The sequence below is a fragment of the Mixophyes fleayi genome, chromosome 4 (assembly GCF_038048845.1).
Source record: "Mixophyes fleayi isolate aMixFle1 chromosome 4, aMixFle1.hap1, whole genome shotgun sequence".
Taxonomy (NCBI): Eukaryota; Metazoa; Chordata; class Amphibia; order Anura; family Limnodynastidae; genus Mixophyes; species Mixophyes fleayi.
Window position 1 is genome coordinate 70,827,671 of NC_134405.1, and position 60,948 is coordinate 70,888,618.

The following is a 60,948-nucleotide window of genomic DNA, read 5'->3' on the forward strand; positions in this document are numbered from 1 at the left end:
TGGAACGCTCATTATATGGATAACCCATTGGGTTGTTAAGACTTTCAACATTGTTGAATTCTCATGTATCCATCCCATCGCAATGCGTTTCTAGAATTGAGCGCTGTAGGATTTATGTTGTGTTTAAATTGGAATTTGGAATATTTCACCTAGATAGCTGCTCAATTAGGAATTAACATATAGCTGGATTGTTGTGTCATTCTTTATTCTCTAGTAGTATATATCTCTGCTGTTCTTCAAAGGAAACAGGAAAAAGAAAGAGAACTTGAAATATTTGAATGGATAAACATAGGAACTTGATAATTGTTGCACTTTGACTTAGGCTCTTCATTTAATGATCTAGCTTGGCTAATAGGTTACAAAAGGGATGGAATCTATTAAGACAGATGACTACCAAAGTAACAAGTTATTTTATATTTATAAGATTTTGTACATTATTATATGACAGTATGCTATCAGAGACACACAATTCCAACCATGTGATATTTCCATGGCAATTGTTTGGTATTAGAAGTGGGATGCAGAACAGTTGTAGACGAGTAGTACAATTAGCCAGTCTGGAATAAAATCTCGGATGTGTCATACTAGGTAAGATAAACTTTTCTCTGTGGGTTTAAGTGTGATATTTCCATGATAGCATGATGTACTTTATATTACATATATGGTATCTATCTGCGGAACGTCACATCCCCATCTGCGTTCGTCACCAGGACAACAACTGGGAGGTTTGTTTCACCTGTGCAGTGTTTTGGCAATTATGCCAGCCGGGCGCTTGTGCATAATGGGTTATTTATTAATACTCACCTGGGGGAATAATTTGTGTAGGATAGGAGCTAAGCGCCTGATTGGCCAGTATGTATATATAAGACAGGGAGGGCTTAACCTTCCTGTCGGTGATAGCAGTTAGTTTTCTGTTAGCTGACCTGCTTCTGACTCCCGATTGAATTACTGATGCTCACCCTTGGCTTGATCTGGACCCTGCTTGTTTGCTGATTGCCCTGACCTCTGGCTAGTTACCTGTATTCTCTTGCTGGCTGCCAGCCCTGGTCCTTTGCTTGTTTCTGACCATTTTATTCACTACTGACCCCTGACCTCGGCCTGTTTCAGACGACCTGTTTCCATCATGTCAACTGTTTCCTATTTCCTCGCTTCGGGATTACTCATAAGCTTACACTACTCTATAGTTTAAGACCTGGGGGCATCTGAGTTCCTGTGAGCGTGTCAAGCTCTACTGGAAAGGTGGCTGCTATGGGCGAAGACCTCTATTCCTGGTCTGCAAAGTTATGATAATAGCCATTAGCTGTAACAGTATCTATATATATAAAAAAACAAGATTTGGGTATGGTCTGACACTGTCACACGCCGGTCTCCTGGGACCACCACTTGAGGATCAGATCGCCTGTCCTCATCCCGATTCTGCCTATTTTGCCAACTGTTCTGTCGGCGGCAGTCTGCACCTGTGCAGATCTCCTCACCTGTTTTTACCTGTCCTGTCATTCCATTGGTTGATACTCCTTTATAAGGCTCCTCCCCTCACCTCTCAGTGCTGGTTCTTCGTGTCTACACCTGCCCTGGAAGCAGCTCCCTTATCCTTTGCTGTGGATCTACGCTGCCCATAGGAAATGGATTTAAGCAATACTTCCATGTTTGAGAAGACCACTGTATAAATTTGTACTGAATATAATGCTAACCAGGGTCGGCCAGCAATATTGTGCAAGATACTGAGTCAAATTGAACCACTCTACGAAGGAATCTTAATCTTAGGCAGGGATTTCAATTGGGTGCTGAATCTGGACTGGAAAATTCTAAAGAGGCTCTTAGACATTCCCCATGAGAGTATCACAAGATAAGGCACATTTTCCATGACTACCAGCTGGTGTGTAGACTTCTTCAACATGGGAACTAAGACTTTACCTTTTTCTCACACCCCCATTTAATTTTCTCCAGGATAGTCTACCTGCTTCTTAGACCTACACACACCTATTGAAATAAACTAAAATAGGCCAAACAACTTAGTCAGATAATGTTCTGGTTTTTTTAATGATTAATTTTTTAGCCATACCCTCCTCAGAAAAAGGTCTTGGAGAATGAATTATGCATTAAGTTGGGCTCTATCCTTAAGTAGCAAAAATAGGCCAATAAAAATAGTTACCATAAAAAAACAAAGAAACCAGCCACAAATCCTCCCTGTCCTCAGAGACTTTAAGGGAACTGGCAGAGACTAGAGCTGCTTCACGTTACAAATAGCAAAACCAAATAAGCCATTCACACATTTCTTAATACTTATTACCAGTGCTGTAAAAAGCTGGATCTCCTTCTGGTTAGAGCTCTTCAGGCACAAAGAGCCTGTACTTTTATACACGCTATTAAAGACCCCAATGGAAAGTTCCAACACACTATTCAGAAGATAGTCAAAGATTTTCATTCTTACTACTGTAAATTATAAAACATAAATCATCCTTCCACTCTGAAGCCAGTTTTATTAAACAAAATAAACATTGTAGAGTAACTAAAGGAAAGATCAATTTCCCAAAAAGAAAATTATGGAATTTTCATATTGCCAGTTTTCCTTACAGGAGTTGGAGGAGGAAATATCATCTTTTCTCTCACGTAAAAGCCAAGGCCCTTATGGGTTCACCGTTTATTACTACAAATCAATTGGCAAGAGACTGAACCGAATTCTCCTCCTGGCCTTCAATGAAATTTCTCACTCAAAACTTACTCAGCTTCTCTCAACAATCCTTAGGAGCCCATGTCACCTAAAACTGATTCAATGTCTGATCCCTTCAATATAAAAAAAAGCAAACTTGCGTTCCAAATGCCGAACTTCCTGTCAGTGGAACGCACATGCGTTCCACTGCGAGACTTGAGGGTTGAAGCTTTAAAGTCTTGTAGGTATATGTCTCTCTCTCTTCAATGATATGTCGAGAAGAGGCCAGATAGATATTCAATATGTGGACATTAATCCTAAAAGGTCTAAATATCGACTGTATCCTGGGTCTTTTCTCAGTCTGAACCCACACATACCACACTCCAAAGCATTTTATTTTATTCTTTATTATACTGATTTTATCCCACATAGCAACACTAGGATAATTAAGGAAAAATCACATATAGGGTCAAAAAAGAAAATCTACACAACACTGTTTTGTCTTTATATTCAGGACTTAAGGGCTGAACTCTCTCTCTCTCTCTGCAATATTTGTTTGAGAGACAATGATAACACATCACAATTTTTGTCACAATATATTAAACTCACTTAAACCTACACATATTAACTGCATAAAATATTACAATACCTATCGCTATATATTTTTGGGATATACCACTCTGTGTGTGTGTGTGTGCATATATATATATATATATATATATATATATATATATATATATATTTATATAACAATTCTTTCAGTAAAGTACTAGCCACACCCACATTAGGTTGACCACACCCACTTGGCAAATGCCACTCCCACTTAGATGGGGCTGCCGGTGCCCTGTCTTGCCCAGGGCACCAAAATTTCTACTTACGGCACTGTCCTGTTGTGTCTTTTGCTGCACTCACACTCATATGTATTACCTCATCTATTTGTTACTTGCTTCTGTATTCGGCGCTACAGAATCTATGGCACCTTATAAATAAATAAATTATAATAATAATAAGTTTACCACTTGGGTACAATGGCTTGAATATAAAGCGTAATCCAAATACATATTCTACTTTAACTTAGTGTCACGCTCCGGTCCTGCATACGGGTACCTGTCTCGTTACCTGCCTCTCACAGACCATGAAACCAGCATATCCTGGCATCAGGCTCATACCATACGTTACTCTGCAGTCAGATCTGCGCAGGTGCAGAGTCTGTTCCCCTTTAAGATATCCTCTCTTCCCTCATTGGCTATGGGATTATGGCGCACTATTTAAACTTCCTAGATTCACCTGTCTGATGCCTGTTCTTCAAGCTCACTTCCTGCCACCTGTGGTTCTGGTTCCTGTCTTCCTTGCATTTGTACCTAACAGTCAGCATGTGGCCTGTGTTGAACTACCGCTGTTCCAAGTATCTCTATTACCATCTCCTGAGTATTACATTGTGACAGCCTCGGTTCTCTTATCGCTACCTCTCAGAGCTGCTACTGCTCCTGTGACTCTTCATCTGTTATACAGAGTTACCACCGCTACTTCAGTCTGCTCTCAGCATGTGGCCTGTGTTGAACTATCGCTGTTCCAAGTATCTCTATTACCATCTCCTGAGTACTACATGGTGACAGCTTCGGTTCTCTTATCGCTGCTACTGCTCCTTTGACTCCTCAGCTGTTGTCCCGAGTTACCACCGCTACTTCAGTCTGCTCTCAGCTTGTGGCCTGTGTTGAACTATCGCTGTTCCAAGTATCTCTATTACCACCTCCGGAATACTACATGGTGACCAGCTTCGATTCTCTCATCACTACCGCTCAGAGCTGCTACTGCTCCTGTGACTCCTCAGCTGTTGTCCCGAGTTACCACCACTACTTCAGTCTGCTCTCAGCTCGTTGCCTGTGTTGAACTATCGCTGTTCCAAGTATCTCTATTACCATCTCCGGAGTACTGCATTGTGACCAGCTTAGGTTCTCTCATCGCTATCGCTCAGAGCTGCTACTGCTCCTGTGACTCCTCAGCTGTTGTCCCGCATTACCACCGCTACTTCAGTCTGTCCTCAGCTTGTGGCCAGTATAGAATTACCACTGTTCCAAGTATCTCGGGTCACCACCTCCTGGGTACGACATCGTGTCCGTATCGGTTCTCTCTCTACTGCCTCTCAAGCTTCTACTGTTCCTGCGATCCCTTTTTTTGCAGTCCCGATTCACCACCGCTGCATCCACCTCTGTAGCCGACATTGTATTACCACAGTTCCAGTGTCTCTACCACTTACCTTCTGGTACCAGGGTCTGCTTCCTAGTACCTCCTGGCTCCTCTACATCACTCTGCTGTCCACTCACTCGCAGGACGGCGGCCTGCAGGTTTGGTGCCGCTAAGACCATAATTCCTTGCGGGGGTTCCTGATGAAAACCACCTTCCTGTTAGACTCCACGCCCGTGAGTGGGCCTAGCCATGCCCAGCAGATCCAATATCCAGCCTTGTCAACCGTGACACTTAGTAGTTGATGACGCTTAAGTGAACATTTGTGAAAATTCAAAAGTAATACTTAGGTGGGACAACCACCTAACATGCTGTTTATGGTGATTATCTCTGGCTACCTAGATACTTAACTAGATTACCCTGCCCATTAGGCATTATACGACACCCGAATTCTCAAATGCGATCAAACGCTCCCCAGCTTCAGCGTACATACTGAAGAACATCTGCCTCTACCCTTTTTTTCAAAATATGTCCTTCTTAATCCTCTTGTCCCTCCCTCCAACCTGTTCAATTAAGTTATGGCCTTTTTGCTTCATTCCTGTTTGAAGCTGAACATTGTACTGGAACAGAACTAACAGTTAAAACTTGAATTCTACCATGCTTACAAACATTTATAATGCAATGTTTTCTATCCCTCAGTACAGAAGGATTGTATTAAAAAAATTGGAGGAGGAAGTTGCAAAAAAAAGTGAAATATCGCCCATGGAAATCTTGAATTTGACCTCATGATATTACGATATAGGTTATTTGGCTGCTATCAAAATTGACCCTAGTATCTCTGTCTGTCTGTCTGTCTGTCTGTCTGTCTGTGTCTGTGTGTGTATGTTAGGGAATTTAGACTGCAAGCTCCAATGGTGCAAGGACTGATGTGAATGAGTTCTCTGTTCTGCGCTGCGGAATCAGTGGCGCTATATAAATAAATGATGATGATGTGGTCCTACTCTTTCTCTATGACATCTGTATTAGGCAGATTTGATATTGCATCATTGCCACTAATATAAAATTTGTCCCCATCACAAATTCTCAGTTGAATTATTTTGATATTATAAGGTTTACTTGAACAGCCTGCATTAAGAGGTACTTTTTTCATATTTTCTATGTACAGGTAGTATACCTGTAGGTGTCCACAAGATGTCAGCATGCAACACTGATTTCTCTTTGCACAAGTTCCCATTGGATTGAGTTTTGAAAATGTTCCAGTAAAAATACAAGAAGAAATATTAAAGATAAAATGAGATCCATAATTAGTGGTTTGCGTTGCTTCTTATAATATCTGCTAAGGTGAGTGTAATAAATTGAGCTGACATTAGTGACATTGTGTTTTAGAACCTTATACACATGAGTATGTAGAACATTTAGAATGTAAGTTCTTTGGGCAGAGTCTGCAAGCCTAATGTTTTTCTCTAATTGAACTGTGGTTCCTAATATGTGTTGTTGTTGTTGTTGTTTTTCCCACTCGATACATTGCATATACTGTGCATCACTATATAAATAAATAAAAATGTATATGTATGTTATAACCCCTATGTATGGTGCTTCAGAAGCCTTGTGACACCTTATAAATAAAAGATAATATGTACAAACAACTGATCTAGTTCAAAGCACAGAAAATCCTCGGAATGCACCTGGAAATAGGGAATCATTGGCAGCTTTAGAGCATACTTGCCAACTCTCCCGGATTGTCCGGGAGACTCCCGCATTTTGCGAGAGTCTCCCGGACGAGTGTGGCAATCTCCCTGATAGGAAGGGGGAAAAATTCAGTTTAAACGCCGCGATTCACCCGGAATCGCGGCGTTTAGCCCCGCCCCCGCTGTAAAATGACGCGATTTGCGTCATTCCGTCACGGGGGCGGGGCCAAAATGACGCGATTTCGCAGCCCCGCCCCCTGCACGCCCACGTCCCAGCCGGCATCTCCCGGAAAAAGAAAAAGAAATGTTGGCAAGTATACTTTAGAGTGGTAATATCAGGACAGAAACTGGTGGGACCGTAGGAACCTAAACATAAAATAGGAAGGCAGAAAAAAAACTCTTGTTCCATCTGCCATTTTTGTGCCTGTTTATGTTGTTTTAATTTTTCTTTATTCTCTCTTTACAATAGCAATATGGTTTTCCCATGCATTCTTGAATTCTTTTAATGTAAAAGTCTCCACCACTAGTACTGGTAGACTATTCCATGTGTTATGATAATTTAATGACCACAAGCTCATGAAAAATGCAAAAGGCTTTCGTGCAGATGAACTTAAAAAAGCAGTAGGGACGTTCTCCTATGTACATATTTGCCAGCCAAATAGGAGAGCTTACAATCAAACTCTCACACTGCTATTTAGAAAATAAGATTTGTTGCTTTGTCGTGTTGTCGTTATTTCATGTTGTTGCTATGTGGTCCAATAGCTTACTTTTCCCAATGCGAAATAACTATGTAAGATTTGGCAGCTTACCTTGAGAGCTGTGGAAGATATATATATATATATTATAGCTGTGTGCAGGTAAGCTTTAACCCGTATGGAAGCATTGCATTTGGTCATGTGAGGACTGACCACCTGCCCTCCCAACTTCCTTAGTACCAATACGAGCAGATTACAATGTACATTACTGGAACAGACGAAAAGAGTAATAACTCAGACTATCAATGCAGGCACTGGTAGCCGGAGCTATTACTCTTTACTCACCTGTCATCTCTATTTCAACAACTTCAAGTAGTGCATAAAACTGAAAGGATTCCCCAGTGTGCTTGAGTGAGGTATTATGTCCTTGCTCTCCCTGTGTTATGACTTACTGTATAGCTCTTGGTGGCTTGTTGCTGTTCCTTGTTGCTGGTAATGTAATAAAAAAGATACAGGTGGAAAAAGCCCAGCATCTCTTTGTACTAGGAGATTTATTGGGCGCAGTGGTGCATTATAATAGGTGCAGATGGGGTTACGGCCTGGGGTCCAGAGCAATATTAGAGCCATCAGCCCCATCCCACCTGTACAGAGCACGAGCAAACAAAATAGGCCGATGACTGCGTGGAATAATAGCAGTGTGCAAGTATAGAACACGTTAAGCATGCTGTATGCCTGGCGCAAATGCTACTGAGCTTCATGCATCTTGACATGCTTCATTCTCATAAATAGGCTATTTTTACATGTATCCTTTTCTAAAGCTGTTTGGAACGCAAATACGTTCACCTCAATATGAGAAGAATATCAACCGCGTCTAATGGTTGATCAGGCCCTGGGCCTAGTGTCCCTCACTTAAACCGAACAATGGCTCTCAGAGACCTAAGTTGCAGTTTCTCTCAGGAGCCATCTGACCTCCTTCTCAGACAGTGAGAAAGAAATTGATCAGGGCTGCAGCCTTTTACAGGCTCCACACCGGTGCAACTCCTGATTAGTCTGCTGACAGACCAGAAGACCCGGACTAGGTCTTATGTATGGATCCCACCCTTCTCTCTCCATACATAACACCAGAAACCCAGATCACATTTTCCTAAAATCAGGAAAAACACTTTGGGAAGCTTTTCCTCAGACACAAACAATCTCTCTGATGTTTTAACATGCAAATAACAGAAATCTAGGACTTATGTACCTGCCATTCACTTCTTTCCCTGCGCCTCTGTCACAATGTCAGTGTGTAATATATATATATATATATATATATATATATATATATGACTGTATATGTATGTATCGGTTCTGTCATACATACACACACACATTGCAAAGCTCATAAGACTTAGACGTCACAGGAAAAGTGTTTTGCCTCGCATTCTGATCCAATGTAAACCATACTTACCAACTTTCTGTTGGTGAAATCCGGGAGCCTGCAGAGGAGGTGGGCGTGACGGGGGGGGGGGGGGGCTCCAAGTGACGTCATTTTGGACCTGCCCCCATGACGTGATGACGCAAAATGCGTCATTTGACAGCGGGGGGCGGGGCCAAACGCCGCGATTCACCGGGAATCGCGGCGTTTGGGACTTAATTCTGCCCACTTCACTAGGAAGTGGGCAGAATTATCCAGATGCGGGGGATTGCCACACTCGCCCGGGAGCCCGGGAGACTCTCGCAAAATGCGGGAGTCTCCCGGATATTTCGGGAGAGTTGGCAAGTCTGATGTAAACGGGAAATTCTGAGACAATCCAAGTTCCGAGACTTGGATTGTTAAAACTCAGAACTGTCATTTTCAGTAGAATTTAAACCACTCATCTCTACTTAAAATCCACGTAAAAAGAAAATAAACTCATGTTTTATTCAATTCACACTTTGTCATTTGTATACCATGTATGTAGCTTGCTCATTTTAATTCACTTTATTACTCCTGTGCTTTGCTGCCAGCCAGGCTGATGTATAGATAGCGTGTTCGGTTTCTCTGCTAGTTATCTTCAAAGACCTGACCTTTCAAACCCTTTTAAATGAGACATTTGTCATCTGGAAGCAGAATATTGAAGTGTTTGAAGAGCGAGCAGCACTGTGTGAAATGGAAGAGGGATAACTGGCTGACAAATTCACTTTCTCTTCCCCTCAATATAAATATCCTGTCAAATGACTCATTATTATTTTATGCATTTAAGTTTAAGGTGACAATTTTATGTTTATATGACGCACATTGTTTGAAGGATACATTGAAGCTGCTCACCAAACAAGGGTTTCCTATGTAGAGCGAGATTGCACAGCACACACTATGGCCTAAGTTACACGGGGGGATTTTAGAAAATTTTAAATTGAAAGCTGCTTGTGTAGTTTAACCCTACAGGTCCACAACAACACCTAGTGTTATAGGTCCTCTCATACACAGATGCATGGACTATCTGCACATCTGTAGCAGTTTGGGTGAGACTCTTCTTTTACACAAATGAAAATATATTACTAATAATGACCTCACATTTGGCTGACCCCCTCATTAACTTAAACTTTAAGTTTTCTCTCAATATACTGCTCAATATATGAAGATGACATGTGGCAAATATATCATTATGTAATGATATAGGTTAGGTGTGTAGTTTATATGCATATTGGTGCTGATGCAGAGTGAGATGAATGCCAGTATGCGTAGCGTATTTTGTGTGAAGTCACTCTGTGCATGCCCAGAAAGTGAGCACATGCCCATGCCCCTATGCAGACTTGCGTGCTCCTGGCTCTTATGCCATGAAAGAGAGTTAACTTAGTTTGATCAGAAAAATATTGTTCAGGCCCACAGCTTTGCAAGTCACAATAGGCTTTAGTTTTATTAACAAGTTTCAAGGAAATGCAAGAACTGCAACTATGATTTGTAACAGTTATGTCCAGTTTCACAGGACATTTATATCTTTATTTGTAATATTTGCTGATGTTGGATTTTGTGATTCATGCTTGTGCAATGCTAAAATGTCTACGTGACTAAAACATTATATATAGATGATGATTTGTTTTGATAAACTCAGACCATATACTACTCCCCACCTGTGTGTGTATTTATTGTCTCTCCGGCCGTAATGATATAACTGATCTGATCACTGACCACTGAAGAGATATCTCCATCAGCCGCCTATGCCTTTAGAGTCTGAAGTGATAGGAAAGGGCATGCAAACGCAGGCTGAGTACACTAAAGGAATGTTCACGCAAATGAGGCTCATGCAGACCTGCCGAAAACACGCAGATATTCCTGCTATAGGGCATGTGCAATTACTCGCTGATGAAGACGACTTGTCGTAAACCAGGCATATATAACGCTGATGCAGAGGTGAATGCTTCTTCAGATGCATACGGTTGTGCATATGGGTGGAAATATGCTTGTTCTCTGTGCTCTTTTTTTAACAGTAGCTTATGTCACCGAAGGTTAGTCCCGTCTGCTATTCTGTTTCTTCTTCTTTGCGGCACTATTGGGTCTTCTTCCACCCGGCGGCATCCACTACTGGTCCAAGACTCCAACATGTATGATTGGGCGCACATACACTCCGATCTTTTATGAACTTGGTCACGCTTGGTCTCTCTCTCTCCCTACACACCTTTAGGGTGCCAGAGAGTTTATTTTAGGCCCCTAAGTCAAGGCTCTGATACTAACTTTTATTGCTAATATCCTGGTGCAGTTTCTACAATGCTGGCATCCTGGTGTAGTTCCTAAATAGCTGACATATAGCCTTGCGCAGTTCCATATCACTGGTATAGTCCTGGTTCAGTTCCTATATTGCTGGCATAGTCCTGGTTCAGTTCCATATCGCAGCTTAATCCTGGTGCAATTCCTATATTGTTGATATCCTGGTGCAGTTCCGATATTGCTGGCATAGTCTTGGTTCAGATCCATATCACTGGCTTAATTCTGGTGCAGTTCCATATCGTTGATATCCTGGTGCAGTTCTTATATCACTAGCATCCTAGTGCAGTTCCTATATCACTAGCATAGTCCTGGTGCAGTTCCTTAATCACTTATTCCTGATGCTGTTCCCTGCTGGCATAATCTTGGCGCTGTTCCCTGCTGGCGCTGTGTGACTATTATTATATTCCTTATTCTGCAGGTGTCTTTACTCTATATTCCAGTACTTCTCGACTGATACTATATACGCTGTTACTCCATTAAAGCTCACAAACCATGCTCAAGACGTGCCACAGGGGCAGCGACCTGCGTGAGACACACAGCCAATTTCATCCTGCTTTGTTGTGGGCTCTGTGTAAGACTGGCGTCACATTAGACTCTGCTCCCTGGGAATAGGTAACGCAAACCCGGGCTGGTTTCAGATAAATTCCAACGTGCTTCCTGATAGCTTACACCCACTTTGCTCCCAACTCTGCATCAGCTCCATTGTGCCTAATTTCTACTATCTGCGCTTAGAAGGAGCAAGGGACTAAATGTCATTTATTGGAAGGCAACTGGATTTCTACTACCTCTGAGGAAGAGTTGGGTTGGGTATCCACTTAGAGCATTTTTTAACAGTAGTGTGGCGATTATGTAGTATATCTAATCACTGATTGTTATTTTCTGTTGAATTCATGTTTAACAATGTATATTGTATGTAACCTTGTAATGTAATTGTAAAAGTATATTTTCCTTTTCTCCTTTTTGGGTTACAATCTCCTTAATATACTGGCAAATATATGTATGACCATTTAATACCGTTAACAACTCCTCGCAAAAGGTATTTCTGAATTAACCCATGAAATATCATTTTTATATTTCTTTATATCAACAAGTTTCAAGAATAATCACGACAAGATATAGGATTTGTTTAAAGTGTGTTGTATTATATTATAGAACAATAAACAGCGTAACAATATTGTACACACAATATAGATTTAGTGCAATATATATCATACTTATTGCCTGTAATATAGATATATATGTAATTGTGTGTATTTTGACTAACTATTGTTTAAAGGTGTATGTGTGTGTGTGTATGTGTGTGTGTGTATGTATGTATTGTGTAGTGACGGGGGAGGGGAAGAATCCATACAGACCACAAACATACCTCACTTAAAGTCTAGCGGCCATTTTCAAGCACATGGTTTCAACCAGTTCAAACGACTACACTTTCTATGCATAAACCAACATAACCTGCACTTTCTATGCATATCTAACAATCTGATCACTTAACCACAATATGATCACTTCCTAATCCATCACTTTCTATGCAATGTAGTCACCATCCAAAATGGCTGACTTGCCATGCTTGTAGGCCCACAAGGCCTACTAAACAATTACAGTTACTAAACAATGTGAACTCAGTACAGACCCATTACTCATTACAAGCAGTATTTAGCCAATCCACCACAAATAGCTCTATATTCAGCAGTAAATGCACAATGTCCATTGGCCAATTTTAACACATGATATTTTACACATATCACAAACGTCTCCATTACCAAAGCCTAACAAATCGATCCAAATTCAAACACAAATGCTTTCATTTATCCCAACCAGGATCCAGACTATGTATAGTACAGCACTCCACAAGTCACAGCACAGCATTAACTATGTATAAACACAAATGCTTTCATTTATCCCAACCAGGCATGCATTTATGTAACTCTGTCCATATAACTCTGTCCATATCAATCCAATCAATTCAAACTTTCATTCTCACTTAAACTTTCATATCACTTACAACAACTAATCATTCATTCTTATGTCCTCCATTCAACAACACATTATAACATGCTCACACTCACCTTTCATGCCATGCACACTCCATACTAGTCAGGGCCTAAGTAGGCCTGTTCACCTAGGAGCTACATTACCTATCAGTCCGAAATCCAGCATGGAGTAACAAAGCTAATTTCTTTGTCTAGTGTAAACACCTCTTGTGGGTGGAGTCTAGAACCTGGCAAGTCTTTCATTTGCTAATTACAGACAAAATGCTGAAAACCTGTTTAAGTATTTAGTTACCACCCACAATCACAGGTGGGGGGCAGAATGGCTGATTTTGTGCAAAGCAAGTGTGCTAATTCAACTGTGACTGAATCTCTGTTATATATTATAAAATTAAGCATAAATAATATATTATTTATGCACTCTTTATCAGTAATCTCATTGTGCTTTGCTAGATGACATGAGTTTGAAGTTATGCAAGTGTCAATAATCTGTTGAAATTAGCCAGACCAGGGAGAGATAGGCATCTCTGAGGAGTTTGAAGCCCCAAAGTTGTAAACCATCTAGCCAAGCAGAACGAGCAGAGGTGAGAACTCAGGTCCTGTGAACATTCCCGATCTCAAGGCATCCCTAGCTCACTTTGAAAGCCCTGTGACATTTGGAAGATCAAGCTATCCTTATTGACAACTAAACTCCAAGGTGTGGGCAGGGCCGGATTAAGGGAATGGAGGCCCCTGGGCTAAGGGGACCTCCATTCCCCCGTGAGAGCCCCCCTCCCCGTTATCTGAGCCACCCCCCCGGTGAGCTGAGCCGCCCCCAAGGCACTTACCTCCTTCTCCTGGCATTGCAGTCCTTCCCCGGCGCACTGTACGCTCTTTACTGAGGAGATCTCGTGAGAGTGAGACTCACGAGATCTCCTCAGTAAGGAGTCTACAGCGTGGCGGGGAAGGACCGCATTTAAAGTGCTCAGCAGCATTGATCGCGGCGCGGGCGCCCCCGACCAATCAATACTGCTGCTGAGCACTTTCAAGGGCCCCCTGAATGCCCGGGGCCCCTGGGCTGTAGCCCAGTTAGCCCTAGGGTTAATCCTGCCCTGGGTGTGGGGTGTGAGCTATGTGAAGGTTTAAAATCTTCTGCCTTAGACAATAATGTGTGCATTTTCATGAGGGGGGTCTATCAAGACTGAAATGTCTTATATATCTCAATTGTGTTCCCTCACACACACCAAGGGGGATATTTACTAAACTGTGGGTTTGAAAAAGTAAAGATGTTGCCTATAGCAACCAATCAGATTCTGACTGTCATTTTGTAGAATGTACTAAATAAATGTTAACTAGAATCTTATTGGTTGCTATAGGCAACATCTCCACTTTTTCAAACCTGCAGTTTAGTAACTATACCCCCAAGTCTTAACTAAGTAAGCAGTGACTCTGGTTTTCTTTCCTATTTTATTTTTGAAACTTATTTGTGCAACAAATTGCATGTCTTCTCATTAACTTTAATGTAACTAACATTGTAACATTTTTCGGATTAAAATACATTTAAGCATTTTCTTTGTGATTCTTTGTGAGCTTACGAAGCCCAGGGAGGCTCATGCTACATGTGTATGATTTAAGTGTGAAATATTAATAAGTGGCTTTGGTGAATGTAAGGACACCATAATAAATCCTTCATGGTGGCAGAAAAGGTGTTTTCATTGCTAAGTGACTAAGATGACTCCAGTCACGGACAGCTGTTCACATTGCTTTATCTGGGACAGGCTGAGCGTTCGTGACAAGTAGTAAAAAAGCATGAATGAAAACACTATCAAGCATGAAGTGCCATGCATTTGTAGCATTTTTACTACTCAGTAAAGGCTTCCACAATGAGTTTACCCATACCAAACGTATGTGGATAGAATAATTTGCGTTCCAAAAACTGAAATGCTACCGCAACTCTACTAAGTACTTTTAACAATGGCAGTGAGTATAGTGACACTAGAAACCCATTTTCATGCATTTAATTGTCATTAGAAAAGCTAGTAAATGCTTGTAATTAATGCCAGTGGGTAAAACTCACTCTGTGTCTCCCTTGAATCATTGTATATTATACACAACACATTGAGTGGCACTCTCTTCAATCCTGTTATTCCTTTTTCTCCTCCCCATTTACAGATAAATTGTGTGATCAACAATAGCATCTATTCATAGTTTAAAACAATCGATGTTGGTGCCTTGTCCCAAGCTTCTCCATCTATATAACAGTAACCAATTACTTCATTGGTAGTCAATAAAGATTAAGAGCTTGAACCAGCCATGCATTGTTCCTTTATTTCCTTCTCACAGCTTTATCATCAGTAAATGTGTGACCAATTTCTGGCACCAAACCGAGTAACTTGTATGAACAAACGCGACTTTCACACTATATTACGGATTTCTGATTGATTGTTGAACCTGTATTTTATCCTATTCAGAAAGCAGAAAAGCCATTGTGACGTTGAACAAACCTGTTTTACAAATGGGTTAGGTTAACTGATAAACTCATACATCACAATTTAGGGAAATACATAAAAGAATAGCTATGGCGCGCAGATTAAGTTATACATTTCCATTACCCAATTATTACTGGAGTATAATATAAGAAAAATATAATAACGAAATAATAATATAACATCTCACCAAATAATTAGATCGGGAGTAATTTTTTCACCTATTTTGCTTACATGATATGCTTGGAAAGAACATTGCTATTCACCAGGATTTAGTAACATAGGGCCTGATTTATTAAGGATCTTAACTTAAGAAACTTCTTATTTCATGCAAGGGGTGAAAATTAGTACTCTGTTTTGCACATAAGTTAAATACTGACTGTTTTTTCATGTAGCACACAAATATCAACTTTAAATTTCGTTGTACAAATAAGCTATCAAGTATTTGTGTGCTACATGAAAAAACAGTCAGTATTTAACTTATGTGCAAAACAGAACACTAATTTGCACCCCTTGCATTGTAACATGGTTTTGTCCAGGAGACTGAAATAAGTTTCTTAAGTTAAGATCCTTAATGAATCAGGCCCATAATACTTATGTGTATACCGAATAGTAGAATCAATTTCTTAATGTGAAATTATTAAATTCTGTCATGCTTTACTAATGGCTTCCTTCCTATTTAACTAATAGCATCAATCAAAGTACACAGCTTTGATACTAGCTAATGTATAGATTATTAGTAAAGTTAGCACTTCATTCTAAGTTAATATTTTTACAGTCAATTTATTATATCTAAATAGGACAAATTCACCATTTCAAATCCATTGAGGTGCAATCGTTTAGGGGATCCCATTGGGCCTGGACTTATATTGTTCCCCAAGCCGTTTTATCTATATGTAGCCCCCTTTTCTGAGATGCTATGACTGTAGGTACACAACTGGGTTCTGACACTCTTTGTTTAGGCTCAATCTGCAGTAATGCCCCTACCTTTAGGCTACCTCAGGTTCTTCACATCCATGGGTGCTAAGACTGGAAATGTAGTAAAAAGGCCTTACACATGCAAGCTTATTAATTGCAATAAAACTCAAGAGTACACCGATGTTGATACCCGAGAGCCGCCACTAAATGCCTCAGAGATAATCACTCTCACACCCATCCTGTGTACTATTCTTTGTAGCAGCTTTCTCTCCTGATCGCTCCACTTTCCGGTCCCTCTCTCCCTAAAGATATAGGTATCGCACACGTTGTGATTACCCTTGCTCTCATTAATGAGATTGCAGTATCTGTCATTCAACTCTAGTTGCAGAAATTTTGCCTGTCTCTCAATGGCAGTCAGTTACTTGACAAGATCAAGGTTATTTTGAAGGCTTAGATTTGAACATTGCTCACTTCCCCATTAGTTCCCCTGAATTCAGTTGAGAGTAGTTAAACTATTTTTTTTTAAACTGTTGTATATCAGTAGGGATCTACACTCAGTAGACACTTTATTAGGTACACCATTCTAGTACTGGGTAGAACTCCCCTTGAACCCAGAACAGCCTGAATTCTTCATGGCATGGCTTCAATAAGATGCTGGGAACATTCCTTAGAGATCCTGGTCCATGTTGACATGATAGCATCACACAATGGCTGCAGATTTGTCAGGTGCACATCCATACTGGGAATCTCCCCTTCTGCCACATCTCAAAGACGCTATATTGGATTGAGATCTGGTGACTGTTGGCGCCATTGAAGTACCCTGAACTCATGTTCTTGAAACCAGCTTGAGAACTCAATGTGGTTTTTTGCTGCTGTAGCCCATCCACTTCGAATGAACAACATACTGAACATTCAAAGATGCTCCTCTGCACACCACTGTTGTATCACATGGTTATTTGAGTTACTGTGACCTTCCTGTCAGCTTGAACCAGTCTGACCATTCCCTTACTGGGCACCTGGGCTGGTTCTATCACAATGAAAGAAGAAAGAAAAAGGAATGATGGATCTATATTGGTGCACAACACTTTCATCTTTAAATTTTGGGTGTGTTTAACATAAAGATCAATGTTCTAAGTTAAAATGTAACCTTTATTTTAAACAACAAATAAAATTCTTATTTAAAAGCAGCGAAAAAATAAATGTGAATTTAAAACTGCTGTGTGTGACACATTCTTTTGTATATATTCAGTTATTAAATGATGGGTTGGTGTCTCAATATCTTCTTGTAAGGATTATATATGTCTTTATTATATATTTTGTTTAATTCTAGGTTGACTTTTCATACCATTTAATAAGATCATACAACCCCTAATATCAGAAGAAGAAAGTTCCCATCTTGTAATTACATGAAAAATTGCATCCTCAACTATTAGCTTCTGATCGTGTGACAATATGATATTCAATCTCCAAATTTAACAATAAGTTGAATACTATGTCACTATCTATTGGAGATTCTTTATAATAGAGAAATTCAAATAGATTCATACTCAGATCTCTCAATTTAGATGTAGAGAAAGAAGTGCTAGTTAGTAAGTGTCCCTGTCAGAGAGTTATACTAGTAGTCATATCGATTGATTGCTCTGATTATCAAGGAAATAAAGTGACGGGAAGTTATTTATTAACTGCCTATATTGGTACTAGCTCAGAATTTGCAATGCTACATTGCTACACTCATATCATATGATCAGTCAGGTTGAGCTATGAATAATCCATCAAGTAACTAATCTATTAATAATAACAGAAATTTGGTCACATACAGCAAATGCCGATGTGCGTTCCGCTGTATTAGTTTTATCTAAGACTGTGTGAAGCCTGAAGCGTCTTTTATGGAGTAAAGAATTTATATTTTGGAAAAGTCCTATGAGTGCCTCCTAATTATACTATTTCATACATCCATGTTTTTGGAGTTCCTGCACCCAAGCTTCAGAAATATCTACAAACGTGAGTGCCTTTCTTGTGATGTGCTTTTTTACACACACACACACATTATATATATATATATATATATATATATATATATATATACATATGGCTCCTCACACGGGTTTTCTGAAGCACTTTGACTTTTATTTTACTTGTCAGGATCAGGGCCACCTTAACAACTTTATGGGCCCCCGGGCAATGCAGTGTACCGGGCCCCTAAAAAAATAAATATATATATATATATATATATATATATATATATACATACATAGGGGCCCCCTTAACTTACCTTAAGTCCGATCCTCTTCATTTTTCCGCGCCGCTGAGTCTCTTCTGCCCTCTTCCGTGCTGTGGTTGCAGTGAATGCTGGGCGTGACATCACGCCCAGCATTCACTGCGAGCACAGCACGGAAGAGGGGACCAGGGAGGGATTCGGACGGGCCCCCCTTGCCTGCAGGGCCCCCGGGCACCTGCCCATCGTGCCCAATGGAAGAGACGGCCCTGGTCAGGATGGATAAACAGTCTTGGCAGTATCTTCAACAAACAAATGAAGCATTCACAACAATAAACATAATCCAATAGCCCTCAACTCTGGCTATAACAGTTAGGTCCCTAACTGGTCACTGGCCACTTTTTAGCACCAGTCTCCCACCCAGATCAAACCCAGCTTTTTAAGCTTCTTGTCAGGCGTTGCTCTGGCTGACTCCTTAATTGATTAGATCAGGTGCTCTACCTGGTGTGTATGTGTGTGTGTGTACACAAATTTTCATTTTGAATTGGAACTCTGATATCTAACCCATGAAGAGTTAGTTTATTAGACTCAACTACTTTTCGGCTCTTGCTTCTATTAGTTATTTTCAAAGTAACAGTCTGTACCTCCCACCTAAATAGTGGTGTTTGCCGTAGTATAAGGGAATGTAGTGTGTGAGAGCTGGGACATGCTACCCAGTGCTTGGGTCATAATGCACTGTAATATGTCCATTCATTCCCTGTGTCACTGAACTCCTGAATAAACAGTTTTGCTACAATGACCACACATAGCACAGATTGTATTTAATATAGTCTGTCCTTATTTTAATAACATAATATAAATCCTAAATATCTTAACTAGAGGATCTACAATGTTTTTTGTATTTATAGTGTCAGGTACATGTACAATTATATTTTAAAAGGGATACATTCAAATACATTTGAAACACTACAAACAGGATAAAACTGACCAGAGATTTATTATGCTAAATAACTAGAAACTCACATTTTCCCCTACCTGTATCAGTAGACAATCTTACATGTATAACTGCCTGTATTTATTCACAGGTAGTGACTTATAGTGACTTATCGATCACTATGAGGAAGGCTTTGTCTATCCTCACTGGACTGCTATTCACCTAGATGCAAATTATTCTGTATTATATCTGTCCAGCGAGTATAGACAAAGCATTCCTGAAAGTACAGTGGATATAGTTATTACACTTTAACTGTAAATGCATTGCTTTAAATCACTTATTTGCATTTACAAAATTACTTTATTGTATTACATCTCCCCATATGCCCCTTAACATGCACATCAGAACTCTCCAAATGCCCATCAGACTTCTCCAGCTGCCATCAAACCTAACCAAATGCATTTTATATGCCATCAGACCTCCCTGCATGCCATTATACTTCTCCACATGCAAATTAGACCTCCCTGCCTGCCACCATTTCCCCTTAAATGCCATCATAATGCCCTGCATGCCCCTCAGCCTCCCTGCATGCCATCAGACATCCCCACATGTCCCTTACATGCCCATCAGCCTCCCACATGCCATCACATCTCCCCACATTTATCATACATCTCATCAGACCTTCACACATAACCATTATATGTCATAAGACCTCCCCACATGCCATGAGATCTCCCCACATGCCATATCCAAATTCCCATATATGACATCAGACCTCCCGACATGCTCCTTGCATGCCATCAGACCTATACAGATTCCATCTCCCCAAATACCATCACATCTCCTTACATGCCCATCAGCCTCTTCCCATGCCACCAGATCTCACATGCCCCTTACTCTCTCCTCCTCCGTCCCGATTTGATTGTCTGTGACACTGTGACCTCCTTACATTGTGCCGGTAACACTGTACTTCGTTGATGCTCTCTGCCAGGAGCCACATTTCAAAGCTTAAAGAGCCGTATGTGGCTCTAGAGCCATGGGTTGGCCACTACTGGTATAGTGTCATTGAATTGTAGTATGAACATGGCCAGTGGTGAGGTCATGTTGGGTAGGTGTAGTGTCCTATCTCTCTACCGAGTAATAGAATTATATTGTCAAACTGGCCATTGGTCAGGTCGTGTTGTGTAGGTGTAGAGTCCTGTGTCTGTATAGAGTTGTATTATGATTTGTCCAATGGTCAGGTCACATTGGGTAGGTGTAGTGTTCTTTATACAGAGTGTAATATAATTGTATAATGTTATAATGAACATTTACAGTATCCAGTTAGTTCATGTTTCATAACTGTAGAGATATTTTATATTATTCTGTCCATAACACATAAAAATGTATCTGTCTGAAACATTTCCCTGGAAATTATTTTCAAAAGTTGGCAAGTATTCTGTCATTTTATTCAGCGTCGGACTGGCCCAGCAGGCTACCGGTAAAATCACCGGTAGGCCCGGCTACCTTACGACCACACCCCCTTTAATCCGTGGGCGGCCTGTCCTCACGAGTGGTCCTCTCCGGCGTCCCTGCTGCTCAATTGCGATCGCAGCTGCGATCGCAATTGAAAGATGACTGGCTGTCACTGACAGTACTACTGGGTGGCATAACATTGGGGGCACTATGTGGCATAACATTTGGGGCACTACTTGGTGGCATAACTTTGGGGGCACTATGTGGCATAACATTTGGGGCACTATGTGGCATAACATTTGGGGCACTACTTGGTGGCATAACTTTGGGGGCATTATGTGGCATAACATTTGGGGCACTACTGGGTGGCATAACTTTGGGGGCACTATGTGGCATAACATTTGGGGCACTACTATGTGGCATAACATTTGGGGCACTACTGGGTGGCATAACATTGTTTTGGGGGCACTACTATGTGGCATAGGGGGGCTGCCTATCTATACTAAACGATAGGGGGGCTAACTATACTAAACTATAGTAAGGGGGGGCTGCCTATGCTAATCTATAGTGAGGGGGGCTGCCTATGCTAAACTATAGTGAGGGGGGGCTGCACAGAGAACACTATAGGGAGGGGGTGATGGGACCTTTAATGCTGAGGTGGTTTGGGTCTATAATTGAATGTGGGCCTGAGTGTGGGGAGGAGGGCTATCTATTAAATGTGAATATTAATTATTTAATGCTGGGAATGGTCGTGGGAAATGGATGTATTAAACGTAAATGCTATTAATTTATTGCTGGGGCTGTTAGGAGGGAGGGTAATAGGTTTATTTATTAAATGGGAATACTATAAATTTGATGTTGGGGTCGGTTGGAGGGAAATAGATCTATTTATCAAATGTGAGCACTATTACTTTAATGTTGACGGCTGGAGAGAGGCCTAATTATTAAATGTGGGTGCTGTTGATTTAATGGCGTTTCTAAATGTACCCATTATTTTTTTCAAATAGGGCCCTCAACATTCCAGTATCCAGACAAGCCGCAACTAAAGAAACCAGCAGCCACAGGTGATAAAAGTGACAACAACAGGTAGGACAGTCTGTCAAATGTTCTGAGTCTAGCGCAGGCTTGGCTAACCTGTGGTACTCCAGGTGTTGTGAAACTACAAGTCCCAGCATACCCTTCCAGCAATAAGCTGCTCTATATTGGCAAAGCATGCTGGTGCTTGTAGTTTCACAACACCTGGAGTACCACAGGTTAGCAAAGCCTGATTTTTGGTGACTTTTCTGCCCAATCTAAGGGGCAGGTCAAGACTGTGTATTCTTTATACACACACTGTATACTTTATATACTACACTAAGGTGCTAGCTGTCCTTCGTGGACTGACCACTCCCTCTCTTGTGTCTGGTCCCGCCTCTATGATGGCTGACCACACCCCCTCTGGTGGGCTTCTTCATGCCCCAGTCCGACACTGAAGTTATGAGGATATAAGTGAATATAAACAAATATCTTTTCACATTGTACATTGTACTTTGTTTTTTTTCAGGTTGTGGTGCTATGTCTATCTGGTAGATGATAATCCATTTCCGAGGCACTGCTTTGTGTTCTGGAGAATATTTGTTCCTTGGTTTAATATATATTCATTTTTCAGCATCAGTCGTAGGTTCACATACACAATACCAATAAATAACGCATGTGAAATAGTAATGACTTAATAAGTAACTTCATGCAGAGAGTTATGTGCAAGTTACTTTATTTTCAAATCTAAAGCTCGTTCTAAACCATCACACCCCTGATCAAGGTGACAATGAGATCACATTTACTTTGTGACTAAAGAGCTCATAGTGCCTGATACTTTACTCTAGACAGTCACCGGGCAATGACCTAATGGGCGCACAGAGGCCCTGTCACAATCACTAGGGGATTCTACAATTTTCGCTGGAGGTCACAAACAGGTGAGTGTTACACAATAACCACTGAGTAACATATTAATCTGCAGCCTCTCTTCAGTCAACCAACATGCAGAAATGTTTCCATATAATCGTTTTGAATTAAAGGCATAGTGTCACAGCTTGAGCCAGAGGTGAAAAAATATATTTTTCACATACTGGGATTCATCAAGGCATGTATCTGAGTGCAATCTGCCTTTGTTCAAAAACGCACGTAAATTGGCTCTGTGTACTCCGGAATTCAACCAGGAATGTATCCGCAGATATGTGCACTGATGAATTTGGGTGTAGGTCTGCTGTGCTCTACTACACAATACACTGCAGGATACATACATTACATTACCTATGTGGATTATACATTTGCAAAAGAACTCAAATAAATAAAAATAAAACAATGTCATATGTTAATAAAATAGGCACTAGTGACATAGCAGTAAAACAAAAAAGTTTTTTTTTTTAATAATTCCCCCCCGCATGAGATGCATTTGTTATGATGTTCTTGATATTTACTGATCATAAAATATATTTTTACAGTTGGTCCTGATTGCAAACACATGTTATAGCATGCATACAAGACTGTCATCACTACTGCTCAGGACAGACTAGTCCTGTAGCTGGAGCAAGACATACGGTAAAAATAAGATTGAGATGCCCAGAGCTTGATTCTAATGTGGCAACGTGGGCTTGAGTGGTACGCCCTTACTGTACATTGACTACGATAAACACCCCTTCCCCGCCCGATTCTTTTAAACACAATGTGAAGCCTAGAAAAACATCTATAAATTTGGCCACGAGTGATGTTAGCTTTTACGGTAGGAAAAACTGAACAGGTTACCAATATTTAATGATAGTGTGAACAGCATTTGTTCTTTCGTGCATTATCATTCATTCATTTAGGATTCTTTGCCCTGTTTTCCCTGTAAACAATGGCCTTCCCTCATGTGCTTAACTGTACATATACAATTGCTTACATACAGCTGTCTTTCCCTTCATGGGGGTAATTAAGTATCTAGATGCCCCCAAAATTTATTGTGTGGGATCGCTGAAACTCTACGGGACGGAGTCATTAAGGTGAACTAAGCACAAAAAAGGAGTAACTTTTCACTTTGACAAAACCATGTTGCATTGGAGGAGGAGGTAAATTTTAAAATGTGGGGACAGATTTATAGTTGAGGCAGCGCATGTCCTAGATTAGGGGTCTTCAACCTTTTAATAACTACCGCCCACTTTTGTATCTTTGTTGATGGTAAAATTTCCTTACCGTCCACCGATGGTGCAGTATCTCAATTTAGCATAAGTGCAGTGTAATTTTTAGAGAGGAGGGTCATTGTATTTAACTATATAAGCAGCAGCTACTTGCAAAAGCCTATTTGAAAGTCAAACGCTGCAGTCTTGTATATACATGTTACTGTAATCTCATACATACATGCAGGTGCAGGTTGTTGGTATGCACTGTAATGCTCTGTGACAGTCTCTGCACATCCGTGCAGGGCACACTTCTTGTTGTGGTGGACAGGCTCTCTTATACTTATAGTGTAAGCATTAAGTATAAAACTTAATAGGTGCCTCCAATCTGTACCTATGACTATCACTGGTTAAGGCGAAATCCTCCTCAAACTGTAAATTATGTTAAACCCAATCCTAAGGAATATGTACAGAGCAGCAACTAGATGAGTCCATTTACTGCGGGCACTAAAGCTAGACTCGGCGCAAAAGCTGACGTTCCGGTTTCAAGAGTATGCGCAGCAGCACATTTCGGACACTGGAGTCCTGCCCCACTTCCTCCTACCACTAGACCACTGGGGATAGGACTGCTATGGAAACGGAAAGTAGCGCTCCTGTTCCTAACACTTAGCAATGTGGAAGATTGCTAAAAACCCCACCGCCCACCATGAAAGCTGAATTGCCCACTAGTGGGCGGTAGGGACCAGGCTGACTATCACTGTCTTAGATCATCTTTAAATTTCAGTGTAAAAATAAAGCCATCAAGTATTTGTGTGCAGCCAGTATATTCAATTGACGGCGGGATCGCCGAAAATCCTGCGCTCTAAAAATATTACCGTTATTACAATAAGCTCCCTGAGCTGCGAGTTGAAATCCAGTGAGTAAATTACCGTATTAACGGTTTTCCCGTGCAGGATTACCGTAATAACGGTAATATTTTTTGAGCGCAGGATTTTCGGCGATCCCGCCGTCAATTGAATACCCCCCATAGAAAAAGAACAATGTAACTAAAGAGAGCAACAACATGGCACCAAAAACACACTTAATATTGGAATACAGGAACAAGAATTACAAAGCGGCGCTGGCTTGTAAAGGCAAACTTGCCTTTATAAGCCAGCGCCGCTTTAAATTTTAGCTGTAAACTCGCCGATTTCCGGCGAGTTAAAAAAAACTGACTTTCATACATGTACCCCATGGTATTCAACATAGTTTCCGAACATACACCCTGGCGCTTAAATTAAGTTTTTAAAACATATTAAAGAGTAAGTATAAAGCACAATTGCATTTATATATGGTTTCAATATGAATTTAGATACGTTTGAGTGGCCTAGTGATTAGCACTTCTGCCATGAGTTTGATTCCCGACCATGGCCTTATCTGTGTGGAGTTTATATGTTCTCTCTGTATTTGTGTGGGTTTCCTCCAGGCGCTCTGGTTTCCTCCCACACTCCAAAAAACATACTAGTAGGTTAATTGGCTGAAATCAAAATTGACCCTAGTCTCTCTCTATGTCTGTGTGTATGTTAGGGAATTTAGACTGTAAGCCCCAATGGGGCAGGGACTGATGTGAATGTGTTCTCTGTACAGCGCTGCGGAATTAGTGGCGCTATATAAATAACTGATGATGAGATTGACAATGCATTCAATCTATTTTTTTCAATATTCCTCTCAGTCAAAACAGGAATGTCCCTTCATTCCCTGCTGCCCCCTCTCAGACATCATCATTTTCCCAAACAACTCCCCTCCCTCCGCCACAAGTAATGATTACTTTAACTTTACGCTCACAACTATGAGTGTTCTCAGTCCCACCGCTGTACCATTCTCCCTCATAATAAAGAACCAGACGACCCAGCAAGCAATAAGGAGGATAATGATTATAATCCTCTACCTTTAAATTTTTTGGATCTTTTAATTTTATTGTAAAATGCAGTCAAGTCACAGACAGAACAGAAATTAATTCCCTGCTGCCCACCTGCCCCCACAATTGCATTCTCAAAGAGAACACCCCTCACGTCCCTCCCCAGCATGCTCCAGCAGTTGTGGAACTACAAGCACCAGCGGCTGGTGAAAAATGAGGAACTGTATAATATGTTGAATAAAGCAGCTGTAGAACATAAAACATGTTGTAGACATCCTCTGCATCCTGCTAGTACAGAATTAAAATGCCCACTCTAGGAATTTTAGTAAAAGATCTTTTCACTAACAATTGTTCCATTGAAGGACTTGTACTCCCACAGAACTAAATCTGATAAACACCAAGCACAGAAAAGAGATTATTAAATTATGATTGTGCACACACATAGTGCTGCACATATAAGGCAATAATTGTAATATTTTATTGAATAATAAATATTACAAGAAATAATTGTTGCACACGTTGACACCATTAACATCCTCCCCCTCTAATAAGGCAACATCCATGACTCAGTCTTGTTACCGAGTAACATAGCTGGTTTAATGACAGCAGAGCTACTTCTGTAGTATATATATAGATCAGCACTGTCCAACTTTTCTTGCAATAGATATTGTTAGCTCGGTGGGAATAGATGGTGAGAAACAAAGGAGCACAGAACAGTCTTTAAGGGACAATATCTGACCTGTTGGACAATTGTAATTTAGGACATAAATTATTTATGGCACATATAAAATATTAATTCAGTCTTCCTGGTGAGACCTTTCATAGCCCAGCCTGACACTGTGAACACATTGAAAATGACAACATTAAATATGCCTGAAACCCATATAGGCAGATATGATAAATATGAGCTAAGCAAGAACTTAAAATGAGTATGTGATGAATAGTGAAACACTAAAGAAGATAGTATGTGATAAAAGAGCAATCTGGACGGTCTTTACAAAATACAATATATGCTTTTTGGGGACTACACCCCTTACTAAATGTCACATTGGTACCTGAAGGGTTTTAAAGGTGTGGTAGGTACCTTATTGGAATTGGACAGGTACCTTGAGTACTAGTCCAATCTGCTAGCCAGGGGATAGGGTTTCTGTTGATGTTGTTATTCACATAATGTGTCATACTACTATAAATCACTTACCCAGCTGAGTTAGCATGATGGTGATACTTTATTACTTAAAAAAAAAAATAGATTTTTTCAGGGTGGCTAAGTGGTTAGCAGTTCTGTCTTACAGCACTAGGGTCATGAGTTGAATTCCTGACCATGATCTTATCTGTGAGGAGTTTGTATGCTCTACCTGTGTTTGCGTTGGTTTCCTCCGGGTGCTCCAGTTTCCTCCCACATTCCTAAAAAACATACTGGTAGGTTAATTGGCTGTTAACAAATTGACAATTGTCTGTGTGTCCGTCTGTGTGTGTGTGTTAGGGAATTTAGACTGTAAGTCCCAATGGGGCAGGGACTGATGTGAGTTCTCTGTACAGCACTGCGGAATTAGTGGCGCTATATAAATAAATGGTGATGATGATTTGTAGTCATTTTAATGGTATATTGAGCAATATGGCAGTGCTATTACTTGCACATATTCAGAGAAGTAAGGTTCGGCTTTTTCACATTAAGATCCATTGTGCAGGCCCTTTCTGAAAAAAATCAGCATAGGATTACCATTGCGAATTACCAAACTACCACGCAGTTTCATGGCAATTTGCCCATTTACCATGGTATTCCCAAAACATTTTTTCATGAGGGTGTGTGCAGAATTAAAATGACACGTTAAGAGTAAATGGGAAGAAACATTAGTAATGTCATTCTACACAACAGCTTACTGACTGCTGTTCTTGTTTGGTTCTTGTCATGTTCTAGTAGAAGAGTTCTACTTCTGGGTTACGTTAAGTGTCATTAGATAATGTTTAATCTGTTCATGTATGCATTTGTACTTCTTGTGAGTGGTGAAAACACTTATTGAGCAAAGGGCTCTCCTGCCATTTTGGCTCCTGATGCTATGTCAGCGTAAAAAGTGCTGCATCTGCCATTTTTTTTAAATAAAGACTTTAGACCCGAGTTAGAGTTAAATATAAAATCACAACTTTCGCATATATGCAGAAAGGCATAGGTACACTTACATTCCAGTGTATTTTAGGCCGCATGTATCTTAAAGTACATGTAACTTCAAATCCAACGTATAGAAACCAGTGCAAAAATTGCAGTCATCATCGTCAATTTGGAAGCTTGCCCCTGTGGGACGCAGGGCCGTCTTAACAACATTATGGGCCCCCGGGTAAAGCAGTGCACCGGGGCCCCTGAATATATATATATATATAAAATATTTTTTTGCTTTGTTTTTTTTATTTTTTTACAGAATTTTTTATCTTCATTGAGAGTCCTGCCTCGGGCCCCCTTGCCTGCTGAGCCCCCGGGCACCTGCCCATTGTGCCTAGTAGTCCAAGGAAACGCCTCCTAAATAGCATATCATAAAGATATGTGCAAGACAAAACTGGAAGTATCTGTAAAGGGTGTTGTAGATTTTCATCTCCATGCGACCATTGTACTGCTCTGAATGGCTGTCCAAGTGCACGTGGTCATAAGTATAAGTTACGCTCAGCTCAAAAAACAAGCCCAAGTGCAATCTGACAAATTTTAGGCATGTCACGTTTTTTACGTAGCACAAATTACCTTACTTCCATCTCTAAATCAAGCCATTTATGTATGCATTTTTGAAGATAAGAAATTAAAAAACAAAATAAAACCTGAAATTCAACAGACCAGATTGTGGGACAATTCTGCTGATATATCTAAGTTTGAAATAGGAGTGGACTGAATTACCCAACTTAGTCCATGATGATGTAAGCAGTGGAGTGAAAGATCACCAACACAGAGCAATATTTTTGCAGGCATAATAGACCAGAATCCTGAAAAGGGATCTTTCGTTCCGCACAGGGGCGGATCTAGAAAACTACTGTACCCGGGGCGATTTAGGCCCCGCCCCTTTCTAACATCTTAGGCTGCCGACGGCTGCACAGTATGTGCAGGTCCGTCCAGCCGTGACAGGCAGGGACAGTGTGCTGCCTGGCTGCTCTGATTGTGTTTTAAACACAGTCAGAGCAGCCGGGCAGCACACTGTCCCTGCCTGTCACGGCTGGACGGACCTGCACATACTGTGCAGCCGTCGGCAGCAAGTGTCTGCTAGGGGGGGGCGATCGTCCCCCCCCCCCCTGGATCCGCCACTGCTTCCGCATAGGCATAATGTCCCCCACAGTACCAAAGAGACAGAGGTGCCTGGTTACTAAGGTAATAACATCTAACCAGAAGTTGAGTTGAGTGGGACAAGTCCAGACCATGTTGAAGAAAATAACACATTCACTACTGCACCAGCTAAAGCTAGCCCAATACAATAAATCTATACCACAATGTCAGAGTTGTGTCTATTGTGTTCTGTGCATAAATCTAAATTGCACCAACTTGTCACTAGAGCTTATGGCCATAAATAAAGCCTAAACCTCCTTCCAACCCATGTTTGATAAACAAGGGATTGTCTCTGGACCACTTTTTAAAATAAATTGAGAAGCGTGCCTGTCTTTTTATACATAAATCAAAATAGATTTGTAGAGAGCTAAACTGCACACTACATGCCTGGGTTGTAAGTATTAAAAAAATATAGGGAGTATATATTACCGCTTCCGACTCCCCCAACCCACCCCCAGAGGGGAGGTCCAAGTGGCAAATGTGAAAGATGGGATGATGTGAATCAATCCTCCCCCCCGTCAATGCAGCAGTAAGCCACGTCATCAAGGCCTTGCACCCCCACCCCCAGGGGCAAACGCAGGATTTGTACATAGGGGTTTCCATGCCACACCACCAGTAGGCGTGGCTATAATTTTAGACAGTGCTTGGTTGCTCTCCAACTCTTCCTATCCCCATCATATACACGGGCAATGCTGCCTGCACTACTGTTAGGGGCACACAGCTCTCCCTTTCGAGCAGAACCGTGTGAAGCGGGACATACTTCCCAACTATCCCTACAATCAGAACAAAGTCCTGACTGAGTGTGTCAGAACAGTTGACAGACTGTCCTGCTCTCTCCTACCTGTTCTTGCTGCTTTCAATACTTGTTGGGGAGAGATGGCTGTGAACAGCGCAGACAGAAACGATCTGCACAAAATCTGCAAAGTGGCTGTTCCCAAGGCAGGTTCCAGCCACCTCAAGCATACAGTACCCTAGGCTGGGAGGGGGGTTCCAGGCCTCGGTTTGCCTATGACCCGCCTTCAGTAGGGAGGGTAGCCCTCTTTCCCAGGATGTTTCATCGAAAGGGGTGAGTCTCCCAGATGTTCCAGTAGAGTAGGCAGTTCTACATTTAATGTATGTTTTAACCTGTTACTGAGATTAAGGATAGTGTGTGGGCAGGAGTGTAACTAGACATTTGTGGGCCCCATAGCAAACATTTGGTAAGGGCCCCCATGTACAGCCCAATACTAAAAAAAACCCTCATATACATATAAGGCTGCACCTGTAATAGTTATGCCCTTGTGTGTGGCCCACTTGAAGGTCAGAGGGCCGCACACGCAGCCCTTTAAGTGTACCAAGTTGCCCACCACTGACTTACTGTATCAGTCCAGTTTAAGCTGTCCTGGTTATGCAGAAAATGTTTCAAGTCAGTCAATTTAGTTCTAATGTTATTTTTTTATGTTTTTTTTGTTTTGTTTTGTTTAATTTGATCAGTTATGTCTATTATAGTGCTACTGCATTGTATTCTGGAACACAAGTTACATGCCAGGAAAACTCAACCTGTGGCAGTTCACATCCCAGCATGTTGATAATTACAACTGCAAAATAGTTGGGAGAACTTCAATCCTTGTGACTTGTATGATAATCTGTTTACCAAATACAGGAACTGTGCATTTAAGGGAGGGACACTCCGCAGTCCGCAACACCAGCTTGTACTTATAACCCGTCCTCTGTAACGTAGAAAGTCTTTGTCCCCAGCCCAGGAACTGTCCACAGGTGGGGAGTGAATATCGGGACTGGTCTGGCTGCACAGTACACACATCACCACATTACACATAAACATAGGAACTGTTCTAGGAGGAGGAGGCACCGTCCACACCCCGGCCTGCACAGCCACCTCCCAGTCAGCTTTCACTTATAAACCTTCCTCCAGCAGTTGGGACAGCTCCGTGCCCGGCCCAGGGATCTCTACAGGTGAGAGGTGACCGTGGGGACAGTGCTGTACACACCGCCATGAGTGGTTATCTAATCTGAGCTGGAAGCTGTAAACTTTATGGTGGGACGTTGCGTGCAGAGTTTATTTTACTTGCATTGAAACTAATAGATAAAGCAAATATTAGCATAAATGCCCTTACGTACAAACTTCTGACCTGGAGATTTCGGTAGTACATAAGGTTTGCACGACGGAGGCAGGGATTGCTATCAAAATAATTGACAGCATTAAAGAAAGTGACTGATAATCCCCGCCCCCCACAGGGTGTTGCTGGTTTGATGTCAATTCCATTCTGCCTAATTCACTGCCAGAGTCTGCGAGACAGGAGTTCCCTTAAAGAACAAGTTGTATTAATGGGTGTTTGTAGTTGATATGCTCAAATTAAGCTGTCAGGATAGTGTAGTAGTTAGGAAATCCTGCAGAGTGCTGGTCCTGGGGTCTCTTCACTCTTTGTTTTAAAATGATAGCTATAAAAAGAAATGTGAGCATCAGCAATGCCTGAGATTTGTGGGGACTGGTGTAGAACATTATGGATTGTATAGATTAGCCTGATATATCTCTGGAAATCTGTGTCTCAGTACCCTGTTCAGAGTCCCAATTGCTGCAATATCACTCTCCTCACATGACCTTTTTTTTTTATCTCTATGGATACAGTCCCTTATTGGCTAACAAAAGTATCTTGTTGGCTATGATTCAAATGTGTGTTTATGCTATACTTGTATATAGAAGTAGGTCAAGAAGTATGAATGTGTCTAATTTTGGGGAGAAATAAGTATCCATTTTTGTTAATTTGAAATGTTGGGAGGTATGTATCTTGCATTAACAGGCCCCTGTCAGTAACTGGAGTAAAACTATGAGTGTGTGTATGTTCCTCTTGTCCTATAAATGAGGTAGGTGTGGCTGTATAAAGTGCATAGTAAATTCCTTAAGGGGTGATTGTACGCTCAGCAGCGGGTGGGGTTGTATTTTGCTGGTATAATTTTGCTGTATCTTCTTCATATCCCTGTGTGTAGACAAGGAGGAGTAACTGCTTGCTGAATTGTGGACCAATCAAAATCTATTAAATCCTCTGTAGTGCAGTATAGAAGCAGGCTCCATATTGTCACATGCTAATATTTTAAAATGGGATTTGTATCTTGCACTTTCAACCTTGCAGGGTTATGGCAGCAGGTGGCCTGGGGCCGTATGCAACTGCCTGAGCCTTCACCTGTGGCACCCAGCTCCTTTTTGCTTTGTCAGATTTAGTCTGTTACAGCTTGTAACACTTGTTTAAAATGCCTGCTTATATTATAATAGATAGGTGTCTTTCTTTGATGTAATTAACCTCTTACTGAGATTAAGAGTAATATGTGGCCCTTTTAAAGTCTAGAACGCCGTCTAAGCGGCTGCCAATCACTGACTCATATTATCAAGCTGCAGGGTTGAAAAAGTGGATATGTTGCCTAGAGCAACCAATCACATTCTAGCTGTCATTTATTTAGTACAGTCTACAAAAAATGATAGCTACAATCTGATTGGTTGCTCTAGGCAACATCTCCACTCTTCAGCCCTGCAGCTTGATAAATTTACTCCATAGACTCATTTATAGCACAATACATATTTGATGTCTTACTTTGAGCCCTGTTACCTGTAAGTAAAATATATATGGATGTATTTTTGCACTAGTGTTGTAAATTATAGGCAAACATTATTTCTGTAGATACATATTGTAAACCTAATTAACTTGTAGCTGCCATATTCAGATGCATATTGAGGTGATCAGAAATATCTCCAATAGACAGCTCCAGAACACTGGCTAAATAGTGAGAAATACAACTACAGAGCAATTGCATTTGAACAAGCTGCTATCCAGTAAGGGGATATACTTATATTGACCATAAAGAGCAGTGATGAGAAACATGGGGCCAGACAATACCTTTTGAGAAGGAGATCAAATGACCATCATTATGTGTTCTCACAGCCCAAGCAGATGGTAACCTATGACTTCATAGCCAAGGGGATGAGAAGATGCCACTCACTAACCTCCAGATAGACTGTGTGATGGCAGTGTGCTACCTCTCACATCCCAATCATTGAGAGGAGAATTAATGGCACTTTTGGACAACCATTCTCAAACCAGTGTTCCCCCTGCGTCTATTCAATATCACTTCCTGCTGCAGCTGTCGGAGCTGGTGGGTGAATTTGCCCATAGGTCACAACATATCTGTATCGTAGATCTCGGGATGACTGCATGCACTTGTGTCATTCAGCACCGTGGGGAGGGGGATAGTTAAAGTTTCTCACTATTAGATATACATAGTGGGAAGGTTTGTTTAAGAAGAAGTTTCCTAAAGTGGACAACTCCTTGTTGGAAAAAGGGTACTTACCCCTGTCAGGAGGGCATTTGTCCCTGTCTCCCAGTTATCAACCACTGATATACAGCATAGTATTGCTCACATTGGGGTCTATTTATGACCCTTCGTTTTTTTCACTTGATACTTTTCAATCCTTATCCCCTTGATAAGGATTGAAAAGTAACGGCTATGTATTAAAAAACTTCTCAGGGACAGCAGTGCCGATAGACTGCTGTCCCTGAGAAGTGACTCACCTGATCATCGCAGTCTTTTCTCAAGTTTAAAGGCTGCGGTGATCTTCTCTTTTTTTTTTTTTTTTTTTTTTTTTAATCCTTTTTTGTTAGTGCGCATGCACCGACTGAATAGTTGGTGCATGCGCACTAGCATCCTGGACGGCAAACTGTAGGATGAGTGACAGGGAGGGATCACATGATCCCTCCACACATGCGCTGTCCAGCTCTGCTCTTCAGAACAGAGCTGGACAGCGCGAAAGTTTTCAGATATGTTAATGTACGCCAGCTTCAGATGGCGCCAGCTTCAGATGGCGTACATTAACATGTAAAAAAAGAGAAAAGCTTCTCTAGTTAGACTTTAATACATAGCGGTTCTGAGCACTTCCCATAGACTGTTATGGGGAGTGCTCAGAAAAACGATAGCAAATGCAAAGCAGCAGATATCTGAGATATCTGCTGCGATGCTTCAATAATACATAGCAATTTCACGGTAAACACCCGAAAACTGTTGTTTTCGGGTGTTTAACACAGGAAAAATCCTTGAGAAATAGACCCCATTGAGAGAGCATTTTCATATCTTACAGTCAGTAAATACTAAGGTTTGGAAAGTTAATCACTGTGGGGCTTATTTAATCTAAAAGCTGTGTTTTGTCTTTTGTTTTTTGTTTTTTTAACCCAATTGAATATCCGCTTTTAGTAGGTTTACTGTAGTCTGGTTAATAAAGGCTAATGTCTGTTGCTATGGATTAAAGCATTTTTTTTAGTTGCACAATTTTAATAAATAAGCCATTGTTTTTCCGACTTATCACTTTTAAAGTTATGAATAGTTTTCTATTGCATATTAAAATATCTTGTGTTCATTCTTCACTTTAGTTGTCCCATATGCAACAAGCTTGACGGGGAAACTTTCACTATAAATATGTCTTTCTTTTAATGTACTCTGTCCCCATTCTGCTTCTTTCTGAAACAATGGAGGAGTGAGGCTGTATCTGGCAGTGTATAAACGTGGGGCGGGGAATATTGAAATCTGTCTTTTCTCCCCCTGTAAAGACTCTTAGTCATCTGGGTGTGGACGGAATGAGGGTGTAAGTAGAATCATGTGTTGTGGGATGTTATTTAAAGGGGAAGTTCACATGGAGTAACTGGTCAACTTTTGTAGATGACTAAACTTGTATTACAGTATCCATCAACAACAGCACATTGCGTTATGTCCCCCACTGGGGGAAACTCAGTTCCTGTATTAACGTTAATTACGTGCACTATTACCGCAATATTGGAAATGGTGCGCAGGCCGCCTTACTGCTCATTGAATTCCCCTAATAGTGACAGATCCAACCTGTACGATGTATACAGTGACATTTGCTGAACCTTTGTGTCTGTCAGGGGTGGGAAGAATGCAGATTTGTTGCTTGGAAGAAATAAATGTTCCCAAACACCAGTCTGTGTTCTCACCCCTGCTGGCTTGTTTTAGTTTCCTATTCATAATACTTTCTGTCAGGTGACTGCACTCCCTGTAGGCAGGATGTGGGCGTTGTGACAGCTATAACCAAAGAAAATACAGTTATGAAGTGATCCTGCACAATAGGTTATGTTACAGGTTGTATCTGTTACCTGACACTGGAGCTGGGAACACCTGTCGTGTCAGAGGGTCTTCTCTCACCCTGCCAGCTTTAGAATAAATAAATAAATGACTGTTTTTAATTAATATTTGTCTCGAATGCTTTATTATGTCTTGCACAGAAAAAATAAAATTGCAGCATAGTGAATTGGCTAAATTGCCCAAAACTGATTAAAAAATTAAAAAAACACTGCTTACAGCTGTCCCTGACTATCCCTCTGCACTTTCTATGGCAAGTCAGTCTGGCTTGGCATAGGAAAGGGTCTTAATAGAATTTTATTTTCGCCTGTGCGACTTACCTGTTATAAATCTCACCGCTGGTCCTGCTGATAAACTCTTTAAACTCTCCAGCTAACTCTCTGGAATGCAGTCCCCCCTCCCCTGTATATTCAAAGATTGGGGGGTGCCACCTAGGACGTCAATACTACTTATGTTGGACCTGCACGTAGTCTCGATAGTAATTATATTTGACTTTACTGCCCTTTAGTAAAAGTTCCAAGGAAGTAGCTTCCAATGTTAAAATCTATAGACCATTATTTGCATTTCTGGTGAGATGAGCCAGGACGTTTATTCGCGCTGTATGGCCAGTGTATGATCTTAAACAAATAAGGAAGCTGGGGGGGGGATTATTTCCAGGGTATTTGTGATGTAAATGAGTAGCTGCATAATGTTAAAGTGGACTGAGTTTAACTCTATTGACAGAAATGTCTAGTCTATTGTGTAACCTGATATATAAGAAGCCTTTTATTATACAAGAGAAGGCAAACGTATATGACCTTGGTAGTGCAGATATGCACCTGTAGGATATGAAATAAATGCTTTTAGGTGAACTTTTGGAGGGTCTAGTGTGTGTTTGTCCTAAAGGAAAATAAGCTGATTACAGTAGCCAGAAGGGTCTCTGATGCAAACTAAAGGAAAGACAAAAATGGTCCTGTGTGTATGATAGGTGTAGCTGACAGATGTTAGTGTATTAGTTATAGCTAGGATCTTGGTTTATTTTTGCCTTGTGCAGCATAGTTTGCAATGTTAAGCTGGGTACACTGTAAAAAATTTGAAGTATCTGTGACGATATTCCCAACGACTGAAAGTCCCAATGAGCATGCCGATTTATGTGTACACACCTACATGATTTACCTTCAGATGTGTGCTCTTCATCTGTCATAACAATCTGCAGATAAGATCGTTAATCTGTAAACTCTAGAGATCTGCCTACACTGCTAGTCGTGAGTGCATACACACTTCCACATTTGCCCGACATCGACCCATTGCTGATAGTGATTATTAGTCCGTTTTATAAAATCAAGGCAAATGATACAATGTGCTTTGGAACGATAAAACACGATTGTTGGAGCATACACAAATATGCAATATCGGTTATATCAGTCATTTATCGTGTGATTGGCATGATAATTGGTTGGAAAACCTGTAATGTGTACCCAGCTTTACACTGTCTTGAACAGGACTGAAGACTCATAAATGTACCTGTGGCTGCAAATCCTCTTATCCTAAACAACTGTATAATAATAACTCAGATTAGATCATTAATACATGATTGCTTTAAAATCTAGAAATTATAAAAATGTTATACATAATTCACAATATAACCCATGCCATTTAAACCATTATAAAGATGTTTATGTCCAAAATTTAATTTTACAAAAAGTAAAAAAAACAAAAACGGACCATAAACAAAACAACCATTTTGCAACGAAAATTAAAAACATGGTTCAATTTCATGCATCTTCATTGGACCTTCCAACGTGTGATTCTTGATTCATGTTTGAACATAAGTAATTGCTGAGAATAATCCATTGGTAAGAAAAATGGGGAGAATATTATAGTCTGCACACAGTGGGCCTTATTCATTAAGGAAAATAAAGCAAAAAACAATTGAGTAACTTTGAACTTTGGCAAAACCATGTTGCATTGGAGAGGGAGACAAATTTTAAAATGTGAGAATAGATTTATAGTTGGGGTAAGGCATGTCCTAGATCATCTTTAAATTTCAGTGTGCAAGTAAGCTATCAAGTATGTGTGCTACATGAAAAAAACAGACAATATATATTATATATATAATAAACTAATTTGCACCTCTTGCATTGTAACGTGGTTTTGTCCAGGAGAAAACGTACTCCTTTTTCTGCTTTACTTTCCTTAATGAATCAGGCCCAGTATAAACATTCTGTGTGAGTTTTTCCCCTTCTTCTCTATAGTCTGTGGTTGTTTTATAATTATCTCCTCTTCATAGACACCTGTAACAAGCTACACCTACAAACTATAGAGATACTAAATATATTTTCCTAAGAAAACCGTTTCCATGGTTTAATACTATTTACCAACACCATAAAACCTCCCAATGACTCCACGGAAACGCTGGTTTCTCGTGACTTGATAAACCGCGTTCTAATGTGTATGGGTTTAGCCCACAAGATGGCTGCTTCCGCTGTCTGCAGGTGACAGAGGCATTTTAATGACTGATAGAGGGCAGAAGAAAACTTGCTAGGAGCGGGATAATGTCTGCAGTGATTATTTGATGGAGTAACCAGGAACTCTGTAAATGCAAGAACATATCCTACGTTTATTTGTGTTTTTGTAGAACTAATTAAATGTTGAAGTAAAAATCTCTTTCCCCATTGTAAATATATATTTTTTTCCCTCCATTATTGCAGTTGCCATCTGCCTGATAAGCTGCATTGTGCCATTAAGAGGATACCATGGCAACAGTAAGTATTAATCACCATATGGTAACCAATCAATATACTTATTACAGTGGTTGTAAATGGACTGCTGATACTGAACCTCGGTCAGTCTATCTTCTGGTAGCAATTTATAGACCCTTAATCTTTATGGCTATCTTTTCTTTGTTTCCTTTTAAGATAACTTCCAATAATAAAATAATCACCAAACCTAGGTAGAAACTGTCCCTACATAACAGTCCACCATCACCTGCTTCACCCCCCTTTCTCCTGCTGTGCTGCTGGTTACTATAAAATACTTTGTGAAACGAGGATTGTGTTGGCCTCTGCACCAGCATACGTAGTAAGATAATGGCTGATATTCGCCTCCATTATTTCACATGACTCTCTTACCTGTGGAGTGACATTATAAAATGTTTTATGAACTAGATGTACCACAGAGGCTTCTTTCTTCCGGACAATAGATCTTGTCCTTTGGCGCTGGTTACTTTTCTGTGCTCTCTATGATGATCACCCACCCTCACCATTAAATTAATACCCAGACTCCACCCCTATTATGGTAAAAGCCCCCACTTGCCTTCTACCATCCAGCTCTGTAGATTTTAGATGCAGACTCTATGTTCTGCCTCTTATTTCCTGCAAACGTGGGACTGCGCTGTCATACGCTGCCGGTCCCAGGAAATAACAAGGTGGGACATATAGTGGAAGATTGAATTCCCCACGTTCGCAGCTGATTTTTACTTCATAGAGCTGTGAGCAAAAAAATCAGCAGAGAAATTACTGTAGTAACAATGCGTACCCGCGTTGTTCTGCAGAACAGCACAGAGAGTTGAATCTGTCCCATAGTTTCTTTTGTTCAGCGTGCACTAGTTCTAGTGTGTGGGTGTACTTGAGAAATAATGGTGGATATTCTTTTGCAAGCTTCTCGCAGCTTAATATTATATTCTAGACATTCCTTTTCAAAAATAACCTACTCATCACAATCATTTTTAGAAGTTAACCTGATATTTGATCTGTAGATCTGGGTCAGTAAAGTGGCTGGTCCCAAGGGAGGGACCAGGAGGGACCAGCCTGTCAATGAGTCTTGGAAGAGGGAGGACTCGGGCAACTGGAAACCCCCCATGAGTGTGCACACTCCTCCCCTTCCAAACACACACACACCCAAAATGAGCCGGATAATGAGTAGTTTGAATCTTTATCGGATGTTGGTAAATGGGGTTGGAAGATGCCGGTGATGGGCCTGGGTGTGAGGTCCTCTTCAGATCACACTAACAGGCCCCAATGACAGCAGAAGTGATCCAGGTGCTAGACCCGTGTCTCATCCAAATTGGGCAACTGAGTGGCCAAATTGGACACCGATCCTGTTTGCTTGGGCTGAGTGACTGGATCGGTCCATGTGTTGCCAGCAATGGTTTACTTTGAATGATTGTCTTCTAATGGTGCTCACACACTGTTTTCTCTCGCAATGTAATCATATTCAGTAAACTCTACAATAAAATCTATGCCATCTGCTTGAAAAGATCTTTCAAAAAAACTTATCTGCTCATCTTTTTGGCAATTATTTAAAAATAATTGTATCACTTACTGTATGGGTTGATTTAATGATCTTGTGTAGTATTGACTTATTTGTTTATTTATACCAATATTTTCATTGTTGATTAACACATTGCTTGACCGCATTTTAATTAGTTATTAGTGAGCTCACATTTTGTGTATGTGTGTATGTGTGTATATATATATATATATATATATATATATATATATATATATATATATATATATATATATATATATATATATATATATATATAGCGCATAATAAATATATATATATTAGTTATGCGCTAATGTTCTATTAAATTTGTCTATTTTAATATATCCACAGCTATAGATTTTGAGCTGGCAATGACAACTCCTGTGCACTGTTGTACAATTCTCTTTATTGCCATTTGTTTGGGGATTGCAGATCCTTCCCCCCAAAATAGTAGTCCAGGGTTATCTACATGCCCAGTGCTGAAAGGTTTTATTGTATATATCCCTCTGGCAATGCAGTATCTTTTGATTGTTTGTAGTAATAACAGTTGTGTATTGAATTTCTTCTTCGTAGCATCTATAAAAACATTCCTTTTTATATTTCTCCTCCAGAACATCAGTAACATTTTAAAAATAGGCTGATTGTATATTTATATAAAACAAATAAACTCTAACCCTAGATCCAAGTACAACACCCAGTCAAAGCAATTTAAATTTTTCCTGCCAAATGGCGAAACCAAAATACAACTCCATGGCAGCCCATCAATAAGACCTTTGTATGTCGTGTGTGGTATTTTGGAGCCAATATAGAAATCATTAGCTAGTTATCAGAGTATTATTTTCTCTGGACCTATAGTTGATTTTCTTTTGTTCAGCGTGCACTAGTTCTAGTGTGTGGGTGTACTTGAGAAATAATGGTGGATATTCTTTTGCAAGCTTCTCGCAGCTTAATATTATATTCTAGACATTCCTTTTCAAAAATAACCTACTCATCACAATCATTTTTAGAAGTTAACCTGATATTTGAGGGATGGAACATTATTCATAAAATTGCAGCCTATCTGTTCAGGAGCCACAGGTTCCTAATGAAGTTCTTCCATTGAGCCATTGTTGGCTAAAGAATTGACAAGAGGTTGTTTCCTGATTCTTGGTCCAGTGCCTCCACTATCTGTAAACTACCTTAAATATTCTTTTGATGTGTGTGGCTGTTTTTGTTTTATATATTTATTTATTTTTAAGCTGCCATAATTTAAGGCCACAGTTTCAATTATGGGGAACATAAAAGTGTTGTTGCTAGTTATACCCAGCTCACTTTATCATGTCTGCAGGTTGGATCTAAGGGAACTATCAAACCATACTCCAACTTCAATGCAGCTGACGATGTCCAGAAGCTGCGGAAGGCCATGAAAGGGGCGGGTGAGTGTTTGGGCAATTTCTTTATTTGCTAAAGGAGAATTCCACACAGATGTCTTACTGCTTGCAAAGTAGTTCTTAGTGCTTTTCCATTCAGCTCCGAACGGTTCTGTTCTGTTCCTTACCAATTCCAACCAGAGCTCTACATACATTATCTGACCGATGATTGCCTGGCGGGGTGAGGAACAGCAGCAGTCACCTGGGACTTAATAAGTAAGCTTGGCAGTAATGTAACACATACTATATGGACAAAAGTATTTGGACGCTTGACCATTACACCAACAGGGACTGTAATGACACTGTATTCAAATACATATACTTTAATATGGAGTTGGTCCCCCTTTTTGCAGTAATAACAGCTTCCACTCTTCTTGGAAGGCTTCCACAAGATGTTGGAGTGTTTCTGTGGGGATTTGTGCCCATTCATTCTGTAGAGCAGTTATGAGGTCAGGCACTGATGTTGGACGAGAAGGCCTGGCTCGCAATCTCTATTCTAGTTCATCCCAAAGGTGTTCGATGGGGTTGAAGTCAGGGCTCCGTGTGGGTCAGTCAAGTTCTTCCACACTGAACTCATCAAAGCATATCTATGTAGTCCTTGCTTTGTGCACTGGGGCACAGTCATGTTGGAATAGAAAAGGACCTTCATCAAACTGTTGCCTCAAAGTTGGAAGCATAGCATTGTCCAAAATGACTTGGTATGCTGAAGGATTAACATTACCCTTCACTGAAGATAAGCTTAGTCCAAACCCTGAAAAAACAGCTTCATACCATTTATCTCTCCACCAAACTTCACAGTTGACATAATACCGTCAGGCAGGAAACGTTTTCCCATCATCCGCCAAACCTAGACTCTCCCATCTGACTGTCAAACAGAGAAGCGTGATTCGTCACTCCACAGAACACATTTCCACTGCTCCACAGTCCAGCGTCGGTGTGCTTTACACGATGCCATCTGATGCTTGGCATTGGTCTTGGTGATGTGAGACTTGCATGCAGCTGCTCTGCCATGGAAACCTATTCCATTAAGTTCCAGACGCACCGTTTTTGTGCGTGTGTTGGCGACTTTTATGCACCATGCGCCTTAGCAGTCGTTTATCCTGCTCTGTGATTTTACGTGGGCTTTCGCTTTCTGGCTGAGTTGCTGTTGTTCCTAAATGCTTCCACTTTTTCTAATAATATCAATTAAAGTTGACCGTGGAATATCAGGGATGACATTTCACAAACCGTCTTATTGCAAAGGTGACATCCTATCACAGTACCACGCTTGAAGTCACTGAGCTCTTCAGAAGAACACATTTTTGTATCATAAATGTTTGCCAATGCAGACTGCATGGCTAGGTGCTTGATTTTAGACATCTCTGGCAACGGGTGTGATTAAAACCCCTCAATTCAATAATTAACAGGTGTGGCCAAATACTTTGTCCATATAGTATATATCTTAGAAATGATAAGGAATTTATTAAGCCTGCAACTAAACTAAACTAAAAAACCCAAAAACGAATAATAAATGATTGAAAAATAGTACAGGTATGCGAACAGATCTTCTGTTGAGCTTCAGCATTTAAATATCACTTTAACATGGCATAAAAAATTGATGTCTCCCTGTATAGATGTAGGTTATGTACATAGTCTTTAATGTGCCTTCTGAGGCTTTGGGTACTTAGTTTGGCATTTGCAGGGGCCAGTGAGTATATTAAATTCTACTGATACAGCAAAAATCTATCTATTGTCTCAGAGACTCTATGTAAACATCCCAAACCCAGCATCAGACATTTAAAGGAGAAGTACAGCTCTCTGTGGGAAAAATTGTTTTATTTGCTGATAATGTTCTTTTCATTTCTCCCCCACCCCCCCCCCTTTTTTTTTAATGCACAATGGCAATCTCAAATTTTATTGGCAAATGGTGGATTTTAAAGAAGGCACATTCATTGCTGAAATACAATCAAGATAAATGATACCAGAGAACACTGCTATGTACTTATGTTTTGTTATATAGATTAAGACAAAATAAATTCAGGACTACTGCTTGTAGCAATGGATGTAAGTAACTTGGTCTGCTTGGCAGATTTGAGAGCCCGTCTTACATACTGGTCAGGCTGGTAGTGTGACTCTTCCCTTGTCTCCTATTCAGGCACAGATGAAGATGCCGTCATTGATGTGATTGCAAACAGGACCCTTGCACAGCGCCAGGAAATCAAAGTTGCCTATAAGGCCTCTGTGGGGAAGGTAAGGCTATTGCTGGTGTACATGAACGGGCACAGAGCAAATACAGCATTGTTAGGCTTAAGGTGTGGTATAATTGAGTATGAACCTCCTTCAGTAAACGGGCCATGTATCGGAGGTTTTTCTAAATAAATACCTTGTAAATTAATATAATTATCAATTATCTTTTCATATGGGAATCTTAAACATAACCTGTTCTTGGCACCTAAGTAGGGTAAACTCTACCATGATCTCTGGACAAAGGATTGTGGGAACCATCGTCAGACATTGTCTAGAAAATGCATGTTTGCCAGAACGTTGTAAATCCAACACCTTCACATCAATATGCCAATATTTGTACAGCAGTTTCAAACCAAACTCTTTGTGTGTTCATTTTCAGCAATTACTTTTTTTTCTTGTGTGTAGGGGAGGGGGCTATGAAGAGTCAATGTAGATATTGAACACATAGTTTTATAAAATCACTTAGTTTCCCTTAATTCTGACATCTGTTTGATCTGGGAGAGTAATTTGTCTAAGGTTCTTTAGAATAGTATAGAGCAGTGGTTCCCAAACTTTCTCAGTTAGAGGCACCCTTAAGGTCATCATCATTTTTCCAAGGCACCCCTAAGCCAAAATAATCTACCGGGTAGTCCCGTTTTTAAGTAGTTGGGTCAAAATGACGTAAGATGTATTTAGGCCCCTTCACCATCACATTGTGCCCCTTCATCATATCACTGCGCCCCTTCACCACATTACTCTGTCCCCCTCTTCGCCGTCTCTCTGTCCCCCTTCACTCACCTTCTTTCCTGACGTCCTCTCTGCTGCTGCTCCTCACTGAGGCTGACGGACATGATGACGTCATGCCCGGCAGTCAGTGAGGAGGAGGATCCGGCGCTGGATGATGAGTACGTTTTTTTTTTTTTTTTTTTTGTTTATTTCTTTTTCTTGTTAGGGATCGCGGCACCCCTGTGACAGCGCCGCGGCACCCCAGGGAGCCGCGGTGCACAGTTTGGGAACCGCTGGAGTATTATCATTAAACTAGCTCGTGCATTTTGCTATACTAGCTGCATTTGCCCTAAGAACCTGTTTGCAGTTGCAATGTTTTTTTAATGCATACTTCAAATCTACTTATTAGATTTCAGTTGGATGGTAATTATAGATGATGGCTTGTGGAGCAATCCTCACAATCGTGTACGGGCTGATCATATTCTGTGAATCGCACTACTTTTCTGAATAAGATGGCGGAGACTGCAGGACCAGTGACGACCAATCTCTTCGGTCATCCTGCCATCTTTTCAGTTTGTGAACTCTTCACGGCTCTGATCTTCCCCCAATGAGATACTTCCCTCCTGCACTGTGTTCATTCACAGCCGGCAGCTTTAGTTGTGAAAAAAAGAAATGTAGGAGGTGGAATGACGTTCAGTTGCTGAGAAACTAGACCGGGGTTATTAAGTATGACTCAGTAATGCCAGCACATCAAGCTCCAGGGATATTTGAATAGGACTTAATTGTGTTTGAATAACTAAACTTAGGAAAAGGCTAAGCTGCTTTGTGTCTTTGTGTAACAGAGGTAACTGGTGTGTAAAGTGGTCTGAAGGGGACAGTTTACTCTTTCACTGCCAGAGCCTAGAGAATTAAAGCATTAGATATCAAAACAGTGTAATGTCAATAGATGCGTATCCTGCCTGTTGTATCTGTCCGCTGTGCTGAGGGAGATGGTTGGAGGAGAATGGGAACTGGGGGTTAGGATAAAGGCAGATGCGATATAGTGTAGACGGAAACCAGGGCTAGGTAGAGGCAATGGGGTGGTGATGGTTTAGAGGAGAGATGTGTCGGTAATCATTTCAAGTGCCTTGTATCTGTGAAGTGCTGTGGGGTATACTTCTGCTATATAAATATATTAAGGAAACTTCCACAATATGTGAACTATAATTACTGATGTTGGAAGAGAATTGGTAGTGGATAAAGTGAGCTTTAGCATGATGAGTAATGACTAGGCCGTTCATTTGTAAGTATATAGCATGTTTATTATAAAGGGTGTGTGTATGTGATATGCAGCATTGGTTAACTAGTCTCTGAATGTACGAAAGGTCCTTTTCCTTTACCAACTTTGTATTAAGTGTTCTTGCCAAAATACCATCTATACTGACCATTGATCTTTTGTTTGTAGATATGCTACTAACGCAGACAGAGTATTAACTTTATTTATGACGCACACTTGCCGCACCCATTCTCATGACTGGTCCATCCAGCACATCAATATCATGCCTGTTTTGTGCTCTCGGATGCACGAACAGTTCTCATTGGTGTCTGCTAAGTTTGTAGGAGGTGGAGAAATCTGATGAGGATTACTATGTAAAGGATCATCCTCCTGCTAGTAGGACTAAGCCTTTCTGTTTTCTCCTAAAATACTACTAGGTTTAGCCTTGTTTGTGGCTCAAATTCCTCATAAGAGTGAGGGCACGTCAGGACTGTGTGCGTTTGTAGCTTCCTATTACATTGCTCCAGAGTCCGTCTGGAAATGCTTCTGCAAAATGCAGCATGGAGGTGCAAAATGGGTCCAATTAAAGACCCCCAACTCTGAGCTGGTGCAAAATTAAAGTCCTTTTGTGGAGTGATAATGGCCGTGCAGCTCTGCACAGCAAGGACCGCCGATAAATGAGCGATCTCTCCACCCCTTTCTTATTTCTGAGTTCTCAATCCACAAAATGTCTCTTGTTCTTGGTCTGCTCCACAAACTGCTGCAAATGCCGCCCTCTTGCTCAGCCATCCTATATGCTTAGGTGGCAATCTAGGCGCACTTGTGGAAACCAAGGGTCCTAATGGGACCAAAGCTAGTTTTTGTCCTGCGAATAAAACCTAAAATGTTTTGTGACAAACCCCCCCCCCAGCTGGACATATTTTACATAGTCAAACAATAGTACCCAGCCAGAGGAATAAAATTGGGTGTCTGGAATTGTATACGAAAAAAAAACGATGGGCACTTTATATCCTATTATTAATCTATATGAGACAGGATCTCAGGATCTATTCCAGAAGTCTTCATAGTAGTGTTTCCAAAACCTGGAAGGAATCTGTCCTGAATACTACAAAGATGTAGATAGTGAACTGATGTAAAAACCTTGGTCCTTCTTAATAAGAGTAGAGCGGAGATTGTCCACTCGGAACAGACAGAATTCATGCCAGGTCCAATTCCAGAAGTACAATTTTAAGATGTCTATATTCACATCTACAGCTAACAGGGAAGAGGATGGTGCCAATGCCTTTCACTTGGTGGAATGAATTTATCTTTGGGTGGTAATGCGGATTTGTTATGGACACCACTTTTATCGGCTGGATTGGGTTACTGTTTTCTAACACATCACCTATAGTGTTTGGATGTGTAATGGGGTCTTAAGTTGAGCAGGGCAGGAGTGTCCACTATCTCCTACACAATGTGCCCTGGTCATTGAACCACTGTATAATCTGGGACCATATAAAAATACATGGGTTGGTATAGAAATACAGTGTTGATACCCTTCCCTTTATGCAGCTGATATGCTGCATTTCCTATTGGATATAAAGGAGTGAAATGATATGTTTCAGGTAGTGCTATCTGTTTTCCTAGCTGACTTTATCACCATACAAGGCCCAGCAAAAGGTACAGAAACTGGATACTATTATACAGAAAACTGGTCAGGCTAATTGTACACGTGTACGTTACAACCGGACTGTTCAATCATACGCAGTGTTCTCCTCAGCACCTATTTCCCGGGTGCTCCACTTGACTGTTTTTACTCGCCACCCGGCTGTTGGAGCCCAACAGAGTCCTATTATAATAGAATAAACCATTGTTTCTCCTCTTATAACAGGCACTATGTGAGCACTACAGCCAGCAGTGTGTGTTAGACCACTGACCATTAGTCTGACCAGTCCTGGCAGGTGTGGGCAATAACCTCCAACATTTTTCATTATTATTGCAAAGTATTACAACTGCCCCCACCCGGCTACTTCTTAATGCCACCCGGCTGACAAAATTTTCTGTGGAAAACGCTGCCTACGGTGTGTGGGGTAATCTTCTGGTTGTTTAGATATGACTTTATTCATTTATGATCAGATCATGGTGGGGGGGGGGGAGTGTAGGGTGACCATTTAAGTAACTTTATTAAAATCATTTGCTAAATCCCTTTTTGGTCTCTATTTGTGCAGGTGTGTCTAGATTTCTGTTAAATTGCATTTATTTGTGGAGCAAGATGGTGATGTTTGCACGGGACCAAAACTTTGCACCAATTGGTGGGAATAGTTGGGTGTTTTTATCTTTGTTTTTTTTCTGTACTCATCCACACGAATACTGGCAGCGTTGCATTCCAGATGGAAGGTGGTGCAGGTATACCCTGACAATGACTCTGTTGATCCCCATGCCATACTGTGTACACGTAGAAAGCAATGATGTACGTCTTCAGCAACATAATGGATTATCTACCCATTTTCTTTACAGACATGGTTTTACAGTTCTTCCTTTTACTCCCCTGCTTCATCGTTTGTGATTTTTCTAATCTTTCTGCCTTTTTTTTTTCCCCCTTTAGGATTTAGAGGATGACTTGAAGTCTGAGCTCACAGGACACTTTGAAACCGCGATCCTTGGCCTGCTGACCCCAATAACTTTATATGATGTGCAGGAACTGAAGAAAGCAATGAAGGTAACATGGGGGATATACAGGAGAATCTGACATCACACCCACAAATGTATATTATTCCCGACGTAGCAGTGTCAGTCTGCCCAGTAATGCAGAGAAATGCAGTGCCGTCCAATTACGTGAAGAGCGCCACGTATCGTATAATTTCCAGGTGGCCGCTAAATACTATTGTATAGTAAAAGATATGCATAATGGTCATCTGGGAAGGTAGTGGGCATCAGAAGGGTTTGGGGGCATATGCCATTTGGGCAGACTTAGGGTACATGTCTCTGCTCAACTCAATCGTTTGTGTTTCTTTTAGGGTGCAGGTACTGATGAAGGATGTCTGATTGAAATTCTGGCTTCGCGTTCCACAGAAGAGATCCGTAACATCAATGTAACATATAGATTAAGTAAGGAAATCCGGAGACTGTCTCTTATCTGTATAGGATAATGTATGTATGAATTGGGAATGATCACCAAGGTCTGGAGGTCTGTTTTCCTGCTCATGAGTCACATATATAGTTGCATAACCTTTCTTTCTAGTTAGGGTGCTTTCTTATGGCTTATCTTATATTGTGTCTTTATGTTCTTGTGGATTAATTTAGCCATTATGGGAAGTTTCCCATAGATTATGCTGCTAATACACTTGCCTTAAGGTCAAGCACAGGATTTTGGAAGGATAATATCAAATGTGGATGGTATAGTACAGTGATGGCTAACCTGTGACACTCCAGGTGTTGTGAAACTACAAGCCCCAGCATGCTTTGCCAGTAGATAACTAGCTGATAGCTGGCAGCGCATGCTGGGACTTGTAGTTTCACAACACCTGGAGTGTCATCAGTTAGCCATTACTGGCATAGTAGGGTAGAAAAATCAAATAATTTTTGGGGGGTTTCCATTCTATCACTTAGTCAAATGGCACAACACTTTTATTTTTGTGTGATTTTTAAGTTGTTTTATCTCCTGTATTGCAGAATATAGCAAGTCCCTGGAGGATGATATTTGCTCTGATACGTCTTTCATGTTTCAGAGAGTGCTGGTGTCTTTATCTGCTGTAAGTCTGCCTCTGCCAGGAATGCTGTTCATTAAACTGATTTTAGAATTGTGTATGTTGCATCCATCTCTTATATGCAGATTTAAAGAGAATCTATAGCTACACACTTCTACATTTACTTTCTTGTTGAAATACATTTCCCTGCAGGCTATAGTCACTCCTCCATGTGCTGCTCACTAATACGTAGCTGCATTATTATTAATGCAGCATGGTTTTCTATAGCTCAGCCTTCAGCAATAGCACAAGAGAGATTTGGGTGAGACTGACGGCCTCACAAGGCTCTTGTTGGTATACAGTGGGTCTGCACCAGCGATAGGATCCTGATACACGTCAGGGGGCCACATGGATAGCTCTCTAACTTTCAAAAGGGCTGCACATTAACCTTAATCTTAGTAATAAGCTAAAGTAACAGACACCTGTATGTAATAAAATAGCAACAGGTATTTAAACAAGTACAGAACGCTATAACAAACAAATCTGACATTAAAGCAGGAAAAATCTGGGGCCACAGGTGAAGGCTTAGGGGCCGCCTGTTGGCCCTCATTGGTCTGCACATACAGTGATTCCAAATCGATAAACCGGAATCGATACCTTTCCCCCTCTCTGTCCACCCAGGTGCCTCATCAACTCCCATCCTAGCAGACTAAATCCATTTTTTAAAGTATTTGAGTCATTGCGTACAATACACAAAAGCAAAAGTGAAGATTCTTGCATTCCATTAACCCAAATCTCATGTAGGCACTGTCAAATAATGAAGATATATATTTTTTAATTTCTTCCTTATCTTTGAATGGAAATACTATGATATTTAGCATATAACTAATTTAGTATATATATAATATGGGTGGATTTTTATGATTTCAGGGAGGGCGAGACCAAAGTGACAATGTTGATGATTCACTTGCCAAGCAGGATGCAAAGGTATGCAGAATCTGAAGGCTTAATGTATGCTTCTCATAAGATACATGTTTATTCTTATCTGTTCCCCAAAATCATCAATCTCACCTGTTCAGCTATTTTCATTGTTTTAAGGTTAAAGCTGTTTTTAATTGTTTTGAGGAAAGATCCCTGACACTGTAATTCACACAATATCCATTGTTGCCACTGTGACTTGAGTGCTATAAAATGACTGGGGAGTCGGTGATGGTTGTAGGAGAGAGCTACCATTTCCCTGTGACTTGTATGGGGCTCCCTTACTTTAAAGTGTATGTATACGTGTGTGTGTGTGTATATATATATATATATATATATATATATATATATATATATATATATATATATATATATATATATATATATATATATATATATATATATATATATATATATATATTTTATACAAACATGTTTTTGCATTAACCCTTGTTGTAAACAGCTTTTGTAACTTCTATACTCTGGTGAGCTTCTTAGATTGTAGGAAACATTCCTACATTATATTAGTAGTAATTTCCTGCGTGAAAGTAAGGGCTGGTTCAGACGAGCGGTTAATGAGGGCAGCAACAATTTGCTCACACAATATTTCAAACGCTAAATGTCGTTGGCAAGTAGGTCTGAAAGCAGATCGGCCCTAAAAGCTGATTTAACAAGCATGCACAATATTTTGGTGTTCAAAGCTGACCTGAAGCTCCTTCCGCTATTCATCAGAACAAAAGTAGCGCGCAGACACCGGGATCAATGATCCTTATCCCAGCATGAGCAAAACACTTAATATCATGCAGTTATCAGAATCATTAATCCCTGTGTCTGATGCCGCTTCTGTTCAGATGAATAGTAGATGGAGCTTCAGGTCACCCTTTGAATGCAGACATATCGTGCTTCATGATGCAGCATTCGTGGCTGACCTGCTATCTGCAATTTTCTGAGCGTTTGGCTCACATCGTCATCTGGAACTATGTGTGAGCAAATTCTTACTAAGCTCTCATTAACCACTAGTCTGAGCAAGCCCTAGTCCACAGGTGCTGAAACTCGTTCTTCAAGAGCTACCAACAGGTCATGTTCTCAGGATCTCCCTGCAGAAACAGGTGGGACTCAGCAAAATAGATTGTTTCTGTAACCATGCACAGATGAGTTAATCTATTTAGCTGAGTCCCACCTGTTTCTGCAGAGAGATCCTGAGAACATGACCTGTTGGTAGCTCTTGAAGATTGTGTTTGAACACCTAACCCTTTTACACTTTTGTTTTTGTTTTCTGTTTTTTTTTTTTTTTTATTACCGTGTATGAATTTAACTTTAAAATAGACCTGATCACTAAAAGTAAAATTGTGCCCCCATCCCAAGAAAATTTTGTAATATTTGCCTGAGTAAGTTATTCCCAGTGTAACAATGTAACAAATTTGCACTTTCTGCAGTAGGGATTCTTCTCTTTTGGCCGAATTTTGCATGAAGTGCTGTTAATAAGTGCGCTTTGCCAGTGGTAAGAAGCAACGTTTGAGCTTGCTAATCCCTTTGGTCATTTTTATGTAATCGAGAAATAAGCTGTGCCAAACGAGAAAGCAGAAGAGTAGCACAAGGGATTGTACACCCTTAGGGCTAGATTTACTAAGCTGCGGGTTTGAAAAAGTGGGGATGTTGCCTATAGGAACCAATCAGATTCTAGCATTTATTTAGTACCATCTACAAAATGATAGCTACAATCTGATTGGTTGCTATAGGCAACATCCCCACTTTTTCAAACCCGCAGCTTAGTAAATCTAGCCCTTAGACTCTCCCTTACACCCTCCTGTTCTTTCTAGATTACACACAGCAGTAGACTAACCGTTAACGGTGTAGGTGTCAGCGGAGAGTCTCCCTTATCTTCATAGTGCAGTTTGCTGACTGTATACATTATGGTGAAAACCCGAAGACCTGTACTTGGAGGACTCCAGCAGCAATCATTCAGACTGCTAATTGACGAGCGGTTAATGAGCGCCCTTTCCTCCTCCCCCACCCACTGTCTTGGTCACTCCCTTGACCTTGTCTTCTCTCATCCCTGCAATCTCTCTGACTTCTCCAACTCTCCCTTCCCACTCTCTGACCACCATCTCCTCTCCTTCACTCTGTCCTCCTCCCCTGCTTCATCCCCCCCCCCCCCCCCTATCTAAAGCTACCCTCACCAGGCGCAACCTTGATGCTATCTACCCTACCTCTTTCTCTTTCTCTCTTGATACTTTGTCACTTGAATTTAATGCACCAATTCTAAAGTATTTTAATCCCTTTTCCTTGTGTTTCTTATGGTGTCAAAACTAATCTCTAAAATAAGTGCGGGCAGACAGCAGCTTTCACCTGGATAATTCTGAGCTGCCTGTAGAATGTGGGAAACGTTTGAAGTGTTTGTGAACACAGCAGGACACGCTCTTTTGTTCTGCACCAAAAGCCTCAATTTTCTGACACTTCTAATGCTTCTGGCTGCTATGTTTTTGTTCATTGTTTTTTCTACTGTGCTATTTCACCCTGTGACATCCCCGATACAGACACGCTGAGCTTTCCCCAACGCAAAGAACTCAGCTGATGTCTTTACGCTAACAATCCTACATCTCCTTCCAATATGGAAACTGTCTCCTTTTCAGCTCAATGTGCGCTTTGTACTCATGTCTTTAAACACCTCAGGTGGAATTTTGAGTTGGTTATGAATGCCTTTCCTTTCAGATGTAGCATATTATTCTGCCCATTGCAATAAATCCTACTTTTTTTTTTTTTTTTTTTTTTTTTCCTTTGCAAGATTATTTTTCTTTTGCGTTTTATGAAAACATTTATTTAATATTTTTAGAAGCTTCTGAAATGGCTGCTTTTGGAGGTTTAGAGGTGATCATTTTAAATTCAGCCGCATTTTAATAGCCAACATTGATTCTTGGGTTTTATATTTGTTTGTTTTTTTTTTGTTTTTTTATTTTAAATTGAGTGCCCAGAAAATATCTACTTCATACAGTATTTAGATAAAATGGTGTCTTTAGCTTCTTAAACTGAGAAATTGCCACGGTATCCGCTAATCCAGTTACACTTTAGTGTCTCCATGATGTCATAATGTTTTTTTTATTCTACAGTAAACTGGCATATTATCAGAATTTACTGTAGCTCTTTGGTTAGTGGATTGCCCACACCTTGTTGTGATTTTTTTAAAATTTATTTTTAGACCTTCTGTGTACTGTTTTTAGATCTACCCGTGGCCCTTTCATCCGTGTGCAATGAGAGAATCTTTTAAAAGTGTTACTGTATTGTAGCTGCAATATCTTTCATCTGTGCGCAGAACCAATGAAATATACATATTCGGTCATGGCTTACATGTGCTATGAAATGCTTGGCTTGTGGAGGACTCTGGGTATATGGTGCTCAAATTCTCTTCCTCTGGTTTCAGGAACTGTATGAAGCTGGGGAGAAAAAGTGGGGAACAGATGAAGTAAAATTCCTGACCATCCTTTGCACTAGGAACAGAAAACACTTACTAAGAGGTGATGCTTTTTATTTGTTATTATTTTTAGCTGTTTAATAGGATTGTTTGCATGCTTTAGTAATGTAGGTTTCCCAAATGTCCCTCCATAAGCCATAATATCCCTCCTTTAAATTCATTATACGGACACTAAAAATATTATTGATACTGAATGCTCTGTTCAGTTGTGGGGTCTATGACCTCTTGTTTTATGATTAGTTATCTCAGAAAATCTTGAAGTGAGGGTAGTGTTTATAGAAGTATTCTGGCTGTTTGAAAAGTTGAGTTGCACTCTAGTATGTGTGCCATTTAGTTATAGCTACCAACTTTTAGGGGATCCTGATGCTGAGCGCGGAGGGGCGTGGCTGTGAGGAACGTGTCGCTAGACTCCGCATCCCGCTGCTCAAATTCAGCAATTCGCGAAATAATACAGTTGAGAGCCGGGCTACGATGGTGTGTTTCACTTTGAATCGCGTCATTATCCACCCCCGCACTCACTTCACAGGGATAGTGGGCTAGATGCGGGAGGTAACTGCTCTCCCCGCTAGAAATTCTGAAGTCTCCGGCACAGTAGGCAACTGTGCTTTTAAGTCTTTAATGTACTTGCAAAGTAATTTTTGTTAAGTTTGGATACTGTGACCCCCCCCCCCCCCCCTAAATTGAAGTGCTTTAGGCATAGGGAAAAGTGTGAACCTTACTGTGATGGGCATCTCTTGATATATCTCCTAGGAGCCCCGGACAATTCTAGCTTCTCTGTAGCCATGGTGGCCAAATAACATGAACAGCTCATTCACAAAGACTTCTATTTTATATAGATCTGATTTTGTATTTATTTTTTCCATCTGAATTCAGCCTCTGGCGGTCATGCTGTTTGGAGGCTTCCATTGTACAGGATTTACCTGCTGCGTGCTGTCATTGAGACCTTTCTTCTATTCTGTCTACAGTGTTTGAAGAGTATAAAAAGATTTCCAAGAAAGACCTTGAGGCCAGCATAAAATCTGAGATGTCTGGAAACCTTGAAGATGCTCTCCTGGCTATCGGTAGGTGATTTATTATCTTCTTATTCTCTTTCCACCTTCCGCTGGCTAAATGCCTCATAATACGTTTGCTTAAAATCTATAGCTGCTTTTGACAAACTGTTAGCTACTACAAGTCCCAGAATGTATATGGTTAATCTACATCAGAGTTAGACAACATTTTGCTCTTCAGCTGCTGTGGAATTAAAAATTCCCAGCATGCCTTGTCATAATAATTCTTCCTTAGCGTAATTTGTCCTGAGTGCCATCTCACTGTCGCGATCGGAGACGTGGGCTAGAATGACCCATTGGCTGGACATTAGCCGTTCTTACTGGTTGGGTTGAAGCACTGACAGAAGCTGTCACTCATGATCACTGCTTTCTTCCTCTTATTCTGCACTGAAAAACATTTGCAATCTTCTACATTTAGATATATATTTATGATGCAGCAACTTTGTATAATTGCCTCTAAGTAAAAAGCTGTATTTATTTAAGCAACAAGTGGGTTTTTTGGGGGGTTTTTTCTTCTGCCAAATGTCTGTGTAAAAGCCACATAATAAAAATGGCTAAAATTAAAGCTGTAAACTTCTGTTGCAAACAGCCACTGATTGCCAATCTGTCTTTTGTGGTGTTTCTGCTCCGTAACGTTTACCTTTTGTTGATGTTGTGAATGTTTGTGAATGAGGTCTCATTGAAGAGCTCCGATCACCATGAACAAACATTCTGAGTCCAGCACAACTGCTGTAATAGGGCTTTGTATTATTATGTATAATCTTCTGCCTAATGCCAATGGCTCAAGTGTGTACAGAAGACAGGAGACAAATTCTCATAGTTACAAAAGAAAGATGGACAATGAGCTTTGAGGAGAGGATAACGGGATCTATTTTTGACACCGTCCATTAAACAAAGGGGGTTTTTTTTTTTTGCCAGTGTGGGAATGAATTGTCGATTTAAAGAAAAAAAATTTTTTTTATTTTTTTTTTTATGGGTTGACCCATAGATATTGTATGGCTCATTATGAAAGGGCAATGAACAGGACTCCTTCACTTATGGAACAAAGTACATACAGTAAAGGACCCATTGACTGTGAGCTAAAAGCCATGTCTTATATTTTGCAAACCATTTACATCTACAGAAGTCATAATGACAGAGAACTGCCAAGGTAGCTTTGGGCACTTATCTGGTCAGAATTGGTGACTAGCTGAGATGGATCTGGGCACGTCTGTTGGCATCTCTGTGTTGTCCTTATGCCGAGCAGAACCAAACCAGCCCCTTCTTGGGTTATTTGGTTTTGCTGGGAGAAAAAAAGGGTTGCATGGCTGCTAGGTGTAAGTAAATGACCAGTAACTATGTATATAGAGAGGGGAGAAGGAGAACCAATGCTGGGATGTGTGATCGTAGTCTGTGAATCATGAAGTGTGACTAGAGAGCATAGTTGATAACAGGACACAGCATAACTAGTATAGACTTCAGTGTGAGAACTTGCCTCCTACACCAGTGTTGGCTAACCTGTGACACTCCAGGTGTTGTGAAACTACAAATCCCAGCATGCCCTTCCAGCAATGAGTTGCTATATATTGGCAAAGCATGCTGGGACTTGTAGTTTCACAACACCTGGAGTGTCACAGGTTAGCCAACACTGTCCTACACGATGACTCTCTGTGTGGAATGGTCTTCTCTGTACCTCACATCGCACTGCCTGCATCTGTATTATTTCTCAGTAAGCAACTAGGTCACTTTAACATTGGTACACTCTAATTTTTATTTGCCTTGAATGCTTATGATTTTTGTCTTGCAGTGAAATGTGTAAAGAGCAGACCTGCTTACTTTGCTGAAAGATTATATAAATCCATGAAGGTGAGTTGTTCACTACTAAGTCAGTGGTGTTATCTCCGTGCATACCATCACCCTTCTTGTAATCTATACCTGTGTACAAGCAGGTTGTATATATGTCAATACAGCACAACTTCTATACTTGATGATGGGACAGGCTACTTCAGACCTGCATTAATTAGGATTTAGGAGACTGTATTTTATGGATTTGCCAATCCTTTAATTAAATGCTAATTTAGAATGCACAACACTTTTTATCTGTTTGTAAGTAATACACAGTAAGTGTTGGAACACGCTGCATGCGTGATGAGACTGGCGAGAGGTTGGATGGTGATGTTGCCTTTTCTTGTACATGGGGAGAACAGATAAAAATAGATGGAATACATTCTCCCGTCTTGTGTCACACTTCTGACTACCCAGGAGGAAGAGACTGTCTGGCACACAGTCCTGGTAATGCCCTGATAGTTTTCTCACTCACTGAAGGATTTGCTCTTTTAAGCTCCATTGGAGCCGAACCACATGTGACAAATGAGTAGAGAACAGACAGCTCTGCTTGGCATTCATTACAGCTCTTCTGTCTGCTCAGAGCAGGGGGAGCGCTAAACAGACTGGTAGATGGAGGACAGCGAGTGAATGAGCGAGCAGAAACCCAGAGGATAAAAATAGCGTAGCCTGAGCACTCGGAGGCGCAGAGCTGTGACCGGTCTTTCTCTTTTCTTATGCCATTTTGTTGCCCTTTTTTTTATTTGGCACAAAATGCCATAAAACCTCTTTCAAATATGAACACAAACTTTACTGTGTCCATCTATAAACATTTATTTTTGGTTTTATACCAGCTATATGCTTTGAATTTACTTTTCTTTGTACTAATGTGCATACTAGTCTATCCAGTCTCTGGATATACTGTACAGTCCTATACAGTATATAATGTATTGCATTACATGAAACTGAATGTCACCTGCTTGTCTTAATTAGGAACTATACCGGATAACGGCTTTTAAAATTCCCACACCGCCTCAGTGGGGGATGGAGAGCAGGCATCTTGCTACTGATAGGTGGAATAAAATCTTGCATATTGATAAGTGGTTAAGTGCTGCAGAACTTTTGCTATTTTCCACTATACCGTAGCATGGACACAACTTAAAAGAACACAAATTGGGATCTGCTAGCTGTCAGGAGGGGTGTGTGTGTGTGTGTGTGTGTGTGTGTGTGTGTGTGTGTGTGTGTGTGTGTATGTATATATATATATATATATATTTCTCTTAATCAAATAGCAACTTTGCTTGCAGCTTAAAGAATATATAGCTGCACTAAACAGGAGTGAATTTGTTACTTTGCACACAATATACCTACTAGATATTTTTTGTTCTATCGTCCTCTAAAGAGAGCCCATTTTTACTTGCCATAGCTGTGTAGTGGGTCTGTCTTTAAAGCCGTATAGTCTTGTTCTGTGCTCTGACCAGTGTTGTGGTTGGTTGGATATCTTGGTTTACTATAGTGTTCATGAAGCTTTGATTGGGATTCTATAGCTGACAAAGTATAGTGACTTAGTCACTGACTGATATGGAATGTACCATACCACTATGATCTGAGTCTTAATTTTTTTTATTTTTTTTTATATACCTATATATAATGCTTGCAATAAGTTGAAGACTCTGGTATACAGTGCTTCTTATTGTTCCAGAATAGATTCCTGCTTTGCTGTTAATCATAATTGTTTGACACAGGGTCTAGGTACAGATGACAGTACTCTGATCAGAGTGATGGTTTCTCGCTGTGAAATTGACATGCTGGAAATCCGCTCAGAGTTCAAGAAGATGTATGGAAAGTCCCTACATTCCTTTATCAAGGTGAGAAATAAAACAACGATGAGCCCATCCTGTAATGCCAATAGCTTTGCGACTGCCTTGTGTAAGCTCATAGCTAGTTGTAAGACTATATTTTGGGCAACTTTTGCAGAACAAATAAATTTAGTTGCTTTTCAGCCTTGCGTCACATGTCCTATCTACTTCCACTTTTTTTTTTTTTTTTTTTTAAAAGATCAAGTTTGGGTACAGTGTCTGATTCAGGATTGCGAAACCTAGACTAGCACATGGGAGATTACATATGCGAGAGGTTCCAGCTAAATTTTCCCATATTTTTTTTTTTTTTTTGCAGGGAGACACTTCTGGGGATTATAGGAAGTTGCTCTTGAAATTGTGTGGCGGGGAGGACTGAATGAATTTTGTGCCCTGGACGTTTTCTGCAAGACCAGGACACTTCTTTATGTACATCTCATGTGTTTGCCACTCTTATCCTGCAACCAGTAAAAATAAAAGATTACCTTTTTATGTGTTTGATTAGTATGTCTTTACATCTACTATTCATGGTGTGAGCAGATTTTAAAGAATGGCAATGCAGGGACAGCTGCATATAGTTATAAAAACTCTTCATTTGACAAGCAAAGAATAATGCAGAGTACTGCCAGTCTTTAGGTTGTCACTCCCATTATGATCAGAAACAAATAGTGCAGTGAGCAGCAGACAGTGTGCAATACATGTAAAGCATGTTTGGTAACGTTATATATTGCTGAGTGTGGATGGAATGTAATCTGTGTACGTAGTACATGTTAAAGTGTAAAAGAGAAGATCTGTTCACAAGCTTTCAACAAAGCTTTACCATACTTGTTAGACGAATATGATGAGTAACAAAGTTTAACAGCAGCTCCAACATTTCCTACAGAGGCTTATTGCAAATCTGAAAGCGATTGTGATCTTCATGGGAACACTGCAGGCAAAAATGACATGAATGGGCACACTTGTATGTGCTTCATATCACTTTTTTTTGGCTACTGCTTTTCTACTCTCGCCTCCGCCCAACAACGTCATTTTTCTGATGGAGGCCTGCCCACTGACTTGGAACTAGATTCAGGGGGCTGTTGTGATGGTTTGTTGGGTGGAGATGCAAGTCAGATTGGGAAGGGCAATCTGGAGAAAGGAATCCCCACCATGACGTGTATTACTTATGTGGTGTTCTTCTAATATTGGCAATTATATTTATATGTCCTTTTAAAGGAAATGTCTACTCCAGGTGGAATTGCATTCTTTATTGAGAGCAGCCAGGAAACTTTATTAGCAACACAGCATATCTGACCAACAATGGTGACCGGATGTGATTGTCTTTTTGATTGGCTCATGCCTACTCCTGATAATCAGTGTGCTTATTTCTCAGGGACTGAAGATAAGCGCATTACATTTTTAATATGTAATTGTAAAACCCTTTTTGAAATAAAAAAAAGTTAGTGAAAAATGGCTATAGAATTAGCCATGTATGCTAAATATTCTTCATAAAATGAGAGCATGCAAGTGGCATTTGTGTAAGATCACTTTGCCAGAAACCAATTATATTTTCCCTGTTTTGCAGGCTTTAAAATCTGCAGAATAACAAAATTCTAAACCTAATCTAGAGGAGCAATTATGTTTCTATTTATTACAGTCCATTATGCTTCTGTCTTAAACAGAAATCACGTGTTCCCTTTATTTCTACAAGTATTACCATTTAAAAAGGTTTGTTTCTGCAGCTGTATTTGCAACCTACTCGCTCATTAACCCCACTTACTAGAACACATTTTCTTCTGTATACTAATACTAGCGGATTCATTGAATTCTTGTTCTGTAAAAATAGTGTAGAAATAATAACTGATTAGTGTGTGCGTGTCGCACATACTAATTTTATGCTGCACCGAATACAAAACAGCCCCCACCACCAAAATAATCCAAAACAATAAATAGTTCCACATCCACTCCCAAACATTTTTTATGTAAGAAAGGTTTAACCATGATCAAAAATACACATGCAAATACCACATGAGCAAAAATTATTTGGGGACAAAAAGGTTAATTAAAGAGCTTACTGGTATTTTATTTGCTGTATATATGATGAGGGGGACACTTTCAGAGTAATTGCATTTCTACTAATTCTCTAGTTTACTCCCCTCCAACCTTCAAATCGCTGCACATAACTTTTATTTTCAAGAATAAAAACCATAAAATACCACAGCACCCCCAAATCGCTCATCTCAAAATGCCCCCACTTGCTCCAATATTTCACTCAGACCATCCACTTGACACAATATTGCCTCCACATGATATCAGACTCCAAATGTACTCAAAATTTTTCCCCCACACCTCATCAAAAGCGCCCAAAATGCCACTCACACTGCTCCCACTCTTTGGCTGTTCTACAGACTAAAATACCTTTTACAGCTAGCGCCCACAGAGGCGTGAGGGAGAGACACACTGCACTACCACCTCCTCAGATTGCATGTGCTGCGTGACCATTTTATAGTGTGTAGAGGAGCTCAGGCCATGTAAGTTGTCATCTGTTCAGTTTCATCTGCTTTATGATAAGACAGAGGTAGAGAGCTGATTTGAAGGTTACCTAGTACTCGCCAATGTGGTCACTTGCTGTAAACATTGGTGAATGTATCAAGCAGTGTTCGGGGGAAAATACAGTGTAAGACAAGTAACTGCTTGAGTGGGTATGATGTCCAACAGATTGACACGGCTTCATTTTTATTCATTTTTGTTTTTTACTGAATATCCACTTTAAATATCACATACAGTGTATGTAGCTCACCTTATTTTACTCATATTTTTCTGAATTCATGGCCTTTCAAATTCCTAGTGGCAATACCGCTGTTCACTGTGGATTAAAAGGACTGAAGTCGGTAAATTTTCATGATACGGGCGGAGGTGAGTC

At 40.5% G+C, this 60,948-nt stretch overlaps 1 protein-coding gene across 1 annotated transcript; it reads left to right on the plus strand.

The window, feature by feature from the left end:
- The first annotated feature begins 30,963 nt into the window (after positions 1–30,963).
- On the plus strand, positions 30,964–58,536 carry ANXA4 (annexin A4). The gene is made up of 13 exons (XM_075207414.1): positions 30,964–31,198; positions 38,071–38,124; positions 40,959–41,046; positions 43,175–43,269; positions 47,811–47,924; positions 48,223–48,313; positions 48,878–48,957; positions 49,822–49,878; positions 53,288–53,381; positions 54,304–54,399; positions 56,174–56,232; positions 57,936–58,058; positions 58,366–58,536. Exons 2-13 carry the CDS (start codon positions 38,116–38,118, stop codon positions 58,423–58,425), a joined length of 966 nt encoding a protein of 321 aa, XP_075063515.1. The 5' UTR covers positions 30,964–31,198; positions 38,071–38,115; the 3' UTR covers positions 58,426–58,536.
- The last annotated feature ends 2,412 nt before the right edge of the window (positions 58,537–60,948 follow it).

Excerpts from the sequence above, each read along its gene's own strand:
- ANXA4 (XM_075207414.1), top strand. Across the intron at positions 48,314-48,877 it reads CAATGTAACATATAGATTAA|AATATAGCAAGTCCCTGGAG; the intron begins GTAAGGAAATCC and ends CCTGTATTGCAG. Across the intron at positions 49,879-53,287 it reads TTGCCAAGCAGGATGCAAAG|GAACTGTATGAAGCTGGGGA; the intron begins GTATGCAGAATC and ends CTCTGGTTTCAG.